The following is a 61,892-nucleotide window of genomic DNA, read 5'->3' on the forward strand; positions in this document are numbered from 1 at the left end:
TTGCCTTGGGTTTTCTTTTTGTGGGGAGAGGGGGAGTTTTGAATGGGCACAAAGTTCAGAACAAAGATTTCAAGTGTGAATCTTTGGTGCTTAAGTTTCTAGGGGGAGTGGCTGGGCCCGCCTCAGAGATAGGAGTGGGAAAATCAAGGAATTAAGATGTCTCAAAGAGGCTTACACTAAGTTATACAAATCAATGCATAAAGTTACTTAGTTTCAGTCTCCTAAAATGGGAACAATGAGACTTTTGTGCCTCATAGTGGTATCACTAAATTAAAACCCATTAATTCTTGGGAAGTACTTAGATACCATACCAATAGAAACCATATTAATAAACATAGGTAGTCCTACTAAGTTTAATGGAGTTATTCACAAACTAGGAATAAGTGATCAAAGGAAGAAATTCTTCATTTTCATTACAGTTGCTATTTTTGCCAGTCTTCATCAGTATCTCACAGGTTATATTATTTGATAGTGTAAAGGCCAAAAAGACCATTAACTTTGAAACTAGGCCAACTGACTCCAGCTGAAGATCATGTACAGTTCTGCTCCTACTGAGTCCAGTGAAAATATGGCTTCTCCTAATTCTGTCAGATTTCCAGAAAAGCTGCAAAATGCTCTTTTTTTCCTTGCAATTATGCTGGTTCAATGTACTATGACTTTTTATTACACACTCACTCTGCTCATGCCATAGATCAATTATTTTATGGGAAAGTCCACTGTTAAAGTAATAAAATCCCTCCCAACTTCAATATGGTCTTTTTATATCAATCAGTGTAGCATGTGTTAAAGATCTAATTTCTAATTAGAGTAAAGCAACAAAAGAGGTGAAGGGAGGAATATGTAGTTCATTGTCAGTCATTTTATCAAACAGCATCCAAATTTGCTTGGAAGTAAGGCCTAATTAGCAATCTCCTTCCTCAGTAACTACCCTTCTTTAGCTTTTAAGCCAGGCATACAGGCCATTAACAAAAGCTCTTTGGTACCTATTAAGAAAGGCCATTAGATTTAGTAAAACTTTAAAGAAAAGTATGACTTAGCCAATGCAGAACAACTCTGATAGCCCTAACCTGGCAATAATCAGAATTATTTCTCAATAATTATTTCTTTAATAATATTGCTACAATTTAGAAAGAAAGGACAAAGCACCAAGAACTGTCAGATATCTTTGGTTTTCAGTCCATTTTATTGGATGGGGGAATTAAAAAAAAAAAAAAAAAAAAAAAAAAAAGGCTACTTAGGAACTATACTGCTGAACAATAAATTCTTACAATCTCTGTCCATGGAGAACCCTTATAAACATACCAAGTAAACTGCTCTTCTAAGAATGTCCCTTTATGCTGAAACATGTTTAATTAATCTTATGACAGATGGAAAAATGGAAATGTGTAATATACAAAAAGCTTATTTTTAAATTACTAGACCAGGTTTCAATTGCTGATAACCTCAGGTCAGATATACAATAGGCCAGGCCTCTGTGAAGCAGTAAACTTGGCATCAGTTCTCTACATTCAGGCATAGGCTCATCAGATTTTGTTTTGCAAAGGTCATTTAATTAGTAGTATCAGTAACTCTTACTACCTTAACATTATCTTCCTTTAGCTAATGACACCATTTTGCATGTGTTAAATAAAACAGGAATTAACAAAATTCCAATGGCTTACTTAAATGATAAATAACAAACCATTTTAAGGAAGAAATCTCCTAGGGAGTGCGGAAAAACCTGCAGCTGAAGGCAAGCGAGTCAGGATGTGTAACTCTGCACAGGCATAAACAGGAAACAGAGCAGCTTGTGCTTGGATTGACAGTCTGGCTCCAAAAGGCTCATCTACAACACCGGGCACGAAGCTTGACCCCTGTCAAACATGAAAACCATGGCTTTGTAAGAGAGTTCTGTCCTGATACCTCTCAGAGTTCCTTTATTTTAGTAAAATATTTCTTTCTCTATCATTCTGCATGGTCAAGAAAGGTTTTGCTTAGAGAAATACTGAAGATTAATGATGTCATCTTTATTGTAAAACATTTCCTTATGCATCCACTTCCTACAGTTTTGGCAATAAACTCCCTGGGATGGAAACATCAGAGATTAATCATTTTGTAATGCAGAACAATATTCAGTTCTTTTATTGTCATGTTCCAACATAATATAGGAACTAGACTCACTTTCCAGAAATTTCAAATGCTATGCCTTCAGTACCACCAGGGCTTAACCCTACTTCTTCTATGTATTTCACATTTCTGATGCACTGACCCCATAAGAATTGAACATTGTGCAACCTCATTATGCAAAACCCTTACCCTGATGTTTCCAGATCATGTGTCCTCCACACAAAGCTCACCATAATGCCAGGAGCTGATGTCCATGCAGAGCAGTGCTGTTTACCTACCAGGACAGGAAAATAACCAGAAATACTAAGGACAATGAGGTGAATTACAGACCTTTCATAAAAGAGAGATGTATCAGGCCCCTTCCATGTCACTGCAGATAACGGTGTCTGTAAGGAGTCGCTTCATCTCTGAAAACAACATGAGCATTGTGGATACTTGAAGGAAATTCAGGAACAGCAGTAAATTTATTCCTAAGGATGTTAGCCAAGCCAAGGATTTGGTCTTTGTACAACAGATTATGGAAAGGAGATCTAGCTATGCAACAAAAAAATAATGAGAACATGAAAAACAGGGAAGTTTGTTCTGGTTCTCTGCAACACTTTGGGGAATGTAGGGGGAAATTCTACAAACAAGATTTTCAAATACATAGCCTAACGTTAAATATTTAATAAAGCTCAGAATGAAATGGAACTGACTTGAAAAAGTTTTGCAAATCAAATTTGAATCTGGAAACCTCATGTTCAAAGCTGCTGAGAACAGGAATTGGTCTTGTATCAGCTAGAACACACCAGGAAAATGCACTATTTGCCATATCTCCTTCGCAACTAATAGTGAAAACAACTAGTAAAATTTAGTATTTTTTACTTACACTATGGTCATATGCTGTTGTCAGAAAAGAAAATAGTTCTGTAAAACACTACATTTTATTAGAAGTACCTCTGTTTTGTAAGATTTTTAAAACACCAAGCAAGATTCAGACAGTTTCAATCGTTCATTCATACATTTACAGCTTTAAAAATCTTCTCCACAGTATAAATATCTTAGAAAGAATATTGCTAGCATACTCCATATAGACCTTCAGAACATGTTTGGAGTAGCTCTGTTATGGTGCTGCAGAGCTCTATTTAAAAACTATCAAGTGTCATGAGATGTCTCTCTCACAAGAAATAAGCATGTTTTTGTCCATTTTGTGAAAGTTAGTGCTAAAACTAACATGCAGATGAGTGATATATGCTAGGATAAACACAAATGGTATTATAAAGAAATAGTCAATGCCAATATTAGATTCTTGTGGTCTAAAAATGTTTTCCAGGTTTCTTTTTTTTCCTATTTTATTATTTTACCATGGTGACCAGTAATAGTTAGATGTACAGGGTGCAAACCAAAGAAGAAGTTCTTACCTGGAAAGGCTAGGGATTGAATTTGATCTCCTCTAATGCCTCAATCTGGTACTTGTGGGGAGGAGGGAAAGCTAGTTAAAGTTTCATTTTAAAATTAATTGAAAAAACAGTTGTTTTTTATTTTGCAAACAAATACTCCACAGATGGGTAACAGCTTGCATGTGATCTTTCACTCATATATTTGAAAGAATACTATATTTCTCAATCCTTTAAATCACTGCAGTTAAAGGATATTTTTAGTGCTTTAATCACTTTTTGGTCATTTTTCTCAAGAATGGTATACAATTAACCCGAAATCACACCTGCAAAATACAGCAGTGTTTTGAAATTATTTCCTCATTAACAGTCTTCCTAAGAATTTTATTGCAGCCTCATGAAAAACAATAGACTGAGCTAAGCTTGTGTCCCACCAATTAATTTATTTCTGCAAGGAGAAGTCGGGGATGTGGACTTCCAGTAAAGCAGACACCAAGAAGAAGGGTCAGAGGAAGGAGGTGTAAGATGTCCATTTGTCACCTACATGTGTTCATCACTAACAGGACAGCAGGAGATGTCTCAGTATCTCAGGGACGAAAGCAAACCACAGCATGCACCAACACCTCCATCAGTTGGCCAGTGAGCAGTGGGGGCACCCTGTGCTGAGGCAGTGACACAGCCCAGCCCAGCATCACCCCAGCTGTGTGCCCGAGAGGAACAGCATGAAGCAGGACATGCATGTGCTGGGGGGAGGTGCTGGAAAGAGGCTACTGGGGGAAAAGCAAGGGGAAATTAGATGGGACAATCAATTACAGTATTTGAAAGCATGTGATTTGCATACAATGACCAATTTCCTATTTAAAAGAAAAAAAAAAGTTCAGTGGCATGTATGTGAGGCATATTCAGAATGTTATTTTAACATATAAGCAACAATAGTTTAGAAATCTCTGATCCGAACTGAGGATGGAGCTAAGCACCCCAATAGTGACACAATATAAACTTCAGCACATGAAATACTGGAAGTTGATGTAAACAGCTTTTAATAGCAGTGAACATTTGCTGGCTTTGTTTAGACCATCTGGATGTTCCATTGTGTTCAGTGCAGCACCGACTGCTGTCGGGTGACAGTTGATATATGTCAAGTACAAGCAAAGTGCCTCAGCCACTCCAGGGACCCCGAGGAGAACTTTGCAGGGGTTTGTGGAATACACTGTCAGACCGCAGAGCAGTCGCCTGCATCCTTAATGGCTCGGGGCCAAAGGCCTCTGGCTTTTTTTTGCCTTTTTTTTTTTTTTTTTTTTTTTAAATCAAAGCAGGGTTTTGCTTTTACTGTTTGAAAGGTTAGGAAAACTATGCCAAAGTTCTTCCAGGCAGCTTGGAGAACACCAGCTGACAGGAACGATTTTCAATATGGAGCAAAGAAGAAAGAGAACCACTAATCCTGAGAGATTCCAGGTTTCACTCGTTTTACATGCAATGTGGCTAACAGCCATGGGAATGCCACAAAAGAAAAAAAATACTTATAAACACACTGATGTAATTGTTCTGAAGAAAAGATAGGAAATCAACAGTTAGAAGCATGGAGATTTTCCCATGCCTATCCAATAATACAGTACATTATATGCTGCCTACATTTTGGATAGTTGGCAATCAAAGCTGTATTTCAGGTACTCTGCCCATTTCACATTTAATCACTGATTGTAATAAAATTGTGATGGTGAAATGCTTTAACTCCTGAAATTAAAGGAACTATATAAAGCAGAAATTATTATTATTTATTATTATTATTACTACTCTTCTGTATCTTTACATAAATACCCCTTCAGTTCAGTTTTATACAGCTAATACTTTTGGAAAGCAAAAAAGGCAAAATTCTGAAAGCTTATTTGGATGTACTCACATAAAAAAAAAAGTATTTTCAAATTTTGGGTAAAAAACCTGAAATTGTTGCACTCAGTCTTTTCTTAGGGTGCTGATCATATAGTGCAGAACTGGTTTTCCACCTGTGGAAGTATTACTATTTACTAAATCACGTGATACGTTTGGAATACCAGTTAAAATATTATTTACTTTTTAAATCTCAAATCAACAGGCACAAACGTATTGAAAAACATGGGAAAAAACCCCACCCTAAATGCTCATAGGATATGATCTTCTTTCTCTTTCAGTTATACTGTTTCATTATGTCATCTTTTTTGTCACTGGCTTTTTCTTGCAAAGTTTAGCTCTTGTATGTTTGACTCTTACAAGTTGCTGCAGCATCCTATTTATCCACCAAAAAGGTAGCACAGAGGCAGCAACACTTCAAGGTTTCCACAATATACCTCAGCTCTGACAGGGGCTGAGAGCACATACTAGTTTCCATTCTGCTTTAACAGCCTCCTGAAGGCTATTCCAAAGAGTACCAAGTAACACTGGCTGTTAGAGGTATCCATGTTAAACCATCCTGCAAGGATGAATCTTGTTTTAGCCACTCTGAAGCTAACAAGCAAACACTATGTGCATGGCAATTTCTGTCACTCTGGAAATAACATCCTTTTCTTTCAGTCTAACCCAAAAAAAAATCAGTAATAGGAATAGAAATACCTTTTTCTAAAAAGATTACTGAGAGAACTTCCAAATTATATTTGAAATCTACAGAAAATTGTCCTGCAAATTATATGCACTTGAATTAATGTCATCCTTTTCAAATGTAACTAAAAGAAAAAATGGCTGTGAATGAAGTCATCATAGTAAATTCATTATTTAAAGAATGCTTTACATAACTTCAAAAATACCCACAACTTAGAGAATCAGGTCAAAAATATAAGTGAGCAACACATTCTCCATTGAAGCTCAAAAACATGATCAAATTACAACATTCAAATATAGACCTCTACTACTGCAAAGGAGTCACTATGGCTGGAGTTAGTAATATCCAGCTCATTCATATTGCTCACCTAAATCAATGGGACCACTCAACTCATCCAGCTGGATTTCTGCTAGAAGACAACAATACACCCACATTTCCAATGTGTAGGTGACTTCTGAACCTTCTCTTCCATTGTTGCAATGTGCTAGCTTTTATAATTCTGCAATAGCCACAGTTAACACAGGACTGCCTGTTATCAGTATTATTCCCATTTTGGACAGATTTTCTAAAGCATAATGCACAGCTAATTAATCATTAAGAAATGCCAATCTCGTTTGTGATTTGAATTTACAGTTATGCTAAGACTTCAAATAATTTTATTAGCATTAAATAACTGCTGCAGTACTAAGAACTGCAACTGCAAACAGTAAGTTTTATCTCATTTCCAGAAAGACAGACAGGCACAGAGAAGGCAATTTAGTCAAAGGGCATATGATGTCTACCTGGCTCCCTTTCAGAGAACACCTATCCCAAACACTGCTCGTGCCCAAGCACTGCCTTTTTCCAAGTATTATTCAAAGTATTTCTTTTCTTTATTATCCCCCTTTTTGTTTTCAGCTTAAAGCCTCTGAGTCCCAAACTGACAGTTCAATAAGACTTGGCCTGAGCTACAAGCATACCACATAAACTTCCAGCTGATGACTGGGACTCACCTGTGATGTTAATAGAAACTATTTATTTACAGGCCAAGAAGTTTATGATCGCATATTCTGCCCATTTCCCTCTGTTGTTCCAAATGAATATCCCATCCTTAATTATATTACATCCTTTTCTGAGTTCTTTTTGCTCCTATTTTTTTCCCTTACACTGCCTAGTCAAAAGAACAGCCCTGCACAGGCTTCATAATCAGTAGCAAAGGCCATCCTTGTACTGTACAGCACAACTACAACACACTTATTTTCTTAGCATAATATTAAGGTTTAAAAAAATTATCAACCAATTACTATTATATCAGACAAGAAATCTATGGTAAATTAATAAATCATGAAATAAGTTGTTCTTTGAAAACAATATAATCAATAGTTCTCATGCTATTTTATACAATCACATAGTTAAGCAAAAGAAAAATGCAGACATTATTAAAAATGTCTTATCTCAGAAAATGTCAAAGTTTCTGGTTTGTTTTTGAAAGAATGGAGTGGGTATTGAAAGTTTATGAGCATTCACACACAAACTACTTGAGTATTTAATTTTTTGCATTTTTGTACCAATGTAATATTTCAAAAGAAATTTAATTTAATCAGATTCAGAAGAATTGTTCAATAAATGATAAATGGATGTACTGTAAAATGTAATGTCACCTAGTTAAAAAAGAAAAGAGAGAGAAGATGCTAATTCTGCTGATGAAGATATTGTTTTTCCCCTCTTGTGCCCTATTCATTATGCAAGGCTGCAGAATATGAAGTACAGTGTGTGATCCGGGCGATCTAATGATCTCCCACACCTGCTCATCTGGTACAATTTTAATTAACACTCCAAGGAGGTTTGTCAAGAGTAATCAAAAACATTGTCGCTTATAAAGCTGTGGCAAGAAATCAATAGTTTTCATCAGAAAAGGTAAGGTCTGGCATAACTGAACCATTTAATTGCTTCATTCCAATAAACAAAAACTGCACATTTTAATGACTTGATTTTGGAGATCAATATCTAACCACATATTGCATTAAACAGCAACATGTGGTGGGATATTCACAGCCATTTTAATTCAGAATGAAGCATTCCTCTCTTTTTATTTCATCTGGAATGGCAATAGGTTGCTGAGCCTATGCAGTGCTATGATTTATATCAAATGAGTGACCTCTAGGGCCGTAAGACTAGAACGGGTGACTAGTTCTCAATGGTAAGCTACTGGCACTTGACAAAGTGCATGAAGCAGAATGAATTTACTTCTCTTTTCCTCAATCATCAACAGGCTCTGCCCTGACCCCCATACTGACTCCTATAACAAGATCTCCTGTCTCTGACTGAAAAATTTACTGTCATGTCTACTTTTCATTGAGCTCAAGTGAGTACTTCTGTCACCTTCAGTGAACTGAGTCTGTAAAAGATTTAACTAAACACCAGTCACACCTTAAAAACTAAGCAAGAACAACTCATATAAAAAATACCACTTTAAAGCACTTCTATTTCTTAAAAGTGCAGGAGCCGTGCCTTTTTATTATGGTTCTGCTTCTTTAAGTGTTTGTAATTAACCTGTTAAAAGCTACTGCTCCACAAAGAAATGAATTAAAGACTCACAGTATAATGCAGGTATCATAACATTAGTAAAATCCGTCAGCACTGGAACACTCCTCCTGGACACAAAGGCAGCCAAAGTTTAAATGCTAGTGAACTATGAAAAATTCAACAACATGGAATTTTATACATGGAGATAGCACCTATAAATCACACAGTCATTTAAATTAATGATCAGATTTTTATACAGTGTACAGCATCACCATGCTCAAAATATGTCTATGTATGTAATATTAACAGAAGTTTTTTATTTCATTTTAAAGCAGTATTTGCAAAACATTTTTTCCACATATTTTCAATAATAATGGCATAGAATACACAATGCCTAGCTACATATAAAAGCATGAATGGTATATCTTAATCATTTTACCTAGTATTTTACTAGTATTTTAACTCTATAAACTAATAAAATGCAACATTGCAAAAACCCTGTCAACAATAAGGCAATTAAAAGAATGACACTTGATGGTTTATTCCAACATCTCACTAAAGCCTTACACAAAATTTTCACTCCCTCTTTAATTTTCAATTCTTCTACCCTCCCTGCTTCACAGCTTCTGGCTATTGGCTTTTACAATCTGTCCCTAGGGAGCCAGGAGTTATTACCCCTGTCGATGGAAGAGAAAGGGATGTTATTCCCCTGTCACCCTCTCCAGCTCCAGCAGATTCCTAGCTCTGATCTATAGCCTTCATTGGAGAAAAGCGTCTGACATGCTGTTAGTTTTCAGCCCTGTCAGATCCATCTCCCCATGCTACTGGCATTACTTACTGGAGTCAGAGTCACAGGAGTCAGACCAAAAATTTGAGAAGAAAACACTATATCCACTTCTATTTGAGTAAATATAAAGAGAAATGTATACTGCAGAGCAGGTAGCAGGTTTCAGGAGGCACTATGTGCCACATCCACTTTGAATCTGAGCTTAGAAACCACTAAAGTAGTATCTAAAATTATTTATGACTGCAATAGAAATATTGTATAAACTAGATGGGAACAGATAAACCCAAAGGATATAGAACATATAGAGTTATATATTAACTATACTATATATATTAACTAACTATATATATATTAACTATATATATATAGAAGATATATTAGTGGGATGGACTTAAGCAAGTTTAACAATTCCTTCAACACTGTTTTAACTACTACTCAATTTTTTACTGCTTCCTTTTAATCCATGTTCATGACTGCTACATAAAATGGGCATGGGAGAGGCAGCATGAGATGGCTGTGACTCACTTTGTGTGTTGCCTGTCATCCCACAATGCAAATCTATACATCAGCATTTTGCATGCATCATTTTACAGGACTTCAACAGTAAATTAACTTTTAATTGTAAACTATCTATAAGATGACTGTATAGATGGATGCTTTAGTTCCTGTTACACTCTACATGCTCAGCAATATGAACTGATCTCTCTGCCTCAACAGCTGCCCAACAGTAGAGGGCTTGGCTCTGATCTGCACTACCTTCTCTAGTCAGACCCTTCTCTCATTAGGCTACAGCCAAAACCATTGTGCTTGGTGTGACTGTCAAGCAAGAGGTAGTGCTTGATCCCAATACACACAGCTATTGCTCACACCATCAGCATTAGTGATACAGGCAAGACTGGGAAGAAGTGGAAGTCCTGCTGCAGCAGCACTCAATGCCTCTTTGGGCAGATAGGTGCCATCACACCCTTCTCCTCACCAAGCTCCTCTGGGCAGAGCTTCTCAAGTACTTGTTGCTGTCTCCCTGCCTTTCTTTCCACCCCCTTTTCCTTTCCTTTTTTCAACAAGGCTGTGGGAAAAACAGATTTGCTTCCCCTTTACATTTTTTAGAGCACAAGCTCCTACTTTCCATATTTCACCATATGCAAGGAAGCCAAACAGGGAAAATGCTGCAGTTTTCACTTTCTTCTCTCCCCTGTACTCCATGTGAAGCTGGAGCAAGTGAGCTGTTACTAGAGCAGATAAGGGATTGGAGGCAAGGCCATGACTGTAGATGGCTTGGGATGAGAGCTACTGGACATGGTCCAGGTGGCCAAGAAGGCCAAGGGCATCCTGGCCTGTATCAGCAATAGTGTGGCCAACAGGACCAGGACAGTAATTGTCCCTCTGTACTCAGCACTGGTGAGTCCATGCCTCAAATCCTGGTGTGGGCCCCTCATGACAAGAAAGACATTGAGGGGCTGGAGCATGTCCAGAGAATGGCAACACAGCTGGGGAAGTTAAAAGTGACTGGGACTGAGCTGGAGGTAACCAGAACAAGGAAAGAAAAGGCAAGAGAAACACAAAAAGATTTCAAAGGAAATTTAGATGTCATCAACACGAAAATACAGGTCAAGGCAACAAATGCGGAAGGCAGCCACAGAGGAAACACAGGAAGAAAGGATGAGAATTTGGAAGAATTATTGCAGAGAAGACTGAACAGGAACAAGCAACAGTGAAAATTAAGGAAAATGTGCAAAGAACAATAAAAAAACATTGACTGAAACCTGGAAGCCCAAGGATGAAAGTTTAAAAAGAGAGAGAATACAGCTTGTATTTAAAAAAAACCAAAAAACGAAACAAAAAAAAAACAAACAAAAAAACAAACAAACAAACAAAAAAAACCTCAAAAGAACAAGGAGATTTTGCCTTGAGGAACCTGATATTGATTTTATTCAAGAAAAATGTGATGGTGGTGAAGAGAGAATCTGACTATTCACCATGCAAAAATTACCAAGAGGAGAAGCAAAGTCAAGTACAGAAGAGGCTTGTTTATGTTTGAAAGGTATAGGAAGGAAATAGGAAAAGTATCTGAAAGCATTCATGAGGTCAAGAGATTTAATCCTTTTGGAAAACACCAAGCATTCTTGAAAGAGCATGGAAGCTCCCATCCATGAATTTTATTCTCCTTGTCAATCCCCTCCTCTATTACTTCAGCATAACACTGGAAATAACAAAATTTTACAAAACAGCAAAATATCCCTCTGAACACTGAGTCTTCAGCAACTTCCTGGCAGGATGCAAGGCAAACTCAAAGTACAGTTTTGAAAAGGTTGTAGAGGTCTCTATTTCCCCCATCTAAACAGTTTTCTTCCATCTGAGCTTAATTATCACCACCTCCAGGGTTTCCCTCCTCATTTCAGTTCTTAATCATGAACTAAAATATCTTTTAGACATTCTATGTTATAAATACATTACATCTCAAAATTACAATTTCAGGCCTAATTGATTAATTTCAACTACTCTAAACACCTAAAAAAATACATTTCTCTCTGTTCTGCAGTCACATGGTGGAGTCTCCTCAAGAAGATGATCCTAACCAACACCAGCTGTGTCCAGCTCCCATTAATATTACAGCTCCAGCACACCCACATCTATAAAGAAGTGACAATTTAAAGCTCCCTTTTAAGAGAGTATAAGGTAATAAAATTCAAATCCCATATTCTAAATCCATTTCTCATCAGCCTTTGTAAGTCACAAAAAAGGCAGATGATTACTGTCAGAATTAAAATTGGGCCTCTTCTTTTAGCCAGCAATAACCACCATATGCTGCATTATTCTAGAAGCAACAAAGAATGGATGCATCTCAAGCTCAGCAACACATCATATTAACCCAAGTGTTTTTTTCACTTTTTTTTTAATCTAAAAAAAAAAATCAAAAAATGTCATTAATAGATGGCAAATATTTTTTCTTTTATGTATGCTTGGGAACCTTACTTGTACCTCAGGGAGCACCAAATAAAATTATTTCTATCCTTTCCACATGCATCAAAGCAAAGAAGGTGGTAACAAAAACTCTCAGCTTATTCTGTAAGCATCACAAGAGGCAGTGATTTCAAATATATCCTCCTTGTTCAAAACCACAGGAAGAGTTTCACCTTAATGCAGAACCCCATACCACTGCAGAACCAGCTGAAGTAATTGTAACTGCACTGGGTGGATGGCAGAGAGAAGTGACACAGATCAAAGGGGTCAGAAGGCAGAAAATGTGGCTTAATATGTTATTTGATATGCAACAGTGTACGCAGTGAAACTCAGGATAGATGACTCTCGGAGAAACTGAGAGAAGGAAAACCCTTTTTGGGGAAAGCAATCTGCCTAACACCAACAGGGCTGTAACATCTCAAAATGAAACGTGGCAGGCAGTGCAACAAATCCCCAGGACTGTCCCTCCTGTTACAATCACCAATATGCTTATGGTGAATGTAAATTTTACTGGGGTGTGAACCACCCCTGCATCCTCTGTGCCTTCACACAACTCCATCCCTGGAGCACCATTCTGCAACCCCTAGGCAAAAAAAACCACTAGTGGTTTCACTGTGTTTCAGCTCTTCAATAACTTTCAGAACAAGCTGGGAGATTTCACATGAAACATGCATGCTTTTAAAAGGAATGGGTCCTTTTTTCCTCTTGAGAAATGTTGTTACCCGCAGATTACAAGGTCTCTGCAATATTACTCCATAAAAGCATAAAATCTGCATGATAACTACAATAATTACCATAAACCTCTGCCTAATGCTGCAACTTCTGTAGACAATATTGCTTTGGAAATACTCTTTCTATTTGATGTTTTGGTGGACAGATGAGAGAAGTTAATCTATTCCTTACAGTATGGTTATTTTGAACAAATTATATAATGGCCTATCATTTTTATTACTCTTTGACCAAGAAAATAATATTTAGCGCTTTACTTGTACTTTTCCAGTAAAAAAAAAATTTGTATAGGGTGAAGGTTAAATTCAACTTGTATGCCCATGTGAAGAGATATTACTGTTGTCTCATAAACAAGATACATAATTAAGCCTGTGAACTGCATGATCAGTTCCATCGTTAGCAGAAGGGATTTCTGAAATCTATATTGATTTTTGCCTGTGAATCTGCATTAGCCTAATCCCCATATACAAGCACTATGAATCCACAAGGGATTGATTTTTTTTCTCTGGTGCACAAAAATCTCACAGCTGAATTTTCCTCCTGAAAATTGATGACAGACCAAGATGTTTCCAAACATCATATGTAAAAAGTACAAGCTGTAGGGGAGCGTTCTGCTGCAGAACCTGATTTGAATGTATGGTCACTGCTTCCACAGTGCTTTGCACAGGCAAATCTTGCTGTGTTTACACTACTTTAAAAGAGATTCAAAATCAGTTCCTCAGAAGTTAGATTTATTCTTGAAAAATGCTGACAACCTCAAAATGACAGTGAAAACTCTCTGACTAAAAAAGGGACCATAAAGAATCACAATGCTGACTTCCGAAGTGCAACCTTCATAACACACTCAAGAATTTGAAATTGGTGTTAGATCTAGAAGTCATCATTTTTTACTTGAAAAAAATTGCTTTGGACCCAACATTTTCAATTTTGCATCTGAATACTCAGGATAGATGACTGATATATGGTATATGTACACTCCTTTTCTATCTCCCCACTCCATTGTTTTTTGGGTTTTTTCCTTTTGGTTTGTTTTGATTTAGTTTTTAATAACAGAAGCTGACCTGTAACTACAGGGAATCTAACACATCTGTGAGAAGTTTGACAAAGAAGGGAAGTCAGATGCTGTGATAGAAATTCGTTTTACAGTTCCTTTAGAAATCTAACTCCAAGAGGCAGCATGTGTTATTAAAAACAAACTACTTGCGGTAAAAATCTATTTCTGGGGATTGTTTACTGAAATGAATTGTTTATTCGCTCGGGCAGTATTTAAAACTCCACTGATAAGTGCAAACTGTTCCTGAAAAGATACAAGGTGTAATAAAATGCAAAAGGGAAGTGGTGGCAATATTAGCTTTGCAACAATTCATTTACAGTAATTTCAGATTTCATATATGTAAATTAAAGGAAATTTCCAATAACAGGCTGCTTACACAGGGAAAGGAGGCTTGCTGTGTTTGCTGTAGTATAATTTTCAACACTTTCAACTTACTTCCTCACAGAAGGTTCAAGATTATTTTCAGGATTATTTTATAACTGAAGGATAGAGCAAAGCATGACATTGAAAAATAGACTTAATTATTCGTACAAAAAAATTCTTGGCATAGGTCCACTTTGTATCAGCTTAAAATACCCTGTGCAGTTCTATTGGCAGGATCATATGTTTACAAGCACTGGATTACAGGAGTGACCACACCTCCAGGCTAATTTAAAACAATTTCTGCTAAATGGAAACAGTAGGCCCCGGGTTCTTCAGTTTGGAAGGGGAGGAGGGGAGGAAAACAGCACAGGATACAAGAGGAGATGTTCCTATTATAACTCCCAGTTCATCAGAAGATTGCACAATAAAGGGCAAAAGATCCATTTTTATCTGAGGTGATGCAACAAGACTTAATTCGACTAACAAAGCTTTTTTTAGGTTGACAAAAGTGCATAAAAATAGACTCTGGTTTGTTAGGGAAAATCATCTCAGCACATATCCTCCTCCCAAAGTATTCACAGCAACTATTATTAATAAGTTATTAATTTGTCACAGGATATTTTCTCTCCCTAACTAGGTACACTCCAGCAGTATTCTCAGAACGTCTGCAAGTCCTGTTCCAGAATAAATATGTACTTACGCAACTTACTAGTTTATAGCTAATTTTGAATTTTTTATTAGAAATACTCATTTGGATGCATTTATCAGTATAGCAGTAAGAAGGAACAACTTAAAAGAATCAGGAAGAATTCATAGGGTTTATTCCCTCAAAATAAACACGGTCCAGGCAAATATTCATCAGTATTCATCAATGTTCCCATTTTGAATCCAAGTCTGGATTCACATCATTTGGCCCATAGACACACAGGTTTTCAAACCAACCCAAACATCAGAAGCAGCACAGCCACCCAAGCACAGCACTGTACCTGACTCCCAGCAGGCTGAGATGCTGAAACACTGCTGCTATCTAGGGCAGTGGGACTGTTCTCAACACTCAAATGACTCCAGACATCTCCACATCACTGCTAAGGACACTTTAGAGCCTTAAAAGCACAAATTCCCAGTATAATCATCTCTAGTGGCTGAGGTGGCTATCCCTCCTTCCCTATTTTGCCCTGAATTACAGGACACTCTACCAAAGATACAAATTTTGAAACACTGAGTAGTTATTCCTACTGTGAAAGTCTAAAATAAAGATTTCCCTTTGTCTAGTGGCTTTTTTCCCTTCTCTCTCTGGCCCTTCTTTTTTTTTTTTTTTGGTTTTTTTTTTCTTTCTTTTTTTAATAACGCCCGTTGACCATTGCACTGACTAATATCTTCTGCATCAGAAGGAAATAAGCTGAGGATGTTTGTCAGCCATACTGTCATGAAAGTCAAAAGCAGATATGTAAGAGAAGAAAGATTATCACATTAGACATAGAAAAAGAAAGATTAACCTATGAGAACTGTAGAAGCAGAAAGATGAGCAAAAAGTGGGGGACTCAATGGCTCCAGGGGATTGGTAATGGGTTAGACTGCCTTTCCCCTCTAGATCACTGGCTCGCATCCAGCCCACATCAGTAGTGACTGAGTGTCATTACCACCTGATGGATTTTGGGTGACCTCTGCAAAAATGAATTGATGGTTTCAGTTCAGCTGAACAAATGTTCCCATCACAGCAGGTGCACTACTGTCTCAGCAGAGGGAAGGGAGCAAACATGAAGCAGAAAACATACCTCTATTCCTACAAACCAGTTTAATACACAAAGTCCACTTACAAGAAATACCACAGAGATTTATTTAATACTTTCATAGCTAGAGGACTGTGCTTCATTTTTGCAGCCCTAGTGTTCACCATCCCTCCATGTTCCCCATGCATTTATCCTGAATTCTCATAGGCAAAAGGCTGCCCACGACCAAGTCAGTGCAGTACAGCTGAAAGCCTCTTAAGGGACAATCTGAAGGTGATTTTATATTACATGTAATAGAACTGTTGCTGAAGTTCCTCCCATATTAAAGGCCACTAAAATAATACAACTTTATACATGCCTCTTAAAGAGTTCTGTTTAAAGGTTGTGAAATATTAACTTGCCTGAACTAAGAATTAAAACCATGTTTTCTCTGCAATTGGAAAAGACAACCCAAGTAAACACTCTTCTCCAGTCTGTCTTGAGATGCATTGTGCCAGACCATTGCACATGCATGCAGAATTAAGAGATATTTAGATAATGTGGTTGGAATGACCGGAAAAAACCCTAAAATTGCCTGGTCCCTTCAGGCAAGAGTTCATCAGGTTCCTTCTCTCAAGCAAGCAGGAGCCCAAATGGTTACTAGCAGGGTATCCAGAATGCTGTGAGCTGCTCCATGCTTCTTTCTTCAGGGGTGCTCCCAGAGCATCCAGGGAGAAAGCTCTGTCCTTGAGGAGCCCAAAGCACAAGCTCTAAATGGCACCTTTTTCCCCAATCCTAAGAACAGGTAACCTCAAGACTGGTATGGGGGATGCAAGTCCAATGTGAGCATTGTCCCATTTGTCTGTATTTGAAGAGCAAGGCACACAGGGGAACTGTCAGTATCTCAACTGCTGTGGTCTCAGGGGACCTAACACCTCCCAGCAGCACTGCATTTTCACATAGGTGACCAGATTACAATGATGTCACAAGTACGGCATTGTGTTCCAATCTCTCCAAATGCTCTAACACTTGCAAAATTATCTAACTTGAGGAAAAAAAAAAAGAAATTATATAAAATTAAAATAATACTAATCAAAAGAGGTTGTTGTCCAGCTTGCTAAGTTACAGGAAGAGACTGGAGGAAACTCAGTGATAAATGACAGCTGATATGGCAAGCACAATGTCGAATAAAACATTTTTCAGAAACAGGCCTACATATACCTTGCTGTAGCACTACTTTACACATCTTAAAAAAATAAACTTAGGGGTGATATTTAACAGATGTTACAATAGAACAAGGGGCATTGATTGTTACTTTTGTATTTTACATTTTTCTTTCACAATGGAAAAACTATTTGAAGTTGACTTACTCTACAAAATAAGTATGCAGAGTCTGTGGGGGAAAGGACTTTTTTATTGTGACAGCAGAGGATTTCCAAACGTCGGATCCTTTCTTTCCTGGGTGGCTTTCATTGACCCAGACTAGAAAGGGACTGCGCCACCAAAACAAAGCATTTTCACTCAGAACTGCATTTCACTAGAAGACAAATGAGAGAAATTCCCTCCCTTTCTCAAAAAAAAAAAAAAAAACACATAAAACCACACAAACAAAAAAAACCCAAATAAAACTAAAAAAGACCAGGTGGTTTTAAGTAGAACTCAACATCTTTAGCTACATATCATTAGGTGTCTCTGTCCTGAGCACCCAACAGCAAGAACCCCAAAGTTCAATGTGTTGTTCTCTCACTAGTGCCTACTCTTTCACCAACAAAAATACAAAACCAGGAATTGAGAATAAGGATTTCTGGTCTACTAAAAAAGAAAAGCCTCCATCACTCATCATGAGACTAAAAGGTTTGACACTTCATTTTCTTTGTCATTTATTCAAATGTTAATAGGAATTCTTGCAGCCTTGGTGACACTGTTCCTTGAATTTATTCTGGTTTTACCCAAGGTAAATAAGCCCCTACATTCTCCTATCTCATTACTTCAGAGGCAGAAGCTTCTTCTTAGAGGCAATGGAAAAAATTGTGTAAGCTGGCAGAGGAAAGTGAAATTGTTGTGAAATAATTAATTTTTGTTTGCTTTAGGGTTTGGGGTTTTTTGGGGGGAGGGGGAGTGTTGTTTGGAGGGTTTGTCTTTACACTGTTACCTGATATTGTCAGGAAAGATGGAGAGGAAGAAGTGACTGTTTTTGCACTGACCTGAATAAATTGAACAGCTACAGCTGAGAGGCATGATAAAGCAGTAGGATTACATCACAACATGTATGCTCAAGTATAGTTGTTGCAAAATCTCCATGAAAAGCCTTGACTTCACTATTTCTTCAAAAGCAAATATTTCATTCTAAGCTTCTATCAACATTTTTTCTTTTACATCTGTACTTGATTCTTCCCATTTCTTTTTCCCAAGATGAGAAGCAGCTTTAAGTGTCAGAAATTTTCAGACGTCGATGTTTTGCTTCTTTAAAGGAGGAGGAAGAAAGAAATATATTGTTGTTTTAACAAGTCTAGACAAACATTCTCATACAATGAAAAAATGCCGTCTTAAGATTTTTCCTTTAATACCACAGAAGCAAACAGAAAATACCAACATGGAAAAGCCTTAAACTGTATACTTCTGTGCTGACTCTTTGTTTATATGCAGCAAAGAGAAAATCACTAGCACATGTCTTAGCTGTTGCAAATTAAAGCTCAACTTTGTCACCCTTACTAAACCAAAGAGCAATTATTCCTGCAAATTAGTACAATGGTACTATTCATTCAGGTAAATACTGTTCCACACAAGGATTTCAGAATCAGGACCTGCAAGAAAGTAACACATTTTAAATTGCCTAGCTGATCTCCATTTTCAAAGAGAAAACGAAAGATCAGTCACTCAACCTGAGGGATGAAGTCATTATCTGAAATCTGAATACATATATAGAGATTATTGCAACTGCAAACTTTAAAATAGCTTCCCACCAGAAAAAGAATATATATATAAAATTATATATAAATAGATATATGATTGTATATTTTATATACATAGATAAAATATATAAAATATTTGAACTTTCTTATTTAAAGCATAAGCCCCTGATAAATTTGTAAGTGATATACCTTCAGACACAGCAAAATAAGCAATTCTCTTGGGGTCTATAAGCAGCTAAGTAGCCTGGCTCAATTGTCTTGTCATACCTTACACTCTCCTCAACTCCTTTGTTCTGGTATCCACAAAGCTTTATTAGAGTTCAGTCATTTGCTCACTGCAATTCCAACAAACTGAGCCAAATGAACCATGTTCAGCCATCTGGAACCCCTTCCTCCAAAGTTTGCTCCCTTTGGGCTGCAGAATCAGTCTATTACCCCTGCATGACACGATCCAGAAACTTGCTACCACTACAGGACCTCAATTACAATTCCCAGCCCGGGTATTGCTGTCAGGGATTCTGCAATGCAACAGACACTGCATTTGTACCTCACATTACTGCAAAGCTATTAAAGCCTTTGCACTTGGAATTCCTGGACAGCATTATGGGGGCTATGGACCAGAGGAGGAGTCTGCACTGCCTCAACAGGACTTAAAGGTGGCCAGGAGCACAGAGGAGGATGCACGGCTCTACAATCGGATGAAAGGAAACAGGCACTCCTACCCCATCGAGTCCCTTAGAGCCACTTACTGCAACAGGGACACACAGCACTCGTCGGGTCAAGGCAATCCCTCCTGGCAGCACTGAGAAAGGGATAGATTAGTTAGACTACAAGGAAGAGGGGGGAAAAAAAAGAACTTATGCTGATAACCTGTCCCCTGCTCTTCCCCAAAACACACAAGGGATTTCAGGTGCTGGCAAACCATTACCTCTTAAGCACTTCTGAGACTTGATTCAGAGGAAGACACACGGCCCTCATGGCTCTTCTGCTTGTCAGCCAGCACACTCTGAAGTACACTGAACAAGGGAGGAAGGACGTTTCCAGACTGAGAAGCTCGTCTCCTGGAAAGAGGCACTGGCTGTACTGCTCTGTCCTCTGTCTCAAAGAGTCACTTCTGCATTTGCATGCAGGTCAGGGAACAAAAGGAGGGTACAGTACTGTGGCCAGCCAGCATGACCACAGCAAAGATGAACCAAAAGGAGGCAAACTAAATATTGAGCACACTCTCCTGTTACAATGGCAAATACTTACTGACATCACTGCTAGCAAAACCAAAGGGCATTATCCTGGCAAAATCTTTTCAGATGTAGATAAAAGAGAGGTCCTTTCAAATATGGCCACTAAGATGTCAAATCAGGTTTTTTTTTTTTTTTTTGCCCTGTGAATATCAGTATCCCAAAGCCAAAGCTAATGACATGTATGTGTGCTGTTAATGCAAAAATAAGGGGTTTTTTCCTTCCACTGAAGCTAGCCACATCACTTGTGTTCAAGGAGAGGCCTGTTTATCCCCATCACTTCAAAGCTATCACTACACCAAAGTTCTGCCCTCACCAAAAACTTCAAAGCTTGCTCTAATAAAACATACAAAATAAATGACATGGTCAACAGCAGGAAACCCAAACCCAAATCCCCAAAATCCATACCCATTCCTGCCTCCAGGGGCTTCCTCTCTTCTCACTCAGAAAAGCAAGGCAGCTGCCTTGAGATCTTTGTCTCAAAAGCTTCTCCCCTTCTATATTAAACAGACATTAAATAGTTGCATACTTTTCTGTAACATCTTTTCATGGCATTTATAATCCTACAGAATATAATTCCATCCTTCACCTACAATTTCAAGCATTACCTTAAGTATTTTTATGGGTATGAGAGCTTTACCACACTGGTAACAAACTTAATATCAATATTCTGCAGAACAAGACATGTTACTTCTTGAGCCATTCAACACATTCATTCAATATATAAACATTACAGGATTTCCAATGACATTACACCATGTCAGGAAATCTGAAAAATCATCCCACCAAAAATCTTATTTCACATACAAATACAGAAGTTTACTTCAAATAAAATACTTCTAATAAAGTGTTTGTACAGGTATCCACTGGCCCAGTTTTTTTCTACTAAGTCAAATGTTATGCCAGCTTTAAATCCTTACAATTTCCTTGTGCCAGGAAAAAGCAAGCATGAATTAAAGGCTATTTTGTATTCAATTTTCTACAGGATAAATAGGGTTGTGGGTTCAAGTTTGTGCAGGCTGGGACCCAGAGCGAGCCTGTAAACAATTCAGATAGAAGACATGAAAAATATCAGCTAATTCTTATTTAGCATCGCATAGGGTGCTTGCTTTCTACAGCAGACTACAGTGCATTACTGCAAGCTGCAGAATATTTCATGTTTCACTTTAACATCAAGCTCATGGAGAGAAAAGACTACAGAAGATTCCAATTTAAAAAATAAAGTACATGATTGAAAAAAAATCTAAGTCTACCATGCAGGTTCTAAACCCTGACAAAGAGTCCAAAGAAGCTGAATATTATTTTATAGCTTAAAAATAACATAGTCTTATTTCTGAGCCAACTCCATAATTATTTTTGTTGTATTTTTGGAAGAAATACAAAGGGCCACCTCAATATTACATTCACTCAGTCCAGGATGAAGAACAGACCTTGTCTATTTATAAATTTAATTTCAATGGTATTACATACATATTATTATAGATGTTCCATTTTATTATAAACATTTAATATATACAAAATAAATTATTGCTCAGCAGAGAAACAAAGGTTGTGAAAGAAGGGCTTGTGGCTCTGCCCTACTCCAAGGCAGCTGTCAATGTGTCCAGAGCATCAGCAAGGAGAGGCAAAGTATCTCTGAAGAGAAGACGTCGGCCTTGTTTTGGGGACATGAGGAGAGAAGCAGTTTGTGTGAACCCTGCAGGACAGACCAGCTGACAAAGACATATACTTGTTTTCCAAAAAAAACCCTAAAACTGGACATGAAGCCCCTCAGAAAGAGTTAAGACAGTCTGTAATTTAACCAAATCATCACCTCCCTATCAGTGTCACGTAATTAAGGATTTGAGAAATAGCATAGTCCTCTGGGAAAGTTTCATTACCACACATGAAAGGACAGCTTCTTCAGTGATTCCTCTTCACCAAAGATACAAGCCTTTACTAGTCTCCTGGAAACTTGCAACGCAAGGATTACAGCAATAAAGCATTGTCAGCACCACACTGAATCTTGGCATGAATCACTACCACATCTCCAACCTCACCAAATACCCCCACAATGGGGCTATCCTGAAAAAGGAAGGAAAACCAGGAATTACAGCTGCACTGATATAGCTTGTCCCTCAAAACCCACACCACTTTACTCCCTGTCCCTGATGCAGGGACTAGCAGGTCTCAGGTAAGAAGGGAATCAGGATACTCAGCAGCCGCTTACTTCAGCTGTACTGCAAAAAAGCTGTTCCTTAACAATGTGGGGAAGCAGACTTCATGCAGCAAAGTAAATACATTTCAATAATGACACTAGGTAAATATGTTTCAGTAATGACACTCTTCCTACTTTTGCCCTTAGCTACATTTGGGAAGATATTGTCCTTGCCATCCCCATTCTGCAGGTGATGAGGCCCAGAAGGATTTGTGGCTTATAGAAGTCAACTGCAGTAAAACCAAGTATGAAACATGTCCAAAATCTTAGAGCACTGCTTTCACCCCAAGGGCTATTATTTCCTTCTGCAGATTACATTTTCACTGCACCTTCACCTATTAAATAAACAGCAAAATAGGATTCTACAAGTCCCTTAAAGTATTCCATACTACATTTTGCTAATTTCATTTACCTCAGACCCAAGCCTAGAAGAACCAAGAATATAAATTATAAAAACCAAGTAATATAAATTCTAAGTTCAACAAGAGAAATGCACAAGGAAGAGTTTTGGAGCAGAATCTTACCTAGCTAAATTAAGAAAAGAAAAACATCCACTAAAGGAGTTTTATTTAACTGAGGACAACAGAATTTGATCCACAGTGATAATTAAAGGGCAGAAATTCAGCCACGTGACATTTGAGGCACTGAAGTGGACATTGGCTCTCTCTCAGCACAGCACATAGCAGTGGTCTCAATGACGGAATGAGGTCATTGCTTACTGTGACCTGCTACCAGCAACAATCATCCAAGAAACACCATCTCTACTGATTCCCAAAGAAGGTCAGCTAGTACCCTATGGCACCTACAGAAAGCTGGCAGTGCAAAACAGCCCCCATTCATCCCATCTTCCCTCTAAAACCTCTGAACTACAGGTAAGAACAAATTAATGGCTGATAAACATATTACCACACACCCCAAAACAAGCCAAGGATGTGCCACCTGCAGCAGCACAATGCCCATGGGAGAATGTTTGCCTGATAATCCAAAAAAAATCTGAGCAACAAAATATCTGAAGCTGAACTAATGGTACCATGACACAGTGTTAATTGAAAAAAAAAAAAATATATATATATGTATAAAACACAGAATTTTGTGTCAGAAACTACAAAAAAAGCGTTTACAACTTCCACAGATAGAAAAAGACAAGGGAGAATGCTGCATCCAACTGCCCTGTGCAGAAGTAGCTGGAACAAGTCTAGCAACACTTAACTGCATTTCTTCTGAATACAGACAATTAATGGTACAGTGGTCAAGTCTTATCTTCTTATGAAAGCGCTCTACTAAAATATCACAAAGCAATATCTGAAGGCTGTTACAGTTCCATATAAAAACATGTTCACACAAAGAACAGCTCCTTGTTACGTGCACAGACTGCTGTGCACGTGATCTTGTTTGTGTGTTATTTATTCAAATTGCAAATGTCCAGAGCTTTTTTGCAGCACTCAAGATGCACACCTGGGGTTTCTTTCTTTTGGTTTTGTTTTAGTCCTCTACCTCTATTATATATTAGAGAAGTAAGATGGTTTAGGGAACATGAGTCTTGCAGTCAGAAACTCTAGGGCCAACCATCCTATATGATGCCACAGAAGTCCCCAAAGACCCTATACTTTAGGTGCCATTCTATAGTATTCCCTACCTACACAAAGGACTGTAGATAAGCCTATGCATGATTGATAGAGCCCACATATTATGGGGTTGCCATATGAGTAAGAAAGAAAAATAACATATTCAGGGAGAGGATTACAACATGTTCCTCAGGAGTTTTTTCAGCAGCTGGGATAATGCAGAAGTAACACACAGAGTCAGCATTACTCAAAAAAAAAAAAAAAAAAGTCAAAATACAAACAAGAAAAAAACCTTACTGGCATACATCACAAGGCTTCATAATATTGGTATTTTGGCCTGTTCTTTTAATTCATCCAATAAAAGCCCCTTTCAGAATTAGGGAGATACGAGTCCCAGGTAAATAGATGTGGCAAGGAAACCACTGTTATTCCTGCTGCATTTGTATCTTATTCAGCTCCCCTGGCTGCTAACTGGTGGCACAAAACAGCAGTTCCATGGGAAGCTTGACCATAGTGGCAGTGACAAAGCCATGCAATATCCCATCTCTTTAATCACTTGAATATCCGACCCACTCCTTTTTGATTTCCACTCTGCAGGATGCCACCATTTCTGGGTTACAGTCCTGTTGGCAAGCACCACCAGATCCATAAACTAACTTCGCAGAGTAGTGAATTGCTGTTGCTCTTTCTAGGTTAACATTGGCAGAAACTAACAGAGTCTTCAAAAACATCATAAACTTTGTTTTAGAGCTGACACACAATTGCTACACAGTGCACTGCAGGAACACAGAGCTGTACAGGCAGATGCAGCGCTGGTCAGATAGATGGGGTTTGTCATCATCTAAACTCTTCCTCCAACAGAAGGGGGTGGGGAGAAGAGGAGGAAAGAAGAGTGTGAGGAGATGAAAGGGCAAAAAAAAAAGAACTACCAGAAACACCTTAGACTAGAGTATTTCTTGTACAGATCTGACCTGTGTTATGTACAGCAATGTAACCTTGGGGGGGGTGGGGGGGAAATCAGTAAATAACTTAGAGTAGTTTATAAGTGAACAACACTGTCATCTGGGATACTCAGCTTCATTCATCATTACGGTCTCCTGTCTCTCTTCCCAAGTCGATTGGGACTCAAACTGCAGTGGAGAACAGCTCATTCATCCACAGGGGAAAGCAGCATGGCTCCCATTGCTAAGGAGCTTCCTGTGATTCTCAACACACAAGTCTATTACCATTTTCTTGTGTTGGAGAAAATAGGAGGCATTTTATAAGCCCCTTCAACATTTGTTCATATTAGGAACATAGAAAGAGCAATACAGGCTGCTAACACACCTCCACCAGCTCAAGCACATGCTTTCGATTTGCAAGCTTAACTCTGAAACAAACCCTGGAGCCTGAGAGAACGGAATTACACACAAAATGAGGTGCAGTTCACCTATCACAGGTTACCAATGGAAAGGTGAAAAACAGCTGGTGAAGCCTTTGAATGGAATAACATCAGGTCCTCTTCCTCCAAAAATACCAGGCAATGTCAAGAAACGGCGAATGGAAAAGCACTTGGCAGAAGCAGAAAGAAGGAAAAATGTGCAGCCTTTAAGCAGTACCATTGACTTTAACTCAATATGGCAAACAAAAAAATAAACAACATATATCTTCAAAAAGAAAAAAACCTCAGTACAACACACATAACCTGTATTTCAGATTATTTCACTGGGATCATAAAAGTGACATGCAGCAGTAATAGCTGCTAAAAAGGTTGCTCTCCAAAGCAATCTGGCCTGGTCAAAATGCAAAGCATTTCTTTAGCACGTCCTACTCATAAAAATAATTATGAGAATAACTGAAGACAAACCACCATTGCAAATTCTTTCCGTTTTCATCCCTTGGAAGTTATTAATCAAAACCTTCAGTGAACAGCAGACGGCCAGCAAGGGATTGTGCGGATTCTGCTGCAGCCCTGGCTAACAGGAGCAGCAGCTCACAGACGCAGTGTGTGGGGCCTCAGGCAGCTGATTGAGACTTGTGTTATAAACTGCCACTCCCTGCCCTGGGGAAGAGAATATTTGGGTTTACACAATCAGACATTTGCTCAGTCACTGAAATTTCATGCATAGAGCCCACATGCGACACTCCAAATCATTAGCATGACTTTCTGTGTCTCCATTAGCACGGAGCAGGCAGCAAAGCACAGCTCCCATAATAGATTTTTTACGCTAACAAAGTACTTCTACGTTAACAAAACGCAGCCTCCATTTTAACAAGCTTCCCCCCATTCGTCCCCCCCACCGCGGCCGCGCACGGACAGCGCAGGTGGTGCTGCCACCTCTTGGCCACTCGGAGCGGTGCGGGAGCAAAACCATCGGCGCGGCTGTGCCTCGAGCCTTGAAATCCTGATCCCGAGCGCGACACCGTCAGGGACCGCTCCTGGCACCATGTCTTGGGACCTCAGTGGCTGTGGATAGCATGGAACAAAAAAAAATTTACAAAAGTCCTTTGTTTATACTGCTTCCCGAATTAGTCCTATTTGTGCAATTTAAATCTTTTGAGGAATTTTGAACAAAGGTGGTAAGTTCGAGAACGAGCAATTAGTAGTAAATTCAACTATTATGCCTTTTGTAAAAAAGAATAAGAATAATCACAGATGGGGTGGGAAGGGAAAGAAAAGAAAGGCCGATCAATTGCTAAAAGACTGTACTTTATAGTAAAATTGGGAGAGTTTCCAAAGAAATTACTGGTGAGTAATTTATATATATTTTACACTATGCATTTATATGTATTTTATACTGTGTTCACCACTTCTGATCTCCACTCTTCTGCATGTCTGTTCAAAAGGGCAAATCTAAGCTAAATTTCTAGTGCCAGTGTGCAGCGACTTTGAACTTACGAGAAAAGACTTTGCTCGATGCTAGTCAAAACACTCTTGAGCCAAGTAATCCATGTCAGAGCCCACTACATGATCTGGGGAATAACTTCTTTTTCAAGTGTTGATTTGCAGGCAACTTAGCATTCTGAAAAGGCAAGGTTTCTTTTCAGAAAGGATATAATGGGCTAATTGACAGCTTCCCTGTAATACAGTGTTCACAGGTCCATTCTCAAAAATTTGCATCTACCCATACTTTATTCAGTCTCAGGCTCTCTTCCAGGACCAAGCAAAACAGTGACAGACAGCTGTTTTCCACAAGTCTGTCTGGACTATACTGACACTTATTTCAAAATCACCCAGAAGGGTCCATGTAAGATGCAGCATTATGAGTGACCTAGATCTGTGAGACAGTGCATGTTACACCATTGTCTCTTGTGCTACCCCATTCCTCCTTTCTTACTACTTCCCAATCCTTCCCTCTACCTTTGGTTTAATATCACCTTTTAGATGTTACTTTTTACACCTTCATTTTTAAGCCAATTATTCAGGTCAATTATGGAGAATCTGGAGCTTCTGCTTAAATCTTTATGAATTTTGATGCAAAGCAATTAAAAGATACATGGTTAAGCAGCTTTTTAAACAAGTCAGAGGTTTTAAGAAACACGTCCCATGTCAAATAGGTGTAAAACTTCAAATTTCCTGTTTAAAGGTAAGAAAACCTGTTCTATTATTCCAATGTTCTCAGTCTCCATTTAATCCATTGAGGTAAAGGTTTCTAGAAATTTGTTACTTTAAACTCAGATTTTTGATGTCTTTGTAACAACAGTTCTCAGCACTGACAAATACTGATTCATAAAAAGCCATTTAGGATTAGTCTATTTGTAATTCCACATGGTTTGTCTCATGGAGTTAGCAATGTAATGACTAAAAAACTGTCTGGCATAGATAGACAAGGAGTGCAAATCCAAAAGTACTGCTGGCAAATCATGGGCAGCTAGACACCACTCTCTCTTGCCCATTTTCTGTGCAACTCTATCACCGTAATTTGGGCAAGGAATGATTAGGGTAGGATAAAGAAGACACATGGTGAAGTGAAACAGCAAATGAATAGCTACCGACAAAACCATGTGCTTCATCACTGTGCTGTTCACCACCTTACAGCCCACTTCCAACACAGCAGGTTTCTGCAGAATCACCAGAAAGCAGGAAAAACAGCATTATAACCTACATTTAAAAATATGCACATAAGTCTGAAAGGAAAAAAGAAGTACTCCTGCCACAAGAAACACTATTGATGCAAAATCTGGGGAGGCAGGAGAGCGTTTTCCTTTGGCTTAAGTGAATCCACAACATAGCCATGTCCTACTGCTGCTGACAACCCCAGCCAGGCACACATGGAAACAGAACCTCACTGTGCCAGGAGGAGTTCACTCTCTCCAGGAGCTTTTCACCACTGAAAAAGGAGCACATGGTACTTCCAGCAGGAAACTCCTCCTCAGTGTTTGCCGGTGACCAATACTCCATGCTCTCCACCCCTGCCCTGCTTTCTAGGACCATGCTGGCCATTGGCATTAAAATGATCCTGAAGCACTGAGACCTCAAAACAGCAACGGCAAAGATGCGGCTACAGGGGATACACCTTCCAGTCACAGAAACCAACAGTAATGGGGATCAGCCTCATTCAAAGAGAGAGAGAACACTTTCCACCAAAGATCTCAGCAAAAGAGCACCTCAACCATCTAAGGAGCCAGAGGATAATCCAATTATGTTGCCTTCACACCATCTGAAAGGGCAATACCACAAAGTCACAACACAGTAAAATGCATTTGTCCTTTAGTACAGTAGGTAGATTTTCCTGCAAGCTTTTCTCCATTTCAAACAACTTGAGGCACAGTTTGAGGATGGACAACATTCCTTTGTGATGGGTTTACATTATTTTACTAAACTTTGGAGTTATATCATGCTCCAAGGAAGATAAACCTCTGCTAAAAGCACATCACTGCAGCCCTCTTAGAGGCACTGGGTAAGACAGAAATTCTGTATGAATTTTCTACATGATTTTATGTTAATATTTTTGTTTATGAGTTAGCATTAAAAAAATCTTGTCTTTCCTAGAGAATACCCAAATTTGCTGAGAGTAGTTTCTTTGCAGAAATCCTGTGACTTCATTCAGGAAAGGTATTTTATTCCTATGGCTTCAAGTTTGCCATGGGAAAAAAAAAAAAAAAAAAAAAAAAAAAAAAAGAAAAACCCACTTCATTAACTTAAAAGTATTTAAAAAAAATAAAAATAAGAAACTTTCATTTGTATTAGACTAACAATTAAGCACTTAGAAGAATAGAAGAGACAAATGCGAATACCCAAACTAAAAGGCATTTTCAAAAAGAAAAGTATCAAAAAAATGAACAATGAGTTGAGCTAATGATGCTAACCCTAGATTGAGAAGTTTAAATTAATTTTTTTTCTATTTATATGCACAGAAATGAAGATAGACTATGTTCACTGTTTAATATATCTTCCATTTCTTACACTACATAGCTATAGTACAAAGTGGATTTTGGTGAAGGGATTTTCCCACTCCCTCTTTAAAAGTTTCTTCTTTTGGTTTGTTTTTTTCTTCTTCAGAAAAGATTGAAAGCAAGTTGCCTAAATTCTAGCATTCACAGTCACATCCTCATTGCCCCCCGGCAAGCTCTTCATTTGATTTGATTAATAACTGCAACTAAAAGTATTAATTTCTTTTCTAATCATACAAAGTTTACAATAAGCACAGAAGAGGCAATCTGATAATTTTCATTTACACTATTCCTTTAGACCTTAAGTATTTCAAAAAGAGAGGAGAAAATATGGCAAAACCTGCCTTCTTGTCTGCAGTATTTACATGCTTTACATAGTTTAAAAATATGTGGCTTATTAATGACTGATTTTTCAACCTCTTCAATAAGCTTTTTATTAACATGACAGTCCTTTACTTGCAAGTGTCAAGCAATTTCATACTGTGCATGTATCCTTTATGATGTTTAATATAAAAGATAGTACAGTATTTATATCCCTCACAATAAGAGAATGGATTGTTTTAAGGTTATACAGCCCTGTTGTGATAAAGAAAGAAGGAACCTTACAAAATGATAAATATTTTCATTAAAAAACTTTAAAACTAAAAGTTCAAAGATATGTTCTCCTCTCTTATATCTTGTCAAAACATGACTTAGGACCCAAAACTAATCTACTTTCAATTTTATTCCATATTTCAGTGCTGTCATAGTACTGAGCAGAGAGTATTGGAATACGATCATTTTTTATTTTGTTGATGTTACCGACAGCTTTATTTCACAAAGCAATCTTATACTATGTCTACCACTGGCAGGTCACAAAGGTCAAATAGTCTATCCTTACAGGTAGAGAGCTTATTAAATGGCACGTCTATTAAACCCAATGGACAACATAAAGAAACAGTTCAGCAAAATACTTCTAATATTGTTCAGTAAAGACACAGTCAAAAAGGTATTAAACAATTTCAACCCAGACCAATAAGAATTTTTTTATAAGCATCTTCAAAATAATGCTTCATACAAAGCATTTTGAACAGACAGTAGAAGAAAGACCTGCAGAGAGATGAACTTTGTCTCTGCAAACATTTACTTTGTATTATGCATTTATAACTACACACTCATAGCACATTTAATGCTAGGTGGCTTATCAAAGATTAGTTTATGCTTTCTAGGAGTGCTATTTAATTAAACATTCATTTTTTAATTATAATGAAATTTGTATGATACATACTTCAGCAATATTTGTACTTGTGTTTTACATACTATCCTGAATCATTGTGAGAAAATTCGGCAGAAGCAATTTTATTTAGCTATTTATTTTCAAATTATGTAATTAATCACATAATAGTTTGGGAAAAATCCAATTACATAAATCAGAAAAAGGCACTCAAACAAAATCTCCATTTAGTGTCTTAAAAAGTCCACATAATTCTTTTTACCTAAGAGGGTGTATGCTTTGCAAAACCAGAATATTTATAGACACATAATTTTGATTTTCTCTCTCTCTCTGGCATCCTTTCATTATTTCACTATTTGCCAGTTATCTATCATATGTTGGATCTTGGTATTTCAATATTTGTATTTGCATGACTGCATTTACAGAAGAATAACAAAATGAAGACATCTTTGGATTAGGAAACCTATATATCCAGATGTTCATCTTCAGACTTAACCCTTGCAGCTCAAAAAAAGCATTCCAGTTGCATTTCTAAATCACATACATTTATTTCTGCATAACTAAAATACTGACTACTGGTATGCAGAGGCTGTGGACTCACACACAGCTTATTAGATACAGTACTTGGTCTCCTGTTATCAGAAGATTCACCTACTCAGATAATTAATAAGATACAGAAACATAAAACACGAGTTGTTAAAGTTTACAATTACCTTCCCTCACAGCTCCATTCTAAATGCACTGTCCTTGCTTTAACACATAGTAAATCATCTACCTAAATGTATTTGCACCCAATCATTTTTTAAAGTCACAATCTTTGTAGTGTCAACTTGTCAAGGGTCAAAGGGAAGAACAGGCAAGATTCCCAAATCAATCTGCTTGTAGAAACTGTCTCATTTCATTTCAAATTACCTGCTGTGGCTGAAGCAGGCTATGGACAAACTGCCTTCCTCCATAAACCATGACAGCACAGGTCGAACTTATGTGATCATTCATAAGGGGCAAGTCATGCTGGGTCTGTCATTAACTACTTTTAAACTGCTCTGCAGGGTTAAGTGATCTTGCAGGGCAGCAGCAGATATAAATACTATTTGGACAGTTTAATGTCAGACAACAACTCCTCTGGGATTAAAACCGTGTAACCCAATAGTGGTGCTATCGATAGAAGGATTAAGGTACTTTGGGACTGTTTCTTGCACTCACAACTTTTCGTATGTTTTGCACTGAAATGATTTTATGTTAAGATATCAGATGGATAACATAAAACTCCTTAAGAGTCTCTCTAGAATATCAGCAGCAAGAGTCACCAGCACCATCTTCTGTGGAGGCATTCCCAGTTGGTTTAGCTTTGCCCATGTGTGACTGCCCAGTCCAGGAGAGGCTGCTGCTAATCTCAGAACATAAATACATTGCAGCACTAAAAATACACTGGGCTGCATGATTCACAGGCAAGGAAAACAGCCCTGAACCGAGTGTCCTCAAAGTCAGGCTGGGCAGGCACCATGAGAGTCTGTACTAAGCAAGGCACTTTGGGACTGGATCTATTAACTGAACCTGCTACATCGCTGACAGGAATAGAAAAAGACCACTGCATGGCTTAAGTAATTACTGCATAACATAATTTGTGCTTCAGTCAGTTTTCCTCTGGTCACCACTACACTGCTAATCATGGGAAAGATAGTATTTAATAACGAAAAACAGCCATCGTCTTTTTAAAGTCTGTGGACAAGAAAAGCCAGAGGAGATCTGTTAGACTAGTGAATTAAGCTGGTGTCAGTATCAAAAAAAAAAAAAAGTTCTTAAAGCAGGACCTAATTTTCCTGATTTCTTTCTTCATCATCACATCCCTATTTAATGATTACAGACACAGGTCACAGTATCCTTAATGCATTTGTCTTCAGTCATTAAGCAAATGGGGATTTTAAGAAGAACACGCAAGAAGAGACCAGTACTCCAATTTACTGAAGCAGATAAACTTGCTCATACTAAGATTCACTACTCACTAGTTTGATGCAAATGCAAAACCATACCTGAAGCAGCATGGGAACACAACAGGGCTGATTTAACGATATCTCATAAAACACAACTGCCAGTGGCACTAAGGAAAGAAATAAACCTTAATCTAACAAAATACCAAACTTCAGAGCCAGTGTAAATGCAAGAGCACATACACTTTTGAAAAAGAAAGTGCCAATACAACTTGTTCAGAATGGAGAGTCACTTTCTGAGGCACACAACATGACACCAAGCTTTTGGAGGCCAGCCTTCCAGGAGGAAAGGTGAGGTGCAATGGCTCTGTGACAGGTTGCCAGATCATCTCTGCATTTACACTTAACTAATTCAAAATCCTTTACAGCAAAAGGAAAGGATGAGAAAAAAGACCCTGAGACACTGATCTTTGTGTGTGTGAATCATAAAGATCTACAGCAATAACACGCTGTAATAACAGGCATGCGAGATAACATGTTTGCAGCTATTTTGTGAACCTCACATCTGATTATCCAAAAGGGAGAAAAAACACTGTTAAGGATGATTCTTGAATACTACTCTAAACAATGTTTAATGTTAAAAAAGAAAATTATGTCAACACTCATTAAGCACAAAGAATGTGTTTCAGTACTCCAACTAGGCTTCACACAAAATGCTTCTAGGCCACTTCTATTTTCTGCTCTAGAATCTTTGGAAAATCTCCCAAACATACATATATTATACCTCTTCTTCAGTGATGCTCATGACAACAGCCACCATTCTTCTGGCTGTAAAAGTGAAACAGTGCTTGGTTCAAATTATTTTAACCACAGGTTTACTTAGAGAATCATCTGCTCAGAAGCTGCAAGGATCCAATACCCTCTATTTCCAGTTTTGCTTTCCAGAACACTAGTAGAATACATAATGTGTGTTAAGTACTACAATCAGCAAAAAGAAAACAGCTCCCTAAATCAGTAATCAAACAAACTAGACAAACAGGTTACTCAATCACCACTTTTTCCATCTGTCCAAGATTAAACATCTAGTAATAAAACTTCATAGTAAATAATATGATTTAACTTACGGTCTTTTAAAATAAATCCTTTCAATGCTATTATTTACACCTTTTAAATTAACACTACAACAGTCTGTAAAGCTGAGTGAAACTTCCAAATTCCACCAGATTTTAAAAAACCCCAAACCTTCCTGTTGTAAGCAATGGCAGTTTTGACCCAAAGGATTCCAAGAGTTTTCATGCATGGCAATATATATTCAATATTAAGCACCTTTGCAGGATGCATTATTTTCAAATGATAATACATTTACTTTAAGCTACTGTAAATTAAATTCTACAGAAATAAGTAGGAATTATAAACTAATTAATACAAGAATAAAATTGTTCTCAACCTGTGGCACACAGCTTACATATATTACACAGCTATACCACCACTGTAAATTGTTTAGAAGGACAAAATAATGGATAGCTGGCCCAAATCTTCAAAGGAAGAAAAACCAAAAATGAAAGAAAAAGTACAGGAAAGTTCCTTGCTTGAAGATCATATTTCTCAGAGAAAGAAAACAAAAATAATTTTTGAACCATTTGTGAGTTACATCTGTAACTACTAGAAACAAGTTCAAATGCCATTATTAAAGATTTAAAAAAATAAACACAAAAACAAATCCTGTGTTACTTCCTACCTATCTGCAACAGCTCATTTGTTGGAAAATTAATGAGCAGCAACATCACATCTCCCTTGCTACAGTTTCCTAACCTCAGTAGCAGAGGGACATCGAGGACAATTTGGGCTTATCGGGGTATTTCACTCAGCAGAGCAGAAAGCACACGTAGATGCACCCTGCTAAATGAGCTTCCCCTTCTTAATTTTCCTTCACCTTTACATATAGTGGTACCAAGAAAATAATTTACAAGGTTCGTTGCACTTCTTCAAACATTCCAGTTCATTTTACAACTTCTTCATGATCCTGAGCACATTTCCTTCTCCCTTAACCTAGGGCAGAAGACAGTAACATTTAGAGCAGTTCAGCTTCTCCCCAGTCACCTGAGCAAAAATTTCGAATATTCTCAACAAGTAATTGAGGGTTGGAAGTAGATGATGTTTAAGGTCTCTTCCAACCCTAACCATTCTATAATTATTAATTTTAAAAAATCAAACATTATCTGTAAAATTCCTTTCAGTTAAGGAGGAAGAAAAACAGGGTTGAAATTACAACTAAGTAATCATTTCTACAAAATACATAATTAAATGGAATTATTTAAATACTAAAACATCTGAGTCACCACAAACTCAATTCTAAAGCAATACCTGGAAGCTATCATTTCTGCAATAAAATTCTCCCCTTGAACTGTAAGCCCTGGAGTGAAAGAATAACATCCAGAATCATCATGATATGGGAAATAACTCTGTTGTCGTTGGGATACAATGATCAGCTTAACCTACAAATAGCTCACAGTACTGTCTAGCTGATGGAAATGATTGAAGTGGTCAGATCAAAATGGAACAAACAAAACAAAACAAAAAAACCCTCTAAAAATCCTTGACTTGATAACAGTATGCTCTAAATTTGAGCAAAACTTGCAAAACTCAGTTTAAGACAATACCCTGAAACCATGGGCTATGACTCCACTGAATAATAAACTATTAAAGGAATTTTGACAACCCCTCCATGAATGCCATCAAGTCTGTAGCTCCTGAGGGCTCATTCCTCACCAAGCCTTTTCTCTGAGGTGGAATGATAACAGGACACAACAAGTTTCAAACCCATGCATATGCAGATGTCAGCAAGCTATGTACCTTGTTAGTGATTGGGAACAAGTACAGTCACTCCGATAACGCAGGATTCAATTACAATGAATATGTGAATCAAAAGCAGATGCTACAAGCGTGATTGAGAAATCATGTTTCTTGGCAGGAAAGTGCGGTATGAGGAATTGCTTAATGTGAATTTTAGGAATAAAAATTATTCCTTTAAAAGAATACTGAAAGATAACTTCATGGAAACTTTCAATTCCCTCCGGGTCAATCTCAGACAATATTCTATTTTACATACTGAAAAAAAACATACAACAAACCAGAAAAAGGAAAAAAAAAAAAAAAAAACCAACAAACATCTTAACCATAACTGATTTCCCATTTGATGGCCGGGAACACACATCTGTTGACTATTTTGTAAATCTGCCTTAAGACGTTCATTCAAATTGCAGAAGGCTAAATTTGATTACTTTCAAGGAATGAGCCAGGCTCTATGCTCGCTCAAAAAAATCCTTGGAAAGAAGACATAATGGAAATATGGTATTCAGAGCCCCCAAGTCAGCAAAGAGGAAGAGAAATAGGAATACTGAACTCTTCAGCTTGTCTTCATCCCTCAGCACTTCACTCCCAGTACAAGGGCCCTGCTAGAAATGCAGCTGGTTCGGTAGGGCCAGCACAATCCCGCAGCATTTACAGCATTCCCAGCGCCTTGCTGGCCGCCGATAGCTCGGCTGCGGGAGCGCGGCCCTCAGAGTGACCGGCCCTCAGAGTGACCGGCCCTCAGAGTGACCGGCCCTCAGAGTGACCGGCCCACAGAGTGACCGGCCCACAGAGTGACCGGCCCGCAGCGCGGAGGCGGCGGCAGGGGCCAGGCCGGGCCGGGGGCTCTGAGGGCGGCGGGGGCACCCCTGGGCTGAGCCCCTGCCTGCAGCCGGCCCTGCCTGCAGCCGGCCCTGCCTGCAGCCGGCCCTGCCTGCAGCCGGCCCTGCCTGCAGCCGGCCCTGCCTGCAGCCGGCCCTGCCTGCAGCCGGCCCTGCCTGCAGCCGGCCCTGCCTGCAGCCGGCCCTGCCTGCAGCCGGCCCTGCCTGCAGCCGGCCCTGCCTGCAGCCGGCCCTGCCTGCAGCCGGCCCTGCCTGGCAGGGACACGCAGGGAGAGAAAGGCTTCAAAGCCAGGGAAGGGCCCTGTACCCCGCGATGAGAGGGGCCTCACGCCGCGGCCCGCCACGGCCCCCTCGCCCGCGCTCAAGGGCGTTACTGGAGCCCTTCGGGTTGAACGCAGTGACACTGCGGCTTGAACAAGCTTTAGGAAATAAAATCTGTTGTCACAATAGGAAAAGCAAGTAAACACTACAAAACCGACAAACAGCCCATTTTCCTCTGCTTAGGATTTTCCAAGGCCCTTGTTTATATTTGCATACTAAAGCTTTTCCTATTTAACACACTGATGATGTTAACCCAACGCAGACTCCTGTGGAGGCCTTGCCATTTCTGTTTCACGGGCTGGGCAAAACAGTGAGTCAGAGATATGAATCACGCAATTATTTTTAATAAAACTGACCTTAACTTTACAAAAGGAGGAGGACACACATAAAAAATTAATTTTGAGGCAACCAAAAGAAGATTCTTCTACAGAACATCTCCACGGAGTATGTTCCTCTACAACACAGCAGAGATTAGCCATTCCAAGGAGACAGATCCTAAAAATATTAGTCTATGTAAATTAATGTAAATTAAAGCTACAGGCAGCAATGCAAAAGAAAATTTCAAATACTGATGCAGTTAGGGGCAAGAAGTTAACCAGCATACATTTTTTTAGAGAATCACTTAAACGTGAGAATTTTTTTCCCATCTGTGTTTAGAGCCATGAAGAAGTCATCTAACTTGGTTTTTTGTCTATTAAAAAAAATTTGAACTTTCTCTAAAGAGGAAAGCAGTTGGGCTGCTTTCATGACACATCTATCAAACATCTATTTCAGTCATTCAATGATGTTGCAGAAATACCACAGAGAAAATATTTCTCCCAGACAACAATTTATTTTCAGCTCACTGCTGATTTTTGCTTTTAGCTTCTACAACACAGCTGACTTGGCTTTAAAGCCAGAGCTACCCTTCTCCCCAGTGCTTCCTTCTACCATGCACTGCAAAGTCATCTCCCACAGTGAGAAAGGTAAAGGGTATAAAATCCCTACAACACAGTGAAAGAGAAACAACAGTGGCAGCATCCTGCAAGCGAGCATTTTCTTCACATGGGAGGTGCACTATTTTGAGAAAAAAGTTACATGCACAGAAGTGTTAAATAAGAATTTAAATACAGAGCTTCTAGTTGGTTGAAGCCAACAACAGAAGAGGTAGTTTCTCTGCAAAGACTGTCACAGTCCTGTACATAAGCCTATAATAGTGGAAAAGAAGAAATTGTCCTTCTTTGTGTGTTAAAGGTCACAGTTATAGTTGGACCAGAAGAGAAACAAAGACAAAAAGAATTAACAGACAATGATTCAGGGAAGAAAAAGGTACCTGGAGGGAAGCAGAAATCAAGAAGGCAAGAAACTAAGCAGAAAAAGGCTGAGGAAATCCATATTCCACATTTGAAAACCAACAAATTTCGTACTACTGCAATTAATCTGATGGGGAAAAAGAAGGGTAGCGTTTAAGACAAACATGAAAACAATTTTTAAGGGGTTCTTCTAGATGTGAAAGATGACAAATAATAACCTAACTAATCATGCTCTTATTCACATTAATAATTAATGCTAATGTCCAGTTAATAAATGCTCCATGTTTTTATTGTTCTAAGTAAAAAACCATACAGTTTACTAAATATTTAGGCTCTGATTTGCCCCTTGCAAATCTCAGTCTTCTCTACAAGGAGATCAAAGCCTTGGGAGCCATAGTAAGAAAAATGTCAAACTAAATATTTTGACTGCAGCCAAGTACTTAATGAGCTAAGTATTCTCCTCTCCCAGTTTGAGATGATGTTGCTTCTGTGTTACATTGAATGCAGTCCACACTAGTTTCAACTGTAGGTACTTACTTCAAAGACTTCTTTTTCCCCTTCCTTTTCAGAACAATGGTGAAAGGAAATATCAATTTTTAAAGAAAAATCTTTATGATGAAAGGCCTGTAACTTTGGATATGTAAATTAACACTAAATATACTTTGTATATTCAGAAACACTGTGAAATATCAGTTATTCCTTTATTACATTTTCCCTGCACAGAAGAAATTGTCAAAGATAGTTTTCGTGCAACTGACCTGCAGCTACCTGAGAACTGTAAACTCATCCTGCAGTGCAACCCATTCTCACTTGTATTTCACTGTTTAATTGAAAGAACCGTAAAAAGACCTGATACTTCTAAAAGCACTTCCAGCTAACATGGAAATCTGTCCTGTGTTTTATCTACATGTATTCAGATTAGAATCAAGGAATATAAAAATAAAAATATAAAATCATCTTAAATTAAGTGCAAACCAGCACTGCTGTCCCACCATAAAGAAAACATTTTCAGGTTAGAAGGAAATGGGAGACACTAGCTCAGCCAGAACTTCACCAATTAGTATGCAGAGTATGTGAATATACATTTATCTTCAATTGCAGCTAATACCCTATGCTGTCACATGAAGCTTTATATGTTCAGCATACTGTGCCCAACAATTACCTAATCGTTTTTTCATGTTTCATACAACTGCAGACGCTGTGTAAATCTTTCCATTTCAAGGAGGGAAAAGAAAGACTAGAAATATGAAGCAGCTAGGCAAGTGTCATTAAATATGTTTCCAAAGGGAAAAAAAAGCGTTGAGTTTCCTCACTCAGTAAAATCTAATTTTGTGTGTACCTGAAGCTGAAGATGAGTAGAAAGGGAAGCAAGGTCTTGAGTGACTTTTCTATGGCTACTTTGCATCCTTAAAGACGTTTATTACACAAAACATACACCACACTTGCTTTTACTTTTCAGCTTCTATTTAGAATTCAATATTCAATACTTACAATTTATGGTTCCTTATACTCCACCATGTAGCTACTTGCTATATCCATAAACGCTTGACTCCTTTGGGCAGTCCTGTAAAGCCAGTAAGGAATTTCTTTTTTAAGCAAATTCTTTTAATGCAGCTGAATCTTTCATGAGTAGCTTTGCTAGCCCACCCTATAATGCACTGACATAAAAGAGCATAGTAATAGTTGATTGACAGGCAACTTGAAGGAAGTGAGAATGAGAAAATATATATACAATACCAATTGTGGAGTAAATAACAGTTTTTCCCTTGGTATCCTCAGCCAGAAAATGCTGCTGGACTGTCATTACCCATCCTTATTATTGCTGACATTATTGTTCACATTACTAAATAACAACTTTACATTTATTACACATACTACTAAAATATCTATCGTAAGAAGCACAAATTGAAGTACCTAAGTTTATTTCCCAGGAAAACTCATTTTCCATCTATTCTTTTCAGTTTCAAACAATTTACTTTTAAATGCTGAGGACTAAATGAGTCTGTGTTTTATTTTTAGCACTTACACAGTACTTCCAATAGGTAAGATCTTGGTATATTGTGATTATTGAGTGTTTCATTTCAGATGCCTTTGTGTCAGACATTTTTTCCATTTCCTTTAAAAAGGAAGAAGTGTGATGGTATTTGATAAACAGTCACTGAAGTTGCTGCTTGAATTAAACCAAATAAAATTCATTTAAAGGTAAATGCCATCTATCTTTTACAGTCTATTTTTTTGAGATGAGGAAACAATAAAAATAGGAAAAGGCTTTTCCAAACAATAGCTCATCTCTTTGAGAGATGTAAGACTACTCTTGCAAAAGGCAGGAACAGCATGAAGCAGAGACCTTGTCCCATGCTCTTTCTACGCTGGCAAATACAGCTGGACAATTCTGTGTTAGAAAAACAATTGGAGAATCACCAGGTAGCACCAAGGCAAGAGCATCCTTCTTTTTACTCCCACATAAACACTCAATTTTAGAAATGTCTTATGCAGCCACTAAAAACAAGCAGTCAAAAGAATAGCAGAATAATTGCATATACTTTCTCCCTGTTCCTGCAAATGTTCTTCCTCTTTGCAACTTAGATAGCCTTTCAGATATTCAAGGCCTCTCTGTATTTGTGGAAAAATTTAACACCACAAGCTGGGACAATCAAGGGGCAGAAGTGGCTCTTCTGTAATGCCACTTCTGGGACTGCCACTGCCCAAGGGGTTTGGGAACATCATGGCACAGTACTGGCAACTCAGACTAAAAGCAGCAACACATCTCAAAGGTGGCACATTGAAAGCAGAAATGGCCATAGCCTTAGCTCATGTTAAGTGTAGCTGACTGTAGTTAACTCCATTATATTCCAACTGGCAATAAAGCTACTGAAGCTTAACCAGCATTGTTAGTTAACAAAATTCCAGAGATTTATCTGCTAAGACTACAAAAATAGTTCAGTGGCTTTGTTTCTCATAAGTTAATTGCCAGACTGCCCTCAAACAGCAAAATTAAGATAAAACTAGAGCCTTGTTTCCATTAAGCAACATTAAACACTCCTACTTCCTCCCCTTTTAGCCAAATGCCTCATGCTAATAGATCTCATTGCTAAAAACAAGGGCAGAGCAGCTGGCCAAAATAATAACTTGAGAAACATACACCCTTCTTGGAGGTCCTTTACACAAGCGTACACATAGCTGTGATCCCAGCCACCCACTCCAGTTTCTATAAATAAGAAAGAAGAATACGTCTATTAATACCTTGTATAATGCATACTTCGTTCAATCAATACTTTTATCAATGGACAATCCCACAAGGTGCAGAAATTTCAAAATTTCTACATGGCACAACTGTTTTACTTGCAAACTCTTCCTTACACTAAGTACCAAATCTACTTTGCTCAGAATAGTTAAGACCTTGGGTCAAGGAGACAGTGGCATTAGCACTCAACAGAAAATGTGCTTCTCTACACTAAAATAGCCACTTAAGCAAGAATGTGGAAATGATTTATCTTGCAATGTTTGAAGTTGGATCTTCACCTCAGCTATGTCATGACTGCACAATCAGTCAGAGGAAGACTGTTACACTTTCATACAAAGAAAAGGATATTCAACTCTTCACTATGAGTATCTTACAAGTAATATTACCTTTCAGAAAATAAGAAAAAGCATAAATATTAGCTACTGGAAGCATTCACATTTATAACATTGGACTCAGAGACCTTCAGTGTTCTAGTCCTCACATATAAATCTGTGTTTAGTAGTAGAAAGGTAATGCAATTTCACTGAAAGTTGTTTGTTTTAAATAAAGCTGTATTTGTAGATATATATTGCAGTGCTATATTAGTATAAGATGATAAAAAAAATCAAACCGAAAACTTCAAAAAGCTTATTGATATAGTATTGTAAACAAAATCTGATTTTGAGGCAAGAATACAGCCAGGTAAGTTTGATTTGGGATGCAGTGATACTGTTTATGCATTTGTTATACTTTAAGAGCTAAACAATGTACAGGCACTTTTAGAAGTCAAAAACTATAGAATGCTTATGCATTCAACTAATTTCCAGCATCAGAACCCACAGAACAACAACAGTCTTCTAGAGATAAAAGTCCAACCAGATTATAAAATTGTGCAGCTGAGAGATTGATTTATTTTTAATCAATGCATTTTTCAGAGACCTGATTACCTTCAGAAATCCCCCTTTTTCAAGAAATCAATTAAACTGCTAAGTAGTTGTCCTAACTATGCACATAAATGCTTCTGCTGGAATTCAGAAAGCTGCTGATACGTGGAGAATCCAGCACCACAATACATTTTGACTCTATAACTTTTACCAATGTAGTGTCTAAATAAAACTCAATGATTGAAGAATTAGGAAGCTCCTGTTTCTCACACTTAGAAACATTCTCTGAGCAAGAAGACCGGATTAATTCAAAGAAGCAATTGAGGAATTAATGAATTTTAGCCAAAAGTCAGTTAATTTTCTTCTTCTCTTGACCTGTCAAAGCTGTGCATGTCCTCAGAAACAATGAAATTCAGATGGTCTTTGATCGTCCAATAAGTCAAGGTTTCAGTCATTAATCAGAAAAGCAGCAGCACAGTAATTAAGCCAGCAGAATCCTCGCCATATTCCAAACTGTACACACAGAAGGCTGGGTACCATCATTCTGCACTTGAATGGCAGCATTTCTGAGAACTCACACTATTCTTAAATAATATAAATATGGAAAGAGAGGTCTATACATTATAAATGAGGACGACACAGGATTTCTTCTTGTCAGAAGTGAAAAATCTGTGCATACATCAAGCAGCAAACTCAACTTTCAAAAGGTCAACTGCAAAAGCAGCTCTCTGCTGTTTCTTCCCTTTTATATGAATTTAGCAAAGACAGTGTAATCAGTTAGAAATAGCAGGCATTATAACTGAAATAATTCTTTCATAGCATACTGTACACAATTACATGTGTTTATATCACTTACAGTGATGTCACATATAAATTAAATTATTCATGTTTATGTTTTGAAGGGAGTATCTAAACCCATAAATAGTGCTTTTAAAGTGAGTACATCAGAGAAAGCACTAACAGCATGACACGCAGGGAGATGAATACACGGGCCAGAGGCAACGCCGTTCTGAAGGCACAGGAAAATATGCCAGCAGACTTGACCTCCTGACCTGAAGTTCTAGATAGAGTATAACAAAAGAACAGGAACAATCAGCAATTAAACTAATGGAAAAACATGTTGATGATCAATTTAAATCAAGTTTGTCACAGAAAAACACCAGCTCTGTCCTATTCAGTGCCCCCTACACACTTGCACAAGGGTAAGTATTTTTGTGAGCTGAAAAAAATTGGATGAAATGCATTATCTACATGAAAAATAAGCTGCCCTTTTGTGTGTGTGTGTTTTTTGGGGTTTTATTTTTGGGTTTTGGGTTTTTTTGCTGGAGAGAGCAAGCAGCCAAGGACTGCAGAAGGCAGGCTGACTTCTTTCAGTAATAATGCCACCTTAGAGCATCCAAAATGCAGCCCAAAAACACAAGACCACTAACTGTGCAAAAGCCTAAATCCCTCACACTGTTACTCCTTTCATCACAAAAAAGGTGGAATCAAAAATACCATTTGCTACCAAGTTTACTTACAACACCCTTACACTCTGCACTAGTCAGTAAGACAGTGCTTATGACAGACTGGAAAGTGTACATTCGCTTGTATGTGATGTACTGCTTTAGCTTATGACAAACTTTTAAAATAAAACCATAACATCTTTCTTGTGGTCAATCTGCAATATGTGAAGGTGATTCCCATTTAGCTCAAAATAGAGAACTCCTCAACTTATGCTAAGTTAATTTGGTTCAACTCAGAATAACTGTGAAAGTTTTATTTAAATGGTTTAAAAAGTACATTTTAAGTGCAATTGATGTCACCTTTATTCAGTGAGAAAAGACTGTACAAGCATTTAATTCATTATCTGGGCAGTTACAATTACACTTCCCAAAACTATTGCTCAGTATTCCCTGCAGTTGGAGAGTGGTTCTTTTAAGCAACACTACCAATTTAACATGTAAACCAAAACTAATTTCTGACTGCAGGAACTACTGGAAGAAGAAGGTATCTTTCCTAAATATACTCAATAAAGCTCCAATTATTTTTTTAAATTATGGAAGATTTGGTATTAATTTACACAGAGATGTTTAGAAAAATTAAATGTTTACTACAATGAAATACCTTTCTAAAATTCTCCACTGCAAATTTTAAAAAAGGGGTTTGGAAGGGCAACAGAATGAGTAAGTCACATCCTTCTGGAGCTTTCATATATGTAACGATACAACTTGTTTATACTGCAGTTCATTCAATTAAATAGCCTTCAAAAGGAGTAGATGTCTGATGGATTATTGCATTACAACTGGGTAATTTGCAGTACTAGCTCCTCTCTAGGAATATGGAACCTGCAGCCACAGATAAACTACCTATTGTATCTGGTAACATTACTTGCCCAAGGCAATGCAATTCCTGGTGCTTCAGTGGGAGCTGTAAAAAGTTCTGTCCATCTCCATTGCCTTTAATATTATTTCAACTGATCTACTCTAATTAACAGTCTATAGATTGCCTTCTAAAACTTTACTCCAAAACCTTTCAAGATCTTGTTGTCAGTAGCTTGTGATTGCAAAGCTGATCACATTTTCATTAACCACATTTGACACTGTCAGATGCTTTCTGTGCACACATGTGCATGAAAATAAATATATACATTAGTTATTCAGAAAAGCCTCGCTCAATTGCTAGAAGAATGCTAACAAAAAACATATTGTCTTAATTATCAATAAATAAATAAATTTTTAGATTTTTTTTTTAAATGCAATCTCTGGTACTCCCAAAGATGACTGAGTTTCAATAGGAATGTATCCATTGTGTCACAGGGGTACACTGCTATGTATTTTCAAGAAAATCTACCTAAATTCATCCACATGATATAAATTTCTGAAAAACTGTAGTCGGCCCTATTCTTCCAGCATGCTAGAAAACGTGCCTCCTGCCTGCCAAGAGGGGTAAAACCAAACTATTCATGTAAAGGCCAGTTACAACAGCTCTTTATCCCAACAGCAGCAAGACATTCACATGGCAAGTAAATATCAATCCTCTGCATCTCATGCAAAGAAATAAAATCTAGGCACAGACAAAGGGAAATAACACATAAGGACAAGGAGTCTGGAGAACCTGGAACAGGAGGGAAGAACAGAACATGTAGCAGGATGCAGAAACTGGTCAGGCAAGGAATGCAGGAGCAGAAATAAGATTAGGACTGAAGGAGGGTACACATAGGATGATGGAAATAGCAAAGCAGGAGCTAAGAGAGGGGCAAAGATTTGTAGAACAGGGAGATCTGAATGAGACAACTGGTATTTGCTTATTGAGTTAAGTGCACGAAGAGAAGCAGGACTGGAACAAGGTAGAAGGTACAAGGGTCAAGGCCAAGATAATGAGAGTCCATCCTCTTGAGTTACTGCTTCCTAGTCCACCCAGAAGAGCAGTATTACCAAACACACCCTTACTGAGATATCAGCATCTGCCCATGAAAACAACTCAAAAGGTGTATTCTCCCCTGGTCCTGTTCCATGGAGGGTGAAACCAGTTACTATCATCAGCCACTCTCTAGCTCCAATGTCAGTGGAGCCTCTCATCCAAGGGCTTCATCCACTTACTGAACCAGAGGATCATCACCAACAGAAAGTCCACCTTGGGGCATTTTGGCTGTTTACTCACTGCCATCTTAGAAAAACAAAACACAAAAAGGAAAAATATATACAGAAAAACTGTAGAAGAAAATCAAGATTACGTGAAGCCGTAAATCTGTCCTGAGGCTAGTTAAGTATTTTCTGAAAATCCTCCTAAGTTCAGTAATGACAGACTGACACACATGAATAAAGGGCTATCTTCCCACATTATTAGAGCAAGAAGTTTCATAAAAATCAATAATCATAGCATTCAGCAATAATATGGCTTTCCATGTCAAAAAGGATAATATCCTCTAACACTTTAGAGGAACACTAGTCCAGTTCCTACCCTTTAAAAAATATAACATCTTTCTATTGCAGCATCCCAGAGAATCAGGGATTTTCACAGAAGTTTTTACTGCATTTACATTATGCATATTTGACAAATACACCCAAGTATACACTGAGTATGCACAAAGAGGGTTTTAAAACCATGAAAACACGTATCTGTAAGCATAAACCAACGAAGACTTACTGTTTATAGAAGCCAGAAAAGTTGAGGATGGAAATATTGAGTTAGTCCAAACAACACCCTCTGATAAAACCCAAGGTCTGTGATGAAATCAAGTCTAACAAACAAAAGAAGTGTAGAGCAGAGAAAAGAAAGGCCTACTGCAAGCATGTCAGAAAAATTCTGACCTCTGTTAAAAGCCATTACTTAAAACTAGATCTACAGCAGATGTGTGAAAATTATGAAACTTCTCATTAGAACTGACAACTATCAGCACATGGAAGCTCAGGATTCACTGCAGCACCATTTAGCATTGCTGCCCTGATCCCGAGGAACAGCCAGACTAGACCCACCCAGGACGACCCAAATTACATCGCCATAATATCCAGCTTTGATTAAGCTTCAAAAAACATCTGGAATATAAAACTTATGTTCCTGCTGTCATCCATTCACTACATATATTTTAATCCCCATCCTTTTTAATAATTTTATGCTTTCTGTTTAAAAAGGAGGGGGAAAAAAAGCTGTCTCACCCTGTCAAGACAATCTTTTGCAACAACCAAGCCCGTGACCAGAACAACAGCTGACAGCAATGCCTGAAAGAGCCTAATGCTGTTACAACTTATCAACAGACTGATAAGATAATGCTCTGTGCCTGCCTTTCTCCAGAAGAAAGATTTCAAGTCAAAGTCTGAACCAAAACCAGAAGCTGCATTCTCCCTGCTTTGCTCTGCATGAGCTCTGAACAAGAGCAGCTTCAATTCAGGCCATTTCAGCTAACTTTGGGGAGAAGAGGGAAAAAGCAAATACCATCTCCAAATCAGGTAAATTAGTGTCAGTCAGATGTTTCCTTTTTGTAACCTTCTACAGCTAACAAGAAATGAAAGGAGGAAAGTTATTAAAACAAAGTAACAAATGAACAAAAAATATTATATATTATATATTATATATTTATTATATATTATATAAACAGCAAAAATTTTATTTCACAATGCTTTCACCGTCTTTTCTTCTTAATCTTTAACAAAAGTCATGGGAAGACTTGTCATGGAAAAGGCTTGCAAGTTAATGCAGACTCAAGTGTCCAAGCTAGACATCTGAAACATTGAACCTCTTACCAGGAGTCCCAGCAACATCCTGAATTCCCAAGCCCATTTGTTCCATTAAACAATGCACTTTCAGACACACCATTGTACTACTTCCTAGAGACATACTGTCCCTTCAGCATGGAACCTGTGGTTCCTATTTGGCACAGACCACCAATCAAACAAAACTATAGAGAATCACATAATTATTGATGTTGGAAAGGACCTCATGAGATCATTTTGCCCAAATCTCCTGCTCAAGCCAGGTGAGGTAGAGCAGGCTGTCCTGAATCATGTGCAGTTGGGCTTCAAATATCTCCTCAGGTGGACATTCTATGACTTTTCTGGCAACTTACTCCTCTGTTTGACAACCCTCCCAGTAAAAGTGTTTTCTTGTGGAAGCCCATGTGTTTTGTATCCATTACCTCTTGTCCTGCCAGGGGGTACAACTGCCAAGAGTCTGGCTCCCTCATCTTCATTCTTTCTCCTTAGGTATTGGTAGGCAATGATGAGATCCTGCTGAGCCTGGTTTTCTCCAGGCTAAACACTCCCAGCTCTCTCAGCCCCCTCCTATTACCAAAGAGAATCCAGGTGCTTAATCATCCCTGTGGATGAACTCCTTTCTTGCCACAACAGCACATTGCTGTTCTGGTATCAAATTGGTCACATTCCAGCTTATTATGTAAGCTTTAGGAGTAAGTATTCTCATTTACAGAAAACAACAAGTTAAATATTTCTAACCGACTATTAACATAGTGTCCCACATTCCTTTTTATTTTCATGTCATATTTAAAGTCACTTCTCACTGTCCACTAGATCCATTTATATGGTATCAGTGTATTTTTTTCCTGAAATAGGTTTTAAAAACTTATGGTATTATATGTTAACTGCTGTTCCACTCTTTTAGTTTACACAACTCTGAAATTACATGTGCATACTCTAAACTTTTATTTACTTTCTTGTTTTTCTTTTGATGAAGCATATTCTCAGAGAGGGACATTCCCAATATACCTGTTCCAGGTACTCACCCACGCTGTGGCCTTATGGGAATATCATTCATCATCGAGTAAACAAGCTTGTCTTCAAAAAAACATGTTGTTTTAGTCCTTGGCTAAAAATAAATAAAATCATTATCTGATCATAGAGAAGCACTTCTATAGATATAACTTCTTACAAAAGGAACAAATCTCCATTCATTACCTTGACTGCACACTTAGAGTTTGCTCTGCTACAGAGGCCTCTCCTCTACAAGAGGCAGCACAATTCAGATCAACACTGCTGAAGCCTTGAGAAAAGTCCTAAAGTAGCAGGTAGGGCCATTATTTAAGAATGACAGATGGTTCTCTGTGGTTAAAGAAAATTGCTGAGCCCTGCAATTCACAAGCCTCTGCTGAAGTTGGATAGAGCAACGGTGTCTCCCCGTTAGGGAACAGCCACATTTGTGTCCTTTCTGCAAAACGCTTTGCTTTTTTACACGGGCCACCAAGAAATTCAAGCCTTGCTAGATTCCAACACAGTGCATTGCAAGCCTGCAATGTACCACAAAAATGGGTGTAAAATGAATGACAGGAAGATTTGTGATTTTTCTAGATACAAAACTGTAAGTAGTACAAGTAATAATTTTGAATGCCTTGCTGCTCTGTATGCCACAATCAAAACAGGCTATTAGAAAGTACCTTAAGAAACCAGAAGGCCCTTTACCAATCATACGGCCAGTCAAGTACACTTTCCTTCCTTTCCCAACTCCTTGCCACAAATTGTTCCTGCAGCAGTGTCTATATTGAGAAAGAAGTCAGTGTTATTTCTAGATTTTGCAAACTGACAAATTACAACACATTTTCTAGTCTTTTGATTTTGTTCACTGATGGGAGAAGGGGGATCCTCTGTTTTATTTGTGTCCTTTCTGGCGGAGAAATAATAAAAAAAAGAACAGCTCTGAGAAGCCTGTGTCAGCTTCATTGTCAAGACAAAGGTCACTGCATTCCTATTCATGATGACCTACAACTGTACCCATTTAAAGACTTCATTATGCTATATTAGAGGGACCTCTTTCTCAGAGATTTTAATTTAGCTTCATTGTGAGAAGAACAAAACCTGTAAGCATCGGAATATGGTGTTAAAAATTGTAAAAACTAATTATTTCAGCAGTCTTATTCCCTTTGCCATCCACTCTTAAGATAGCATGTGTGAAGCACAATTTCCACAACCACATAAAACAAAAGATGAAAATACTTTTACTCTAAAGTGTCTCTCAACTCCAAAATAAATAATCAAATTTAGTATTTCTGCACAAAAATGGCCATCTCTCAAAAAATCCAAGTTCCAAGAACACAATATGAGTAATTAGTTTAACTCCGATGTCCCCAGACTAATATTAAATTACTATTCAATGACTGGAAAGAAGTTTTAATTAAGAAAGCTTGGGAAGTAAATTTTTAAATCACCTACACATTTCATACAGACTTAACTCTACACTAAGATTACCAAGTGTAAATGTTTAATTATAAGGTTTGATGGACCAATTACATGAACATCATATAATTTGACCTACCCTTCACAAATTCTTAAGCTAAACAGGTTAAATAGTTTTAAATGCCACATCTCCATTGATTACTGCTGAATAACCCCTGGGGTTATTCAACCCTCTGGCCAAATCTGAGCTAGCAGACTTTTGGCACAAATCTCTGCATTTCAGTTTCACAAGGTGAATCAATACTTGGAAATAGCAGGCCTTCAAAAACCCCTCAGTGCTGTAAGAAGAGGAGCTCACTGCGCTGTCTCTCCCACTTCCCAGCCACTGGCCTGAGCCCAGCTGCACAAGGCAGGCCACGTCCTCTCTGCCAAGACTCTGGGAGTGCCTTCTGCCCCTGGAGACAGCATGGGGCCAGGAGCTTCTACAAGTAAATGTGTTACCACTACCCTGACCGAATTCCAAGCAGATAGCTAACACAACATGAATGCCCTCTGCAGCTGAAGAAGTTAATCCTTATTAGAGCAGCTTCCAAGAGAATGTATTTTTCATTCTAAAGATCATTTTGTTTAAGAGGTAAGAAGATCCAGTGACATATTTTACCCACTAGAATTTAAAGCAACTCAGCAAAACATGCAAGATGTTTTATTACACATCTGTATATTTCCTCATTACTGGAAAGCAAATTAAAGTGATTCTAAACCTTGTCACTCATCGAATTGCACATGGATTTCTTTGTAAATTCTACTCTACACAGGTCTCAGCCCAGTTTTATTCCCACTCATCTCAGAATATAATACCATCTGAAAACATTCCCATCTGGGAGGTATTGTCCCCCTTCCAGAAAAAAAAAGTATTCAGAGTCTTTAAGCAGCCTGACCCATCCTCACCATCTTCAATGTAATTTCTGGCCATATGCCAGCACCCACATACATCATGTCCCAGCCAAGACTCTGACCTATCCAGTGGGAACAGAGTATGTGCACACACAGAAATACACACTGGAAGGAGAAATCTGGGATGAAAAAACAACCAGCCTTTTGGCCTTTGAGATAAAAATCAAAATGAAATCTTTTGCCAACAGCACAAAGTAAAGGTTCCTTCTGAACCAGACACAGGAATACTCTGAATGGTAATAACCTAGTTTTACATAAAGCAGGTTTTAGCATCAAAGGTGGCATATGAGCTACTACAGAATATCTGATGCTTGTTGCAGATCCAGCATAATGACCACTACATGCCTCATTAGCTCACAGAATGTTTTGCTAACTGTAGCACTAAATAAGAGACTATTTAAAATACATTTAAGGTAAGACAGAGTATATTAAAATAATAAAAAAATACATTCTTAAATTAGTTCTTGATTCTTTCTTCATTTTGAGTCTGGCTATACAATATTTTATCAAATTTCAGGCCAGGTCACCAAGTACACAGACAGCTTTCTAGTGTGGCATCATCCCATTACTTAGGAGAACCTTGGGTTTAAGATTACCAAATCCATTATCCAATTAATAAAATCAAAATATTGAAAAGAATCAGTATGAAAACAAAGCAGTACAATATATACAAAAATTTACATTAAAGATTATGACACATTGTAAGTTTAAAAAATGCCAGAACTACATCTGTTGAATCCTCAATTCACCCCATCTTGAATGTACAACAGACCGGTGACATGATGAGAGAGAATTTCTTCCAAGCAACACTGCCTTGCTGTTTGAATCCACATCGAGCAGGATGACACTCAGAGCATGAAGCAGGACTCTGCAGGATGAGGCTGCTCAAGAAATACATTTCAAACAACATAGATAACAGCATGTATGAGTTGTTCATTTGGTAAGCAGGGTATACATCCTGTGTTTCAAATGATGTGCACAAGCACCATGCTTTCCTAGGTGTTTGTACAAACAAAAACATTGCACAAAAATCCCTTGAGAAGAATATTAAAAGCGAAGACTCTGCAGTTTATATAAGCAGCAAGAAAAGATTCCAGTCTGAGAATATGCAACACATTAGAAAAAAGACTGCCACGTGGACTAACATACCAAATGATTGAAAGGGCCTGATGCATTGTCCTGGAGGGATCATCTCTGGAGATACAGCTACCAAACTTTCAAATCTCTGAACATAAAAGCATTATTCAAAAACTTAATTATCAGATTTCAAAAACAATGATTCAACATAGTCAAAAGTCCTAGCTGGGGGAGGATGATTCTGATTTGGTTTTGAAGAAGCATGGGATGAAAACACCAGTGGAACAAGAAAGTTTTCTTCCTTCATCTAATTTTAGGAAATACGTGAGCAATTTTTGCAGAAGTTTCCCAGAGAAAGACAGTGCACAGAGCATGAAACAGACAGAGACTGGAAAATTACAGCTCAAATGTTTAAAGCTAGTAGTCAGCAGGGGCTGTAAACAGGATCTTTGATTTTAAAGTGACCTGATTCCCTTCAACCACTAGAGCATCGAGCAGCTAACTTACACATTCTCACATGTATCTTCTTGGGTGTTACAAACATTTCCACGGCCACAACAGCAACTTCACATGAAAAAGACTGATTTCTAGTTGGTGGGGAAAAAAACCAGCAGAAGCATCACTCAGACAAATACACTGTTATCAAGCATGTAATACTGGGGGTGACAGGGAGGCCAAGCAATTCAAACAACAAAAAACCACTAAGAGAATACATTGAATTCTTCCAGTAGCTTCTCAAGGTCTCCACGAGGCATCAAGCTGCTTTTCTTCATCAGTAGTCCATAAACCTGAAGTTGCAAATACCCTTAACACCATTCTGGTTTCACTTTTTTTTTTCATTCTCCTTTCATTTCAGTTTCTTACTCTAACATTTCTCCCACAAGTCTCTGTCCAATGGAAGTAATTCAGGAACGACAACAAATTTTAGTTAGCTCTTCCAGATCATATGCAGGTCAGACATGCACTTTCAGTGGCTTGGGACACAGAGCTGCAGTCACAGCTCAAGGTACCATAATGCACTTGGTTCCAGGGTAATAATGTTATGTGAGCTACTCTAAGAGGAAGTGTAAGTTTCTGCACAATTTTCTATCATAACCTCTATCCATCCTTCTTTACATTCCTGTTAGTGGTAGGAACCAGGTTATCATTCCCCTCCCATAATTCCTTTAAAAACAATAACAAACTAAACCTTGAAATAAAGTGGAAAATAATTCCGGAGCCATTTTGCTTTCCCTTTTCCTTCTCTCACTGACATATCCCTAAATAAAGCTTTAGTTCATATGGGTTAACTACTACTTACTATGTAGTTTTCTAATATGTACCAGGTAAAGCCACAGCCTGATTTCCATACAATTTTAACATACCCCTACCTTCATGAAAATAAAATTTGAACTCTATATTACAGTAGAAAAAAGTTTAGTTCTGCTCTATTTAGAAACATGTTTAAATGCTGTGCAAAGAACTTACACAATTCCACCAGATTTTCCCATCATACTTTTAAATGATTCCTAGCAATGTTCTGAATATTGGACATTGAGCATACTTCATATTTACTTTTGGTAAGGTTTTTGTGCTTGTTTTTCAATATGCCAAGGATTTTTCTCACCCATGCCATTGCCTTGATTCAAATTGACATGCAAAGTTGAAGAAAAATACAAACTAAGTAAATCCACAACCTGTCTTCAGACTACCTAAAATGCTTCTAAAGTATTTTGCTATAGTACTATTTTTACAGGACTTCCCTTATAATGCAGGACTTAACAGGAGGGAGAGGGGGAAATTACAACCAAATAAAACCCCCAAAAAGCAGATAGAGGATTTTCTACAATCTTTACCTTGAATTAAATTCCTGTATTATGTATTTATCATTCTGAACTTCCAACAATTATGAAAAGTCTTTGAAGTTAACAATATGCAATTTAGATATTTTTAACTAAAACCACAGATTTGAAAAGATGAGGCTGTATAAACATTTTAACTTAAGGAAATTGGTTAAGTTTTGCTAAGCTAAAGATATTAATTAGACCCCTGGTTTCTAAAATAGCACATTTAGATTATTTGACTCAAAAGGAAACCAAAGAAAACAAACTGAAAACATTCCAGTAAGTTATATTATTCCTTCTCAAAATTTAATCTCCTAATGTTTCCTTAATAGGTTCTCAAAAGCATGACTGCATAATAGAAGTGATACCTTCATGATTTTGTGAATAATGGGTTTTATTAAGTTAAAGCAAACAGCCAGAACAATACATATGCAACTTCTACTACACACAATATAAAGAATGTAAATTATAACCTCTGTAAAACAAAAGAAAAGGTACTAAAAAAGCCAACACAGTGGTTACGGACTATTCCATCCCTGATAACAGGCTGGGTTCTGTGTTTGGAGAACAGTTGTTGTTTGCTTATTTAAACTGAATTAGCATGAAATACAGAATCAAGTATAAATAAAAAGTTAATGGAGTTACACAGATTCTAGGAGAACAAATTCTAGATTAGTGAGGGCAAAAAAAAAAGTTTACTAGCAAAAGAGATCACGAGTGGGCTCAGGTTTCTATTCATAGTGGTGAGGGACAACAGGAGAAATTACCCAGGATTTTTGTAACAATTCCTTTAATAATACACCACTTTCATAACAGAAGTGTTTTACACTTGCACAATGTTAATAACTTTATTATACATGGAAGCCTGTAATAGGCTGATTACACAATAAGACTGCAAACAACCACTGGTACCTTCCTGACAACAGAAAAGTACGTAAGACTGAAACATCACCAAGAGTACATAAAAAACCATCATCATTAACATCACCAAAATTACATTAAAAAACTAATCAAAAAATACATTTGCAAAAAGTGGTTTAGAGCAGTGCCACTGCGTTTCAGCAGCTTTGAATGGCCACCAGTATTTCTAGCAGGTTTCCATGGCTCCACAGGCATTCATCAGGATTCACATATAATAAATAATGTACCACAAAATATACATAAAGTAAGGCAATAATTCCAAAGAAAAGTTCTGTTGATATTAACAAGCCACTCAAGTTCTACTTTTGTAGTTGATGCCATCACCAGAATCCTTTGATGGAATTGCAGCCTTGGGCCCTAAAAGCCTGCCATGATGGACTGCTGCAAGCCCCTCTCTCTCTAAAGAGCTCCAGTGACACCACTGGGACACTGCTGGACACAGGGGTTCGTGGTAGCTGATCCTGATGCAGGATAGGGGCCTTACTATGTACAATTGGGAGTAGATTATTTCTTATTGTACATGGAAACCTCGACATAGTTCTAAAACAGGTGGGTGTTCATTGTTCATCACCTGATGTCATAAGACATCAGAAAGCACATCATAAGATATGCACTTTGTGGAATGTAAATCTTTTTAAATGCTAACTATTACACTGGGGTGAGAGAATGAGTAGGGGAAAAGGGAAAGAAAAGGGGACAAGGAATGGGGGGGGGGGAAGGGCAGGCAGACAACCAAGATCAAGTCCAGAGGAACCAGGAACACAATAAAATAGAGTGAACCCTTTACACTAAAAGAATGTGAAAAGGAGAAGAGAGGTGATGGACTCTTTTGAACCATGTGTAACAAATAACGTATCCCAAAACCCTATCTGGATTAGGACTGTAGTTTCAAGCTGGGGTTCTAATGGCATGAACCAGCTGCACACGTTTTGTTCTCACGGTTTGTGTCAACAGAATCTCTTTACGGAATTACAGTCTTACACACAAGTTCTGGGGACATTACTGCTCAGATTAAAGCTACCGTGCACGGCTCATCGTACAGACCCGAGAATATTTGCTCCACCTGCCTGGAATGAGCGTCACCTGGAAGAACAGGAGTACTTTAAAAACAACAAGATTTAGGTAGCAAAATTCTTTCAGATCAGCCGACATAAGAGACAGCAATTTGAAATGTCAGAGATCCCTTCCTCAAAAAGCTGAGATATATTTGTCATCATCTGTAAATTGAAAGTTCCAATACACTAGCGGTGCATAGAATTCCCATGCTTCATTACACTTTCCTGAGAGTAAAGCAATTAGAATAAACTTTAGTCCTAGGAACAAAGTTAATTTTTTGCATTTTAAATTCTTGCGCTACTCCCTGACAATCTACATAATGTAAATTTGATTGCTAAACATTGTCACTTGAACAAAAACACTATTTTAAAACTATTGATTTTTGATTAAAAACCATAATAAACAGAGCTAAAAAAATCACACTAACAAAATAAACTAAATATGAAAAGTTGCATTGAAAGGGCATGTTACATTATTCTTAATAGGACCGTGTAGAAACATTCCAATGGCAGTGTTGTCAAAGTAAAACAAATTACATTAAGAAGACCCCACAGCCTGGTCACAGTCAGGACCTTACCTGTAACTCTGGCTGGTTGGGGTTTTTACTCGTGTACTACATGGCTCACTTACATCAGACATCATATTTGTATACCCTGAGAAATCTGACACTGAAGTCCTTACTCTATGGTCCACTTCTCCATTAGAGTTAGTGATAAAAGTCATTGGCACCCTGCTGCCCGACTTGAACTGAGAACCAAACGCTTGTGCAAAGTTCTCGATCTGGTAGGTCGCTCTAGGCTCTATGTCCTTCTGAGGATCTATCTGGCTGGTTAACTCCTGAGATGGGATCTGAAAGCTCGTTGAGGATTCTAAGTTTTTCTGTTCCTTCTGGCCAGTCAGTTTCTGAGATGTTGACTGGTAGTTCGATGAAGTCTCTAAGTTTTTCTGTGGATCGATGAGATCATCCAGCTCTTGAGAAGGCGTCAACTGTTGATGCGAAGCCTCCAAAGCAGACAAATAAAAGCCTGGCTGAGAGCCAAGCAACATCCCAAATGGAGGTTTTGGCAATGCAGTTGGCAATACTGAGGTAACGGATTGGCTGAAGCCACACTCAAGTGGAGATGTAGTGTATATCTGTTTGTCTGGAAACAAAGAGTGGTTATGGAGAGTTGAAGACAAGCTAACAAACTGGAAACTGGGTCCAAAAGCAAAACCAGTGCTGTTGGTTGTTCTTTCAAAGGCTTGTTGGAGGTATTTTGAATATTCTTGCAACATGCTTGCCTTATCATTTGAAACTGTTTGAGAGTTAGGGCTCAAGTTTTCTTCCTGAACCATGTCTGAATGTTCTCCTGAGGTGTGCAAGTCCACACGCTGTTCAGTTATACTGAAAGGATCTTCTTTCTGGCCTTCTGATTTGTGAGAGTACTGGTCCAAAAGGCTCTGTAAGACTTCATCTGGAATACCAGACTTGTCATGGCAAGACTTTATTTCATTATTTAAAGATGCTGAATCAATAAGAGATAAAGGAGCTTCGTTATCCATAACGCTAACACCTGGAGACTGGATGACGGACTGCTGGGAAGTCATGTGTCCGACATTAAGTGAAAAGGCACTGTTACTGCTTGCAGTTTGTAAGTATCTTCTTTTCTTTGAAAACTGCATGGCATCATCGTAATTGCTACTTATTTGACCCGGTTTACCACCTGTACTTTGGAGAAGGCCAATAGTTTCTACACCGGTATTGGCTACTAGGCCTAGAGAGCCACTCTGTTTCCCAGACAGTGGTTTTTGCCCCAAAATATCTGGCAGTGGTGATACAAAATTAAGGTAATTTTTGTCTGCCTGTTTTCTGCTCGTTTTTTTCAAGACCAATTTTGGCACCTTTTTCTGAAGTTCTTCTACGCCTGTGCCAACTAGACCACCACTGGAAGACACAATAGGAATATCAACTGCATAACTTGGTATGGCCACATTACTTGTAACTTGAGATTCAGCTATTTTGCTGCTACACTTGTTTCCTTTGTTTTCAGTGGATGTATTTTTTGTTTTACTTTTTCTCCTTGAGGAACTTGTATTTCCCTGAGACAATGCAGCCAAGCTACCCATGCTATTCGAAGATCCAGGCTCCATTCCAGCCCCTGCTTTACCTATGGCTTCACCACATGTTCTTCTGTGCTTTAACAGTCTATCAGTCCTTGAAAAATACTGCTGACAAGTGTCACATTTGTATGGCTTTTCTCCACTATGCGTCCTCTTGTGTCTTTCCATGTGGTACTTCTGGATGAACTTCATACTACACTGGTCACACCCAAAAGGCTTCTCCCTACTGTGGATCTTCTCATGTCTCTGCAGCAAGTACTTCTGGATGAAGCCCATGCTGCACTGGCTGCACTGGAAAGGCCTCTCCCCGGTGTGGATGAGCACGTGCCTGCGCAAGTGATAGGAGCTCCTGAAGGCAGCACTGCAGTGTTCGCAGACGTGAGGTTTCTGGCTGGGGGACGCGACAGCACCTTCCCCATCTCCCACCAGGGGGGGTTTGGATGAAGCACTTGGCTTCCGCTTGGCTTTGATTCCCTGAGTTTCTGGCTTTGGCCTCTTTGCCTTCTTGACCTGGGCGTCGTGCTTTGGCTCACCCGCGCTCCCTGGAGCGCCCTCGCCTCTGCCAGTCAGCAGCAGGTCTCGGTGGGGATGCTGGTGCAGGTGGTGAAGAAGGCTGAGGTCCTGGATCACGCTCTGGCCGGTTCCTTCGCTGCTGCCCAGGCCGGGGGGTCTCTCCTCCGCTGCTCCCCCGAAAAGCCCCCCATAGTGGTGATGGTGCTGCGGCTGCTGCTGCTCCTCCTCCTCCTGCTCGCTGGGTTTCTCTTGCTTGATGCTCACCAGGGACTGCAGAAAGCCCCAGGGGCTCCTCTGCGAGGAGGGCGCGGAGGGGAAAGCCCCTGCCGGCTCCTTCTTGAAAGTCATGTCCTGCGGGGGCGGAGGCGCCGGGGGCTCGCCCGCCGCCGTGGAGGAAGCGGCGGCGGCGGCCGGAGATAACACGCACTGCGGGGGGTGCTGGGCCGCCGCGGGGGGCGCGGCCGCCCGGGCGAAGCTGGTGACCGGGGGCAGGCGGTGGTTGAACATCACCATGCCGGGGGGGAACGTTGGCTCCATGGCCGCCGCCCTCTTGCCGCCGCCGCCGCCGCCGAGGAAGCCGCTGCCGAGTTTCATCCCCCGGGAAGGCGGGCCGGAGAGGAGGCGCGGCCCAGAGGGGCTGCGGGACCCGCCGCCCGCCCGCCGGACCGCGCCGGCTCAGCGGGCGGCTCCCTCGGCGGCCCGGCAGCCGCCGCCCGGGCGCATCGCCGCCTCCCGCCCCGCGCCCGCGGCGGCCCCGGCCCGGCTGCACTTACGGCTCCCGCCGCCGCCGCCAGTTACAAATATCGCCGCGTCCGCTCCACAATGGAATTAGCAGCGCCCGCCCCGCCGCACATGCGCGCCGCGCGGCACGCTGGGAGTCTCGGCCGCACGGGCCGCGGGCGCGCAGGCGCGGCGCGGGGGGCGCGGGGTGGGCGCTGGCCGCCGCCGGCCGGGCCGGGACGGGACGGGCCGGGCCGGGCGGCACCGCCGGGACGCGCTCCGGGAGCCGCGGGGTCCCTGCGGGCAGAGACGGGCACGGCCTCCGCCGCCGGCATAGCCCGGATAACGGGACCGGGCACCGCCGCCCGCCCGCGGCGGGACGGGCGCAGCCCGGGACCGGAGCGCAGGTGCTGTCCCGCGACGCGCGGCAGGGCCAGTCCCAGGCTGTGCAGAGCTCCGAACGCGGGCAGCAGCTGCGGGCTCTGCAGCGCTCGTGACCCGTGCGAAGAAGCGGCAGATGCAGAGAGGCCGAAACTGAGCGTTTTTAACAAAGGCTCGAGGATGTTGCTGTTTGATCGCAAACCAGCGACATGAGTTGCACGTAACGCCACGGAGATAATGAAACCACTCCACTCCCACACCTGAAGCACTACCGATATTCGAGTCGGATGTATCAGTCGGCCACATTTGACACACGCTGCTCCCACGCTCCCTCCCATGTACACACTGGGGAGCAGGTCCCCGGCTCTCACCCTTTTCCAGCTGCAAACTGGGAGCACTGGGAGCATGGAGTGCACCCCTCGTCCCCGGCGGGCTGGGACACCTCACCGGCAGCTCAGCTCCCCGGGGCCAAGGACAGGATTCTTTGGCCCACTGCTGCAGCGAAACCCATACTAGTGATGCTCATTGGTTGAGCTGCATGTGCGGAAATAATTCATCCGTATACTAGAAATGAGATAAAATTGTTATTTTGAAATAGCACCTTATTTCAGTTAATCAGGAGACCTTTTTCCACTATTTTTCTAATAATCCATGCCCTCCTTGGAGGGTAATAAAATATAATTAGAATTCTGCTTAATTCCCGAGTATTTACTTTGAAAGCTTTTTATATTTCTGTAAGGTTTTAAAATGCAAACATCAGAGGTACCTTGGCTTAAAAACTTGGAATTAGACATATTAACACTAATTTTTATCATTAACATAATGGAAGTAAGGGAACAAGGTGGATAAGTTCCTTATGATTTTTATGCTTTATCTGTCAAAAATATTTTCCTTTATGAGAGATGAGCCTATAAATAGGAAGTATTTTTCATAACCCTAACTGGTGCAAAGGTTCGGGTCAGATCTTAAACATACCTGATTGATGCAAAAAAGTGGAATTTGATGCTATTTCTGTACTTTAAAATTTTGTTGAGTACTGTAAAACTTGTCCCTTCTGTAATTTAAATACAGTTTCCTTTCCATAGCATGTAAACTAACAGTTAATTTCAAAATGTGCTTCAGATTACAACAGTTTAGGACTGTCAGGTTTAGCTAAGTGTTAAAAGACAGACTTGGAATTCAAAAAACTTAAAGCCACAGTAAAATATTAGTCAATGCCTATGAGAAATGAGTCTGTCCCTTTATTCAGGGTGTCTGTGTTTAATGGTAAGCTGGGATGCATATAAGCCAGTCCAAGCATGAAGGGCAGTAGGACACTCATATGGAAAGCCAACTTTGTCCCTCAGTTATCAAGATAAGAAACCTGTCATTTCTCTCATTCACTCTGTCAGCCTTGAGATACTCCAAGCAGACTTACCTCTGTGTTGTACACCCCATATATCAGGAAGATGAAGAGACCCTGTAAAATAAAATGGAGGGAAAAAGCTGTTAACTCTAATCATTTCAGCAGTAGAAATACCTGAAATAAACTTTCCTGGGAACAGACAAAAGAAGACACACTTCATCAAGGTCAATTTATTTTTCTATTTTTCAACATTATAAGCTGTACCTTGAGCATTTATTTGATAACATGGGAGTGCATCAACTATATTGTGATATTCAACTGTTTGAAAATTAAAAACTTGGCACCAAAGGACCTATAACATTAATTAGAAATTTTAATTTTATATTTGAATGGTCTTTTGACCAACAAAATAAATTTATTTCAAAAAATGAAAATATGAAGATGCTAAGGCAAACTGAGGAGTGAACAATCTCTACTTCTGATATTTCTTTTCATAAAACTTAAAGCAAGAAACCAAATTCTACACTAAAAATAAACTCCCACATATTGTATTGACAAATGTATACACTTAATTATTTTAGAAATTTAAATAGGAAGAAAGTAAGAAATGTATGAGGACAGAAAAAAAAAAATAACCCAAGCAGAGAGTATACATGAATCACCAAAGTTCTTTGAAGGGCTTGCTTCACACTGGCCTCTTATCAGACTAAACAAGCTAAAAACAAACAAAATACTCACTTCAATGAGTTTCTGTGAACATATTCACCTTATTGAAGGATGTGTGTCCAGGATCTGAGTTAACAGTGCAGCTTGTTACTGCTTCTTGCAATCTGCAGGCAGGATGCTGAAAAACACACTCAAATTACTAGGAAGAATAGAATAACAAATGAAAATAAAATACAAAATATGTAGCTTGCTATGAAAATGCTTCTGTAACTCAGATTCACTGTGGGTTTATAACCTATTTTTAAATTTATTTGTAAAATAACCCTGTCTTGTAATAGAAATAAATACTTAAAACTGGCCACTTGAATATATCAGGGAAAAAACTCTTGATTTTCAAAGCAAAAATATTTTCTGGTAAGAAACTGCATTTGAATAGCAAACAAATTGCAACTTTTTAATCCAACATGCAAATTACTTGAAGACATTTGGATTAATTCATTTCAAGTTCCTAGGATTTTAGGGATTTCCATCCCAGGCAAGAGGCTGCTATGGGTAACTGCCATAGAGAGAGTGGCAATGAATAATCAGCTGTTAAGATGAAGGTAAAAAATTTCTTTCAGGCTGATCCCAGAAGAGAGAGTAAAACCACATGCTACTTGTTATTCAGGTGCTTTCATGAGTTAAAATTCTTGCCAAAACTCAGTTCCAAACAATACTGATTGCTCTGATATTGAGAGT

General features: G+C 38.9%; 1 protein-coding gene and 1 long non-coding RNA gene across 2 annotated transcripts; both read right to left on the reverse strand.

The window, feature by feature from the left end:
• Window positions 1-1,174: 1,174 nt before the first annotated feature.
• Window positions 1,175-47,712, reverse strand: LOC138113891 (uncharacterized). Its single transcript, XR_011152378.1, has 5 exons — window positions 47,612-47,712; window positions 39,382-39,454; window positions 3,507-3,557; window positions 2,437-2,513; window positions 1,175-1,853 (listed from the first exon to the last, which is right to left on the reverse strand). It is a non-coding gene; the product is annotated as an uncharacterized lncRNA (long non-coding RNA).
• A 6,113-nt stretch (window positions 47,713-53,825) lies between these two features.
• Window positions 53,826-58,870, reverse strand: ZNF281 (zinc finger protein 281). Its single transcript, XM_069023067.1, has one exon. It carries the CDS (start codon window positions 58,634-58,636, stop codon window positions 56,003-56,005), a length of 2,634 nt encoding a protein of 877 aa, XP_068879168.1. The 5' UTR covers window positions 58,637-58,870; the 3' UTR covers window positions 53,826-56,002.
• Window positions 58,871-61,892: the final 3,022 nt, after the last annotated feature.

The sequence above is a fragment of the Aphelocoma coerulescens genome, chromosome 8 (assembly GCF_041296385.1).
Source record: "Aphelocoma coerulescens isolate FSJ_1873_10779 chromosome 8, UR_Acoe_1.0, whole genome shotgun sequence".
Taxonomy (NCBI): domain Eukaryota; kingdom Metazoa; phylum Chordata; class Aves; order Passeriformes; family Corvidae; genus Aphelocoma; species Aphelocoma coerulescens.

Bases quoted from the DNA above. Each gene is read 5' to 3' on its own strand.
- ZNF281 (XM_069023067.1), bottom strand. From the start codon at position 58,636: ATGAAACTCGGCAGCGGCTTCCTCGGCGGCGGCGGCGGCGGCAAGAGG.